Source organism: Coregonus lavaretus, assembly GCF_964263955.1.
Source record: "Coregonus lavaretus genome assembly, chromosome: 3".
Classification (NCBI taxonomy): domain Eukaryota; kingdom Metazoa; phylum Chordata; class Actinopteri; order Salmoniformes; family Salmonidae; genus Coregonus; species Coregonus lavaretus.
In genome coordinates, this window is record NC_139990.1 from 35,584,788 (window position 1) to 35,656,876 (window position 72,089).

A 72,089-nucleotide genomic window follows, 5' to 3' on the forward strand; every position below is an offset into this window, starting at 1 on the left:
TTAAACACACCGGTGTGTAAACCACATTTTCTGATATTTAAAAAAATGAGCGTATGCAGAAAGATATGCGATTGGTACATCAATTTTTTTACTTTAAAATGTATGTTATATACCCATTGATTCTTAAAGAATATAACTCATAAATGAACTTAGTTAAACTGTCGTTCCCTATGAGAACCCAAAATATACGTAGCTCTGTCTATAAATTATTTGAGAGTGGTTACATTTCTCCAACTCCATCCCTCAGCTGTTTACCAAAACAGTGGTGGGTTCAACCTCTGAGTTGAACTGCAGATTGCCTTTTTAATGTTTTCGGGGGATTTTATTAGGGCATTTATGTTTGGATATTCGCTTATAGGGGGACCCATGAATTTATGTTTTATCTGCATGGAGCGCTATGTGGCATTGACACGCCCCACAACCTACCCATTGCTGAAAAAGTACAGGTTTACAGAGGTGTGCAATGTGGCTGTGTGGGTTCTAGTATTGCCAATTGGCCTGGCAAAGAGTTTCTTAGAAATGTATGAGAATGGATGGGTTGTACAGTGGGGAAACAAAGTATTTAGTCATTCACCAATTGTGCAAGTTCTCCCACTTAAAAAGATGAGAGAGGCCTGTAATTTTCATCATAGGTACACGTCAACTATGACAGACAAATTGAGAATTTTATTTCCAGAAAATCACATTATAGGATTGTTAATGAATTTATTTGCAAATTATGGTGGAAAATAAGTATTTGGTCACCTACAAACAAGCAAGATTTCTGGCTCTCACAGACCTGTAACTTCTTCTTTAAGAGGCTCCTCTGTCCTCCACTCGTTACCTGTATTAATGGCACCTGTTTGAACTTGTTATCAGTATAAAAGACACCTGTCCACAACCTCAAACAGTCACACTCCAAACTCCACTATGGCCAAGACCAAAGAGCTGTCAAAGGAGGTGGTCCTCTGTAGCTCAGCTGGTAGAGCACGGCGCTTGTTATGCCAAGGTAGTGGGTTCGATCCCCGGGACCACCCATACACAAAAAAAAAAAATGTATGCACGCATGACTGTAAGTCGCTTTGGATTAAAACATCTGCTAAATGGCATATTATTATTATTATATTAAAAGGACACCAGAAACAGAATTGTAGACCTGCACCAGGCTGGGAAGACTGAATCTGCAATAGGTAAGCAGCTTGGTTTGAAGAAATCAACTGTGGGAGCAATTATTAGGAAATGGAAGACATACAAGACCACTGATAATCTCCCTCGATCTAGGGCTCCATGCAAGATCTCACCCCGTGGGGTCAAAATGATCACAAGAACGGTGAGCAAAAATCCCAGAACCACACGGGGGGACCTAGTGAATGACCTGCAGAGAGCTGGGACCAAAGTAATAAAGCCTACCATCAGTAACACACTACGCCGCCAGGGACTCAAATCCTGCAGTGCCAGACGTGTCCCCCTGCTTAAGCCAGTACATGGCCAGGCCCGTCTGAAGTTTGCTAGAGTGCATTTGGATGATCCAGAAGAGGATTGGGAGAATGTCATATGGTCAGATGAAACCAAAATAGAACTTTTTGGTAAAAACTCAACTCGTCGTGTTTGGAGGACAAAGAATGCTGAGTTGCATCCAAAGAACACCATACCTACTGTGAAGCATGGGGGTGGAAACATCATGCTTTGGGGCTGTTGTTCTGCAAAGGGACCAGGACGACTGATCCGTGTAAAGGAAAGAATGAATGTGGCCATGTATCGTGTGATTTTGAGTCAAAACCTCCTTCCATCAGCAAGGGCATTGAAGATGAAACGTGGCTGGGTCTTTCAGCATGACAATGATCCCAAACACACCGCCCGGGCAACGAAGGAGTGATTTCGTAAGAAGCATTTCAAGGTCCTGGAGTGGCCTAGCCAGTCTCCAGATCTCAACCCCATAGAAAATCTTTGGAGGGAGTTGAAAGTCTGTGTTGCCCAGCGACAGCCCCAAAACATCACTGCTCTAGAGGAGATCTGCATGGAGGAATGGGAGAAAATACCAGCAACAGTGTGTGAAAAGCTTGTGAAGACTTACAGAAAACTTTTGACCTGTGTCATTGCCAACAAAGGGTATATAACAAAGTATTGAGAAACTTTTGTTATTGACCAAATACTTATTTTCCACCATAATTTGCAAATAAATCCATTAAAAATCCTACAATGTGATTTTCTGGAGAAAAAAAAAATCTCATTTTGTCTGTCATAGTTGACGTGTACCTATGATGAAAATTACAGGTCTCTCTCATCTTTTTAAGTGGGAGAACATGCACAATTGGTGGATGACTAAATACTTTTTTTCCCCACTGTATGTGGGATTGTGAATTTCCTTGTTATATCGATGTGGTGGTGCAATATGACTATTATATTTGCTGTAAAGAAATCAGGACCAGGGAAAGATGATGCACCCAACCAAAAAGCGTGCCTGTAGAACTGTCCGCATAACTAATATGGTTGTACATTTGTGTTAGAACCCTGCAACTATTTTACTGGCCTTAAAGTCAAATTATCCAGAAAACCTTTTCAACTGTTTAGTTGTTCCTATGCATGTGTTCATGCTATCCTGCTGTTTACTCAAGGAAAACTGTTTGCCTGTTCAAAATAAAAAGTTGAATAATATAGGTGGCAATAGCCTACTCTAGTCTTTTGATGTGAACTAGAAAATGTGAAGAACCGAGATTTGGTAGAGAAAATTGAATAGAGAAAATGTGGTAAAACAGTCTAGTGCGCCTGTTTTGCGCACTAGACTGGTTACGCTGGATTACGGAATAAACTCTGTATACTGTGATTTACCCTCCTGCGCCTGACTCCTTCAAATCACGCATCACGCATCACAGAATCTCCCACCAACTATGGAGTCAGCGGGAGAGGAGCGCATGCCTGGATTCGTGGCACGGGTCCAGGAGCATTCAACAATGCTAGCCAGCTTGGGAGAAGCGATGGATCAGGTTCTCCAATGCCTGGAGAGGAGAGGACCCGATCTGTCAAGACCAGCTGGGCAACCGGATCCAGCCACCCACACCCCAGCACCCAGAGGGATCCATATATCCCGACCATGGGAGTTCGACGGGAAAGCTGCTCTCTGCCAAGGATTCCTCCTCCAACTGGAACTCTACTTCTCCAGCATCAGGCCGGCCCCATCGGAGCGGGAGAAGGTGTCCGCCCTCGTCTCCTGCCTCTCGGTGGAAAGCCCTGGAGTGGGCCAACGCGGTCTGGAATGAAGGAGGAGCCGTGTTGGACAACTGAGGGGAGTTCGCTCGCCTCTTTCGGGCTGTCTTTGATCATCCGCCAGAAGGTCGAGAGGCGGGGGAGCGGCTGGTCCACCTGAGGCAGGGGACAAGGACTGCGCAGGACTTCGCCTTGTAGTTTCGGACTCTAGCAGCTGGGTCCGGGTGGAACGAGCGGGCCCTTATCGACCACTTCCGGTGCCATCTGCGGAAGGACGTCCGAAGGGAGCTAGCCTGCCGGGACACCATGTTGTCCTTCACGCAACTGGTGGACATGGCCACACTATCATACATCCCGGGTATGAAGAACGTGAAGGCAGACACATTGTCATGGCTGTATGACACAGAGGAGAGGCCCTGAGACAACACCCCGATACTCCCGGCCTCCTGCAATGTGGCACCGGTAGAATGGGCGATGGACGCGGATATAGAACAGGCGTTACGCACAGAGCCATCTCCACCTCAGTGTCCAGCTGGGCTGCAGTACGTGCCTGCTCTTATCCGTGATCGTCTGATCTACTGAGCACACACATCACCCTCCTCTGGTCACCCAGGTATTGGTCGTACAGTGCGCTACCTGACCGGAATGTACTGGTGGCCTACCTTGGCTAAGGACGTGAGGGTGTATGTCTCCTCCTGCTCGGTGTGCGCCCAGAGTAAGGCACCTAGGCACCTCCCAGCAGGTAAGTTACAACCTTTACCAGTTCCACAACGACCATGATCTCACCTGAGTGTTGCTTTCCTTACCGATCTTCCCCTCTCCCAAGGTAACACCACCATCCTGGTCGTTGTGGACCGCTTTTCCAAGGCCTGTCACCTCCTTCCTCTGCCCGGTCTCCCCATGGCCCTGCAAACTGCGGAGGCCCTGTTTACACACGTCTTCCGGCACTACGGGGTACCAGAGGATATAGTGTCTGACCGGGGTCCCCAGTTCACATCCAAGGTCTGGAAGGCGTTCATGGAACGTCTGGGGGTCTCGGTCAGCCTGACCTCTGGTTTCCACCCCAAGTCTAATGGGCAGGTGGAACGGGTAAATCAGGATGTGGATAGGTTCCTGCGGTCCTACTGCCAGGACCGACCGGGGGAGTGGTCTCTGTTCTTGCCATGGGCCGAATATGCCCAGAACTCTCTCAGTCACTCCAATGTGTTTTAGGTTACCAACCGGTTCTGGCACCGTGGCACCAGAGCCTGACCGAGGCTCCTGCGGTGGATGACTGGTTTCGGCGCGCGGACGAGACGTGGGGACGCTTCCCACGTCCACCTCCAACGCGCCATGCGTCGTCAGAAGGCCAACGCTGACCGCCACCGCAGTGAGGCCCCGGTCTTCGTACCGGGTGATCGGGTCTGGCTCTCGACCCGGAATCTGCCCCTCCGCCTGCCCTGCCGGAAGCTGAGCCCACGGTTTGTGGGGCCGTTGAAAGTCCTGAGGAGAATCAACGAGGTTACCTATAGGTTATTACTCCCCCATGATTACCGTATTAACCCCTCGTTTCATGTATCTCTCCTCAGGCCGGTGGTGGCTGGTCCGCTCCAGGAGTCTGAGGTGCAGGAGGTCCCTCCGCCTCCTCTGGACATCGAGGGGGCCCCGGCGTACTCCGACCGTTCCATCCTGGATTCGAGGCGTCGGGTGGGGGGCCTTCAGTACCTCGTGGAGTGGGAGGGGTACGGTCCGGAGGAACGGTACTGGTGAGGGATATCCTTGATCCCTTCCTGTTGCGGGATTTCCACCGTCGCCATCCGGCTACCCCTGCTCCGTGTCCTCCTGGCCGTCCCCGAGGCCGGGGTCGGCGCGCTGCTGGAGCTGCGCGTCAAGGGGGGGGGGGGTACTGTCACGACTTCCTCCGAAGCTGCCTCCCCTCCTTGTTCGGACAGGCTTCGGCGTTCGTCGTCACCGGCCTTCTAGCCACTGCCGCTCCATATCTCATCATTCCTTTTGTCTTGTCAATTACACACACCTGGTTCATATTCCCCTCATTAGTATGTGTTTAAGTGTTCCCTCTGCCCCCTTGTCCTTGTGGGTGATTGTTCTTTGTGAGGATTAGTAGCTCGGTTGAACTAAGTATTTTGTATTGCCGGGGTATTTTCCCCGTGTGCATGTTTGTTCCAGTGCGCCTGTTTTGCGCACTGGACTGGTTACGCTGGATTATGGAATAAACTCTGTATACTGTGATTTACCCTCCTGCACCTGACTCTTGAAAGTTGTAATAGCAGAATGCACAAGGTGCAATTTCGAAATTGGGTGGTGCATCATCAGTTCCTCTTGTAATGATAGTCATTGCATACCTTAGAGAGTTATTTATAACTTGTCAGAAATAGCCCATGTCAGCAAAACAATTTTTTATTTAGGTTTTTTAGCCCATAGATAGTAATTTTTTAGACACTCAAATATCACATGAATACACATTAGACATGGCAAAATGTATAGAATATGAAGAGAATTTGCTTTAAAAGTGCAATATTTTCTTTGCACCCCATGACAAAATGTGTAGAATAGCAGGAAATAAGCTGTGGGCGCAGGGGTGTGTGGGATATTCCCCAATGCTGGAAGGGGGCCCCCGAGTGAAACAGTTTGGGAACCCCTGTGCTAAATGACCAAATGTTAAATGTTAAAATTGCTACATAATCACTGAATTCCTATGAAAGATTATCCACTGTGAGAATGGTCCATTCAAGACTCTCCCCATAACTCTTGTAAAATCCAAACTGTCAGACATTAGATCTGTCAACATTAGATTAGGGCTACCATAATAGTTGACATAGTTAATCACAAGTCCATTTATTCAATGGCGTCTGCTACAAAAAGGCTTTTATCTTCCGGAAAGCTGAATGTTCTTTCTCTTTACCTGGTATGTGCTACTCTATGAATGTGCTTACTCTCTGCCTGGTATTATTTGCATGCACTGACAAAAGCCCCTAATTTTACTATCCACAAGCTGCTAGTGTAAAGTGAAAAGAGGCTCTGATGGTAGCTTATCAAATAGCACCAATGTTCCATGACAAGATATTTGGAGGGTGTAAATCACCCTGAACCTTATATACGGTATACTTACTATGACGAGTTGGCTGAATTCTGTTCACCTCACTGGTTAGTTGTTCAATTGCATTTTACTAATAAAGTACACATGCTTCAGAGGAATTAATCAAATATGTTTTTCTCAGAATATGCCTGGATCATCGTTGTTTAGCATAATTTAAGGGCACTTTGTGTTACATGGGTCTCCTGATAAAAATAAACTATACACACTGACCAAGGGAAACATGGTGACGGCACCCATCAAGGAGCCCAACTGCACCACTGCTCCACACCACACGAGAGCACTGTGGCCCTCATCACGGAGGATCACTCCAATGATCACCTTAACATAGGACAAAGTGAGGACGAAGAGGATCCAGGAGCCCACCTGAGAGAAGGGACAAGTATAACATTTACTTATTCAATCCATTGTAATCTTTACAATATACTGTATGTGTAATAATTATTTCCATGAGATGTAGAGTCCTCTATGTTATGCTTTCATCTGTAGCATATAACTACAGTGGGGTCCGAAATGATTGACACCCTTGATAAAGATGAGCAATAATGACTGTATAAAATAAATAATCCACATACTGAGCTATATGGGTTGTTGTTTTTTAAAGGGGAAATTATCATATTTTATACTAATACAATTGCTCAGAGAATGAGATTTTGTTTAACAATTAATACATTTGTTTCTCAAAAGGTAGGTGTCAAAATGATTGACATCCTTAAAGATTCTTATAAATAAAGTAGTCAAAAGTTTAGTATTTGGTCTCATATTCCTAGCACGCAATGACTACATCAAAATTGTGACTATACACACTTGTTGGATCTATTTGCAGTTAGTTTTGGCTGTGTTCTATTTTGTGCCCAATAGAAATGAATGGTTAATAATATATTGTGTCATTTTGGATTCACTTTTATTGTAAATAGGAATAGAATATAAACACTTCTACATTAAATGTGGATGTTACCATGATTACGGATAATCCTGAATGAATTGTGAATAACCAATGAGAAAGTTAGATTGTCAAAGGTCACACCCCCAATACATGCTAACCTCTCAGCATGAGGGGGGAGGTTAGCATGTATTTTTTTATTTAAATTTTTTTTTGGGGGGGGGGGCGGGGATGGATCAGCTTAATATTGCAGATATATTGTATCTTCTATCAATGTAATTGTCTGCATCACTTCCAATCCCCCATGTTTTTTATATATATACTCCCCTTTATTACTTTTCAACCCCGCCATCCTTTCCCTACTTGGAGTAAATTAGTGAACAACAATGCTCAGGCCTCTACTTCCGGTCTATACTTACTATCTACACCTTATGGACACAGTTCATTTTACAATAATTCTATTATATATATTTTTATTTTATTTTTTGCTCCTGAACTTCTTCTACTCTCAACCTCTCCGATCATTTTCATGATGTCCATCCGGTTTTATATAATAATTTAAATTGAAAGATTCAAATTTTTGAATCCGGTGTCGTTTTGCGTGTCAGTTCATAAACACTATGCCATGGGATCGGTACGTCAAAGATCTCTTCCCAACTATTTTGCAATCTATATGGGACGGCTGTCAATCCTTTGGCCCTTAAGTGAAACTGATATACTTTTTTATTTATCACAGTTTTCCTTAACCAATTATGTTATTTAATGCAAGGCCGACAGACAAGTTCCTTACTTTCTCCCCTTTCCACTTTCCTCTTCCACTTTTGCGGTAAGGCTGCAAAAATTTGGTTGTAATTTTGGGTAGAGCAGACATTTCCATATGTTTTTGTTAGCTGCATGTGTGACATAACTCCACCAGTCCTACCGATGATATCATTTACGAAGATTATACCTTTTTTAAACATTCTGTCAAAAAAATAAAGGTTTTTTGTCAATTAGTATATTTGAATTTAACCACAATATTTGTTGCATTATTTGTTCTGTCGTTTCTGGAGGATTAAATTGAAATTGCAACCAACTTTCTATGGCTTGTTTTAGAAATAGTGATATTTGGGAGATGATTTCCTTCTCAAATAACTGCAAATGAGTTGTTGTAATCTGAATAAAGGGAAAAAGGCCTTTCTTGAACATTGGGTGAGACAATCTTACTAATTTGTTGAGAACCAGTTCGGATTTAAGTATAACTTTTGTATGACTGAAGCTTTTAGTGATAGGTCTAATGCTTTAATATTTAATAATTTCTGTCCCCCGAATTCATATTCATTATATAAATATGCCCTTTTAATTTTGTCTGGCTTGCCGTTCCAAATAAAATTGAATATTTTTTTCTCATATAATTTAACGTCTTGGGGGTATGATCTTTGAACCTTTTTTTTGCCTACAATATACAGTAACTAAGTATTTGAATTATTTATTTTATAGTCATTATTGTGCATCTTTATCAAGGGTGTCAATAATTTCCGACCACACTGTACATTATGAATTTATGTTGTGGAAACTTACAATGAGGAAGGTTCCTGAGGTTTCGTTGACCAGCAGAGGACATGGACTCAGCACTGCCATGCCTATGATGTAGGCTCCAACCCCACTGCCAACCACCGTGAGAGCCCCCAACAGCAATAAGGACCTGTGAAAGGATGACAGTAACATTATCAGTATTAGTGGGTTAGGAGGTGCAGTTGAATAAAAGTCCCATTTTGTTTGCCACAAAATAAGCCTACAAATAGGCCTACATATATTAAGTTGATAATGTGTAAATTAAATAACGATTCATTCATATTTATTGGAAATACATTTGAACAAAACTGACCTTGCTGGGAAAAACATGGCAATGAAGCAGGCTAGAGGGTTGGACACTGCAGCCATGGTGGCTGATAAGTGGTAGGCACTGTTTCCATAGGGCAGACAAGAGTAGGACTGCACTGAGGGAAGCACAACGTTAGTCAGGCCATTGACCCAGGCCAGGATGAAGAACATGTACAGCACCTGTATCCAGCTGTACGTCCCGGTCCAAAAGTTGCTTTTGGGCTTGATATCAGACTGTTTGATCATGGGCTTCTGCTCTGTCGGGTTCTTCTGAGCTGCCTCGCCTTTCTCCAGCACCCCGTTAGGGTAGCGAGCATTTGGGCGTTCCCGGGCCACGGCAGGGTGGTAGTTCAGCAGGATGAAGGCTCCCAGGCACACCAACATCATGGCACTGAGGAAGAAGAAGAACACCTCAGCTGAGAAGTTGGCCGGCTGGTATTGGGCCTGCAGTTCGTAGCTAACACTAACTGAGCCAGTGTCATTTATCATCCGAGTGCTGTTGTTACAGTGGACCACCCCCACCCCCTGGATCAGGGCTACCAGGGCGGGTAGCAGGCCACTGACACCCTCCCCCACGAAGTAGGTGGTGAGGTACTGGGGCTTCAGACGCATCATGAAGGGCAGGAAGGTGACAGAGGAGGTGCAGTCCACAGTGGAGAGGAAGAAGGTAAGGAGGAGGAGGGCCACGCTGCGTGGGACGCCCACCACCACCAGCGTCTCCTTCCAGAAGAAGGCCAGGAGAAAGCTGGCCACCATGCCCAGGGAGATGATCACATAGATGACCACTGTCTCGTTGAGCGCCCTGGGGCGGAAGCGGTGCATGAGGGTGATGAACAGGGGCCCCACGTTGGCCATCTGGATGAGGACGGATAGGTAGGATGGCAGGTACCAACCCTCTGGGATCTGGGGCACGATGAGAGGCAGCTCTACCCATAGTCCATTGATGGACACCCAGGAGCCCATGCCAAACAGGCAGGCCAATATATGGATGAAAAGTGACATTGTGAATCTGGGTGCTGAACACTGGTGTGCTCGCAAGTGGGTTCTAGAATGAGATAGAAATAAATGAGTTAGGGCAGTACAAAATACAATGAAATGATCACATTAGATTATATTTATACTTTGTCTGTTATTCACAGAAATGTACTTTGCATATAGAAAAAAAGCAATGTGTTCTAATGTTGAATTGATGCAACACTTGAGGTATAAGAGTAGAATGCCAAATCCACAACAATGGCCCACACAAACACGTGTCTTGACCACATCTAGTTGAAAACGAGACATTGTCTCACTCACCCCGTGCAGCTGGTAAGGAATACTCCTTCCAGGTTAGTGACTTATTCCTGTGTTTACTCAATGATTGCTCTGGTATGTGACATTTAGTACCCCCATAATCTAAAAAGTCTACTTAAAATCTAAGTGCATTTACTTTCTCTACTGAAAGTGCAGGCTATTGGTTGAAATGCAGGTAAACACACTAATGGCTTAAAACATAACCATGATGTTATTGGTTAAAATGCAGGCTTGTAGCACTTTAGTAAACATTATCATGATGTCTATGATGGTTGGGAACCATTGTCCCTTTACCATACATTAACCATAAAAGTTATAAAATCGTGTTAGTCATCCAATGCTGACCCCGCACATTTCACCTTAGTTTAATCCCTTTTCAGCTAAGCAAATACCAAACATTCTTTCCTGGTAGTTATTAGTAGCTGAATATATTTAGGAGCCAAGTGGCTCAACTCATTGAGAAAAGAGTCTACTTCTGGTAATGTAAAAAAAATACATGCCAAATGATTTCCCAGTATTTTTTAAGACAGGATTCAATCTCAGGTGTGTTATAGAGCTGTCTAGTGCGCTGTTCTACAACATGCTTTGGATTGAATCTCGGCCTTACATAAATACATTTTAAAACGTTGGGTTTTGTAACCGAGGGTCCAGTGTCGTCTGAATGTGTGTTGATTTTGGCCACTTAAACCTGCAGTGTCATCTGGGAGGTGATTCTTATCAGTTGAAGCTCTCTACTAAAGATGACAATGTCGAATTCTTACAGATTTTTACAAGGCTTCAGATGTGGAGTAACAAATGATTATGTAAAAAATGCATTAGTGGAAATCACTTTCTGATGCTTTCAATACTGAAAGACCTGCCCAATATACCTTGTGACAAAGTTAATTGGACACTGGACACTGTCAGGGTTGCATTTCCTTACTCTACTTAAAATATCACCATGAATCAGCCTAAAGGTAACATTTGTTACTTATACTGTAAAAGTATTGTATAACTACTATGAAAACATCTGAGCAGGATATTTTTTATTGACAAGGAAACCAGCTTGCTGCAGTGTCTTTGATCTGGTACAAAAACAACTCAAAGGAATGGAAAACAATTATAGGAAATTACTTTATGTTACAGCGTGTCCTCTAAGTTAAATATAAGGTGTGATGAAAGCAAGACATTGAAACAGATGTCCCAGACTTTTATGTCAGCAGAAATAACATTTTCAGGTAAAAATTGTCAATTTTACCTAAAAGTCCAAAAAAGTAGACTACACATGTCATATATGAAAAAGCATGTATCATAACCATAAATAACACATTTTTCTAAATATATTCAGTCTATTTGAATTATATTTTACACCTTTACAAGTACACAAAGTAAACCAAAAAAGAGTAAAGATTGTTCACTTCATTTTTTGAAAGTTAACAGTAAGAAGAGGATATTATGCATCCGTGCACATATACTCACGTTGGGTAGACAGCAGGGAGTTCAGTCAGAGGTTCTGCAAAGCAGAGAAGCCAAAGTCCAATGCATTGAGTCTTGCAGTGAGGGATTCCTCTGAGGGAACCTGGGGATTATAGCCCCATTCCTTGGTGGGTGTGCTTTTGTCAACCAACCAAGACACGTTTGAGCTGATATTTCATCCACAGTTGTTCCCTCAATATGGACATTTGAGGACATGTTTCACTGAGACATCACATGTAATGGTTTACAAGAATTACACCAACACCAAGAATTTCATTATTTATTGTCAACTTATGGCTGAGTATCTAAGCATTTCTCTAATTCTCCCTAAGGAGATCAAGCAAACTAGCGAAGCTGGAAGATGGAAATACAGTACAACTAGCTATAAGGCTTAGAAAGTTTTGTTGTTCCGATATACACAAATTCCATCCATTTCTCCAGAGCTCAAATTAGTTTTAAAATGGTTTGATCTTTAACTTTTGTTGAGGTAATACTTAATTACTTTACTTTTCAATCATTTCACTTCCTCGTCAGTTCACAAACTGCTTTGCAGAGGAAGTTCAATTGGTGATGGATCTTGAAATGTAATCTATAACCACAGTAACAGGTGAAATATTTACCAAAGCAATAAAGCATGACAGACAGTGCTTTCACTTTATCGTCATAGTGACATCTACTGGAATGTTGACCAAACTACACTAAGGACTACGCAAAACTGTCCTGAATGTAACAAAACAGATCGGAATAAAATTCCATAGGAAAACATTATACATAATTAATTACTCAAATAATTAATGATAATTTAGGCAAAAAGACCATCCTGGTTAAATCGCACGTCAAATGCTCATTCATATACCTCAATAACAACTCTTCTGTAACATTTCCTGAGAATGCATAGGAACAGGATGAGACCTGTGCTTTGCATTAGGGCTTTGTTCACCCATAACAATGCAACTCTTGTGAAGAGGAGTAATAATGAGTCTCAAGAGGCAACAGAAAACCTGCTACCTCCACCCTTCCGGTCATTTGAGCCAAGTACTAACTACTTTACCATATGGTCAAACCTTACAAAACAAATAGCTATTGGTTGAATTAATCAACCTCGATGATTCAATCTCAGAGTAGGTGACATGCATTATGTGGTGATTCAACATCACATTCTGAGGAACAAAAAGTTACAGTATAGATTTAACACTCCTATCTTTTATTGGTTTTCCAAACATCCCCAACTTTTGATGTCAATTGATTTTGAATCACCATATCTGAAAGGCAGACAGTCAAAAGGATTGTTAATACAGCGATCTAAAGATAATTAGCTGATTGTCAACCAAATATGACCTAAGGCAGGAAAGAAAGATTACAAACGGCCACATTTTTTGAAATAGAAATGTAAATCAGTGCCTGAAAAACTAGTTAAATCTTCCATTTCACATTAAAAACCATTATATACAAATGTTGTCATATAGTAAATGTATAGTAAAATATTGTCGCCATCTGATGAAAAACTAACTCAATTTTTTACTATTTTAATTTTTATTATACATTTATTGAAAGCAGTAACTTCCCTCAATGTACATTTCATGACTAGGGCCAAGAAAGTGTATTCAAAATAGCTTGATGTTTCATAATTTACTTCAACATTACCGAAATGTTTTAGATCGCAAAATAACATTTCATTTAACTGAAGGAAGGCTTACATTTGGCATTGCATTTGGTATGGTTAAGAATTTAAAAAATGGTCATCAAAAAGGATTCAACACCAAATTACATGGATGATGATATGCAACAGGAGACGAAGGCATTAGTAGAAATATACGACAACATTGTGTATGGAGAAATAATCTGGAGGGGAAATAAACTAGTAATTGTTCCTAATTATCAGGACAACACAAAATAAGCTTCAACTATAAATCTCTCTGGAATGATGATTCTGACATGGCAGACAATGATATACGAAGTGGCAGACATGAGGGATATATAAATATCTCCTAGAACAGGCAAATTCAAAACATGGACCTCAAAGCCAGTTCCACTGCTGATTTTCATTCTTCCCCTCTAATCAAGGACTGATTTAGACCTGGGACACCAGGTGAGTGCAGGTAATTATGAGGTAGAACAGAAAAACAGCAGTACTCCAGGCTTGGATTAAAATACCCCTGTACTAGAATTGTTGTTTAGCTTTAGGATAGGCATTTGTATTTAAAAACTGTTGCGTTAAACAGCAAATGTGCCTACTCTGGTCTTTGCACGTGCCAACAGCTGGCCGATACAGTGCAGGGCAGGCTGTGCAGGTAGGCTAGTCTACATGACATTATTATGGATAAGAGCGATAATCTGTTTATTTGTCAAACTGCATTCAAGCATCGATCATCATGTCACCAGAATAAGACTATTGCTATTTATTGGAAAGGAGCATCAAGATCCCCTTGAACTTGAACCACCCTGTGAAATTCATAATTTATTTCATCTGTAGCCTAATAAACTGCACGGTTTCCCCGAGATGTAGTGGGAGGACCACACACCACATAGTCGCACGACTCCCAAGTTTATTTCGATATGATGATTATGTCAATATTTGCGCATAAAGGCGTTTCCGCTGCCATTTCTCGCATTCATTTTACAGACACAAAAATATCCCACCATGTCGAACTAACAAATAATCTGTCAGCATTTATAAAATTGTACCGAAATGTCTTGTTTCCATCACAACTGTAACATTTTGTTTTTATATTCTATGACTTTATTCCCATGAAAGCTGTGGATGGAAACGTGGTTATTGAGTTTCATAGGGCCACATTCCCAGTTGAAGATTAAGCCCTGTCCAGGACTAAAAAGCATTCTCTGGAGATTCTCCATTGAGCATGCTTTTTAGTCGAGGACTGGGTTTATTCTGTGTCTGGGAAACTGGCCATTAATGTGTTTGTTTCTTACTCCTAAGGCCTGGGGACAACCAAACTGGATGAATGGGTGTTATTGATTCAGTCCCTGAGTAAACCAGACTTGTTACATGATTTAGTGGAAAAACATACCAGTAATAGCAGTTCCTTCAGCAAACCAAGAAACTAGATCAAGAATTGTAAAAATAATTTTTTAAAGCCCTTGCGGAACTGCATCACAGGCACTTACATCCCCTTAGCCAGTACACAGCAACTCAATGCTCCCATTACCCCGGGAATGCCTTTCCTCAGCCCTCACAGAACTCCCCCCCCCCCCATCAACCCAACAACAGCCCTTCTACTGGGCCAGGAAAGGATATTCCATATTCCATCCCTGACGTGATCACCCAGCTAGCTATGGTTCCTGGTGCCTAACTAACTGCAGTTGTCCACGCAGTCCTGAGACCTGGTAAACATGTGGTAGATGCTGACCAGGGGGAACATGGAGAGGGCTCCTATGAGTGAGCCAGCCTGGATGAAGACACCGCACCACAGCAAGGCAGCATGGCCAGCCTCGTGGAGCAGAGTCCCGATCACTACCTTCAGGTAAGAGAACAGGCCCGTGAAGATGATCCAGGACACCACCTGTGCAGAAACAGACAACTGTCAGTGTGTAAATCGTTCGGGTTACAGATACTCTAAATATGCTACACATTGTGTTGATCACACCAGACCTGGGTTCAAATACTATTTTAATTACTTTCATACACATTTTAAAGTAAGTATTTGAATATTGGAATGTATTTTGGAATGTATTTAAAAATATACTTGGAAAGTATTAGCATGTATTTTCAAATACAAATATTAAAATACTCCCATTTGATATCAGGTCTGTTTGGTCCTAGGGTTATTGGAAATAATGTATTTGGAAACAATTATTTGAAAATAGTTTCAAATAGCAGGCTATACTCCCGAGTGGCGCAGTAGTCTAAGGCACTGCATCACAGTGCTATCTGTGCCACTAGAGATCCTGGTTCGAATCCAGGCTCTGTCGTAGCCGGCCGCGACCGGGAGACCCATGGGGCGGCGCACAATTGGCCCAGCGTCGTCCAGGGTAGGGGAGGGAATGGCCGGCAGGGATGTAGCTCAGTTGGTAGAGCATGGTGTTTGCAACACCAGGGTTGTGGGTTCGATTCCCACAGGGGGCCAGTATGAAAAATTAAATACAATAATAATAATGTATGTACTCACTAACTGTAAGTCGCTCTGGATAAGAGCGTCTGCTAAATGACTAAAATGGAAATGTAAAAATGTATAGAGAATTATATAAAAAATACTTTAAAATACAGTGGGGGAAAAAAGTATTTAGTCAGCCACCAATTGTGCAAGTTCTCCCACTTAAAAAGATGAGGCCTGTAATTTTCATCATAGGTACACGTCAACTATGACAGACAAAATGAGAAAAAATGTTCCAGAAAATCACATTGTAGATCTTTTAATGAATTTATTTGCAAATTATGGTGGAAAATAAGTATTTGGTCAATAACAAAAGTTTCTCAATACTTTGTTATATACCCTTTGTTGGCAATGACACAGGTCAAACGTTTTCTGTAAGTCTTCACAAGGTTTTCACACACTGTTGTTGGTATTTTGGCCCATTCCTCCATGCAGATCTCCTGTAGAGCAGTGATGTTTTGGGGCTGTCGCTGGGCAACACGGACTTTCAACTCCCTCCAAAGATTTTCTATGGGGTTGAGATCTGGAGACTGGCTAGGCCACTCCAGGACCTTGAAATGCTTCTTACGAAGCCACTCCTTCGTTGCCCGGGCGGTGTGTTTGGGATCATTGTCATGCTGAAAGACCCAGCCACGTTTCATCTTCAATGCCCTTGCTGATGGAAGGAGGTTTTCACTCAAAATCTCACGATACATGGCCCCATTCATTCTTTCCTTTACACGGATCAGTCGTCCTGGTCCCTTTGCAGAAAAACAGCCCCAAAGCATGATGTTTCCACCCCCATGCTTCACAGTAGGTATGGTGTTCTTTGGATGCAACTCAGCATTCTTTGTCCTCCAAACACGACGAGTTGAGTTTTTACCAAAAAGTTCTATTTTGGTTTCATCTGACCATATGACATTCTCCCAATCCTCTTCTGGATCATCCAAATGCACTCTAGCAAACTTCAGACGGGCCTGGACATGTACTGGCTTAAGCAGGGGGACACGTCTGGCACTGCAGGATTTGAGTCTCTGGCGGCGTAGTGTGTTACTGAAGGTAGGCTTTGTTACTTTGGTCCCAGCTCTCTGCAGGTCATTCACTAGGTCCCCCCGTGTGGTTCTGGGATTTTTGCTCACCGTTCTTGTGATCATTTTGACCCCACGGGGTGAGATCTTGCGTGGAGCCCAGATCGAGGGAGATTATCAGTGGTCTTGTATGTCTTCCATTTCCTAATAATTGCTCCCACAGTTGATTTCTTCAAACCAAGCTGCTTACCTATTGCAGATTCAGTCTTCCGAGCCTGGTGCAGGTCTACAATTTTGTTTCTGGTGTCCTTTGACAGCTCTTTGGTCTTGGCCATAGTGGAGTTTGGAGTGTGACTGTTTGAGGTTGTGGACAGGTGTCTTTTATACTGATAACAAGTTCAAACAGGTGCCATTAATACAGGTAACGAGTGGAGGACAGAGGAGCCTCTTAAAGAAGAAGTTACAGGTCTGTGAGAGCCAGAAATCTTCCTTGTTTGTAGGTGACCAAATACTTATTTTCCACCATAATTTGCAAATAAATTCATTAGAAATCATACAATGTGAATTTCTGGAAAATAAAATCTTAATTTGTCTGTCATAGTTGACGTGTACCTATGATGAAAATTACAGGCCACTCTCATATTTTTAAGTGGGAGAACTTGCACAATTGGTGGCTGACTAAATACTTTTTTTCCCCACTGTATATATATATAGGGAAACATATAACAGAGTCGTTACATTGGGGGAAAAGGACATCAAAACTACAAAAGCAATTACTCCTCTTGATGTAGTACAGAATAGTAACCCTCTAGTTAATGGTATTGCAAGGTTATCTAAAAAATGGAATAAACGTTGGCCTGACATTGAACAACCATGGCCAGTGGAAGGGACTCTTAACCCAGACGTCATCAAGATAATGCAAGTGCTTGTATCCACGTATAAGGCAGATCAAAAGAAGGGGAAAAAAGGAGAATAATGTAAAGAAAATAGACAAAGAGAGCTGGGTGTTCTTAAGCTGTTTGAAAATGAAGGACAAAAACTGATAAAAGATACAAAAGATAAAAGAGACAGAGGTACAGAGAAAATGGCAAAAGAGGTGAAGGTAACAGAAAAACTAATGGCAGAAGTCAATACACCTTTCTCACATATGGATTCAGCAAAAACACCCCCACCTTATGAGAAAGAAGTAAAGTTTAAGGACGTCTATCCTCAGCTTCCAGTGATCATTCAGGAGGGTGATTATTGCATCAGAGATGAAAATGAACGAATAATAGAGAGAGGACAAGCAGAAACGACCATAAAGATGAATCCAAACTCCAAAAGTAGGATTCTCACATATGGATTCAGAAGAGATCATGGGTGGATATGACCCTGTCATCAGACAGAGGTTGGCCAGAGCGGAAAGAAGGGGTGATGGAAGTTGGAAGAATAAGAATACAAGATATTCGAGTTCTGATGAAAATTAAGATGGAGACAACGATGAAGATTTGGAGATTAAAGGTGCTTCATATTCAAGAGGATTTTATCCTACAATGACTAGCACAGAAGAAATAGAAAGAGATATAGACCGATGCGTATCATACCTGGATAAGGCCAATAATTTAGAAGAAGTAAGAGAACTGGAAGAACAACTCAAGAAGCTGAAGATACAGAAGAAAAAACTGCTGAAAAAAGGATCCCAAGAATTGGAGAAGAAGTATACATTGAGGCCAAGACAAGGGGGCACAAGTAAGAAGATGATGCCAGTGATCATTTGAGGACAAAACCTAGAATATAAGCCTTTGCAGAATACCGATATGTCAGATATACTTGAGAAGCTGCCTACTCTTCAAGATGGAGCATATCCTTGGATTTCAAAGTTGGAAGAAATTACGGTGGGAACACAGTCTGCCATAGGAGACATTAAGAGACTTTTGGCTAATCTCCTTGGGATTCCAGGCATGGAAGACATTTTTCAGAGAGCTGGACTTCATATATATGTGGGGACTGCAGTGAACGACCCTGAATTGTTGGCTGCAAGTAGAAATCGGCTGTGGAGAGCACTGAAAGATACGTTTCCAACAAATGTGCATCCTGACAACATTCTGATTGATCCACTAGAACAACAAGAAAATCAGAGTTCATCAAGTGTGGAGAAATATTACCGGAAATGATCCAGATGTGAGTCAAATTGAGCAGTCAATTTTGAGAGCTAAACTACAGATGGGACTGCCCTCACCAGTAAGGAGCAAACTGGCAGAGGTAGTTGGACTTGGAAGCATGACAAAAGGTGTCTATACAGATCATATAGCCCATCAAGTGGATCTGTACCGGAAAAAGGAACACAACCAGAAAGAACAGGACCAAGAAACTCTCAGAAAACTCAATCAAATACAACTGGTGGAGAATAAGAAGGAGAAGAAACAAGCTTTGGTTATGCAGAATCAGTGTGAACCAAATCAACAATCACTGCCACAGCTTCAACCGAACCAGTTCCAACCGCAATTGGAAGAGGAGGAAAATTTAAGCCATACTTCCAGCAATCTTCAGAAGTGTGTTATAATTGTGGACGGGTTGGTCATTTTGCCCGTGAGTGTAATGGGCCAGAAGGAAACACCAGAGGGAATTTCAGAGGAAGATACAGGAGCCAGTCAAGATCATCTGGAGGACCGGTGAACCCTTATAGGGGCCCGGAGCAAGGATTCTAGAGGTGCCCAGAAGATCCGAAAGGGGGCTGTCAGCTGGTAGCATCAGGACCGGAAAAAGATCCTACAATTGAGGTGAAAGTAAACAAACGACCATTGGAAGTGATGGCGGATAGCGGAGCTGCTTTTATCTGTGTTCGGCCTGAAGATGCTACACATCTCCCTATGCCCAATCAAATAATTAGGACAATCGGATTTGAGGGAGTGAAACAGCTGATTCCTCTTACGGAACCAATTGAGCTCTGCTATGAAAATCAGAAAATTACAATACCCATACTGGTATCAGAACATACACCTATTGCATTGTTGGGAAGAGATGCATTGTGTAAATTGAACTGTACAATAAAATGTACACCAGACGGCTGTCTGGTAGAAGTGCCAAAGGAAAAGGTTTACCAATTGTCGATGACGACAGAGATGGATTCTTCTTCAGTATTCTGGATTGGAAATCTCAGTGAAGATTTTTTGAAGCAGGCTAAGATATGGGAGAAATTCATTGTGACAAACATGCCAGATGCGAGGCTTCCGGAATATCCATTTCATTGTACGCTCAAGTATTTCAAGAATGCTGCTCAATCTGACTCAGAGGAATGGTTGAGTCATCAACCAAAGAAAGTTCAACTCAGCTCATGTTGCATAATTTTAGGACCACAAGGAGCAGCTATGAAGATAAACACAGACGATTATCTGGATAAAGAATTTGAGATTGAGAAGAGTGTGCCACATGTAACCTTGTTGGTTTCGGAAGGCTATGAGCAGAAGCAAATAGGAGAAATGATGACAGAAGCAGAGAAAGCTGTTTTCATACTGATGAAAGAGAATTTGGCGATTTGGAGGAGTGAAGATCATCGATTTCTCAAAATCATGATTTTGGCAAAAGGACAAGGAGAGCCACAAGCTGTACGGATAACACATGAATCTATTTGCAGTGTGAAGATGGATTCAGACCCTATGAAAGAGGAGATGTTGCAACAAGTTCCAGAATGTTTGTGGTCTCAACACAGTACCGATATTGATGTTGATGTTGCAAAAATTGGGAATTAAGCAACGTCTTGGAGCAGTTTATCACCCACAAAGTCAAGGGATTTGTGAAAAAATTAACGGTGTCTTGAAAAATCGCATTGTCAACATTTGCCAGCATACGGGTCTAAACTGGATAGCAGCGCTTCCTTTAGCATTAATGGTGTGTCGCTCAAGTGAGTTGCGTGATCTACGTATGACACCCCATGAACTGGTCACAGGAAGAAGGATGCCTACGCCTTGTTTGCGAACAAGCGGAAAGGGTCCAAGCTTGGCTCTCTTGGAAGATGAAATGAGAGCGTACGTTACATATATGGCCAATTTTCATAAAAAGCTGTCCACATATGTTTCTGACAGGCAAAGAAAAGAAGAGGTGCAGGAGAAGCTTGATGAGCAAAAAAGGAGTACAGTGCAACCTGGGGACAAGGTGTTCGTGAAGGTATTTAGAAGGAAGTGGTATAACGAACGTCGTGAAGGACCATTTGAAGTTGTTCGTAGTACTGGAACAGCTGTCCAGGTTAAAGGGTCTCCAACGTGGTATCATTTGTCACATTGTGTTAAAGCGCCTGGAGAAGTGGTGACACGCACAGAGAGACAGGATGTTGAAGGCTCAAGAGAGCAGGATGAAGATAGGGAAGAACAGGCGGAAGGAGAGATGCATGACAATATCCAGAGTCAAAACCCAGAAGGAGAGATTGTCCATGTTATGGACAACATTGATGATAATGTGTACACTTCTGATGATGCCAGAGATGACTCTGCAATGGATGGAAAGGAAAAGAGATTTGGGGACATTGATTTTCAATACGTCCCAGAAACAACAGGAAATATTTCAGTGGAATGTGAAACCGCGGAGATCACCAAGGGCAACTCTGTTACAGGAGAAGCTGGTGATTCAGTTAGACAAAGTAGGCCCAGACCAGTTAGGAGAAAAGTCAGACCAAAACGTTACGAAAACTAGGGTTGAAGTATCCCTAGGATAGTCAGCTCAGCTTCCATGCCAGTGCACGAGAGAGAACAGTGGTGAAGGGAAATTTAGAGTTCAGTGGGAAGATAGCTATGGCAGGAGTTTAGATCTGTTAGGAGCAGTTGCATTGAGAAAGTATGCGTTGCTGAATGATAAGAGAAGAATGAAGATTGAGGGTGATTGTACTCTATGTGTACAATTCCCAGCAGGAGGATCAAGGTGATTATAAATGTATTTTTTATAATCCACAGTTTGAAAGTGAGGGATTAGAGTCGGGACTGAGAGTTAATGTAGTGACGCTAGTGGTGATAGATGGAAATACAAGTAAAGAGCTCCAAGCTGTAGGGAAAATAGATGAATCCACAACAATTACATCAACACTTCAGCCTAATACAACAACAGTAAGAAGCAATTCAACTCTTTCAACATTGAAAGCTGTTAAAGCTATAAATGTATCACATTTCATTACAATGGCGCCTCAGAAACTCGCTCCAACACCAATTTTAGAAGAAAAGACTGTCATTAGGGTTAGGATGGGTGGTACAGCTCATCTTCCTTGTAGATGTGAGAGACGGAGTGGGGGTGGTGACATTCCTCCCACGTGGAGAGATAATTATGGAGAAGAAGTGTTGTTATCAGGACCAGAAGTAGAAGCTGTGCCACCTAGTCAAAGGAAGTATATTTTGTACAACGATATGAAGTGGAAGAGGGTTATGAGTGATTGCTCACTTATTTTGAGTAATATTACATGGGAAGATCAGGGAGAATATACTTGTACTTATTTAGAGCCAGCGTTCAAATTTGTTCCGGTTAAGAATTACTGGTTAGAAGGCTATGTAACCCGTAAGGTGACGCTTATGATGGAAGATTTAAAGTCTGTTGAAGTTTCCACAGTCACCAAAGGAGTTCAAGAGCAGTATATTACAGTTGCCACTCCAACAGTAAATAATACACAGAGGACATCTGTAACTTTGCCACTGGAAATAATTAAGAGTGTTAATACATCAACTAAAGCCACTATTTTAACAGTAACTTTGGAAGAAATGAAAGTTACAACAGCGATAACACGTCTCGGAAATGTGACACAGACACCAACAACAACTTTTCTGAAACTAAAGGATGTAGTAAACGTGACTCAGAAGTCTATGATACAGATGGAGAGTGCTGTAGATGGTGGTAAGGATGGTGTTGAAATAGGAGAACAGATGGTAGCAGTGAATCATGTACATTCATCTGAAATAGTGCAGAATACTATCCCGGAGGTACAGGATGAGTTCTTTAATTTTGATGGAACACCAGAAGATATATCTGATCAATACCGCTCGTTAGGGAAGAGAGAAACTAAATGGAAGGCATATGGATTTGACTCTTCTGTTTTGCAAATTAAAGATTGATGGGCAGGTAAGAATCTATGGTTCCAGCAGTTAACTCATTCTGTAAGATCAGTGAGGAATCTTGAGGGTCCATGTCTGCTGAGAATTCCAGCACCAGGCACATGGGGTTCAATCTTAGAGACAGTGGCTCAACCTCTATCAACCGCGTGTCAATCTTATGCTTTATCATGGTTGTTGTATCAGCAACAATCATTAACAGATATAATGATGTCGTTGTCGAAGCATTTGTTTAGGCCTAGGTTTAATTGCTCTTGGTTAAATGAATTACCCTATGTGAATTTGTTAGATCAGAAGGAAAATCAGTTAACAGCGATTCCTGAAGCATTGGAGGTGAAACCAGTGAGGGCTAGAAGCTGTTTTTGTTCAAATAAAACATATGATGGACCGGGTATGTTTATGGGAATATCAGATTGCGATGATTATATGATGACTTTGGGTAAGCATGAACGTAAGGTTAGTGATGAGACATATAAAGTAACTTTTTATGTTCCATTTAGTAAGAACAGAAGGACTTTGATGGTAAAAGATCAGCTTTTGCCTGGAAATGTGACTATTGGGAATTTTCGACATATTTGGTGGGTTTGTGGTGATAAAGCATATATATTCTTACCCTATGGATGGACAGGATGTTGTTACATGTCGACGTTGAAGCTTCCATATGAGGTTTATACTATTCAAAAGGGGAAGGCACCGGACACTGCTAAATCTGATTCTAGGTCTGGAAATAGGGTGAAAAGGGAAATGGCACAATTTCATAGTTTGGAATCCTACCATTGGAGGATAAGTCTAGGAGAGAAGTGGGGACTTGGACTTTTTCCATGGTATGGTGTAACATTTCTGGCAGATCACATTGATAATATTACCTATACTTTGTAGGGTTTTGCAAATGAAACGATACGAGGGTTTAATCTTCTGTCAAATACTCAAAGAAGTCACAGACTGACGCTGTTGAAACATGACATGGCTCTTGACTATATTTTAGCCAAACAAGGTGGCTTATGTTTGGCTATGAATTTGACGGGGGATGATTGTTATACTTTGATCCCCGATAGTTCCGATAATATCACTAGTGTTATAGATGCATTGAAGAGTATAAGGGATGCGTTTGGTCGATCTGAAGGAGCTGGATGGTCAGCGAAGGCTTGGTTGCAAGATCAGTTAGGCCCAGTGGGAGCAGTGATAGTTCAGATTTTAGTAGCAGCTCTTATAGCGCTGTGTGTAATGTTTTGCTTTTGTACTCTGTTATTGACTTTTGCGAAGGCTATGATATTGAGATGGGTTGGAGTTGTGATGCCTGGGGACAACACTCAGATGCCGTTGTTAACTGTTACTGATCTAGATGGAGATAAACAAGTAGGACTAGATGGAGTATTGATGGATAGATATCCATTTTGAATATCCGATCATTTTTCACGTCTTTAAATATTATTGTGATATTTAGTATTTTCTTATTAATCAAAGGGGGAAATGGGATGTGATTCATTTTATATATCATTCTTATATTATTGCTGATATTGATGTTTTAATTTGCATGTGTTGTTTTGCAAAAGATACTGGTTGGTCTTTTCTTTTCTTCCAGAAGTATATGGGGATGTGTAGAGGGGACTCAAACACTCAAACATGGACAATATGAATGGACTGGAGGAAGTGGAACAAGGAAGGTGTGGAAATGTTCAGATTCCATCATCGACGTCGCATTGAAAGTCGACACTGTGGAGGAGCTGCAGTGTAGTGGACTACATTCCAGTGTTATATTCTTTCTGTATAACATTTTTTCTGTTGTTGGGTACATGTGGGGACCTCAGATGTTTTTGTTTATTTCGTTGAAGCTTAGGGATATTGGGTCTAGGCAGGGACAGAGAGAATCCACAGGAGGGTCCGATGGGTCGACCAGCCTGAATGTGGACATTTTTGATTGTATTTGTTTGCTGGGGTTTTCATGTGTATTCAATTGCATCATAGCTTAAAATGCATTGATAAAGATTTATAAATTGATCTGGAGTACTTAGGTGGTCGCCTAGGGCAGAGGGGCCGTGAGAGAATTTTCCTGTCTTGATTGACTGATGGATATTTGGAATGAAAGCTGCCAGACAGGTTTTTCGCTCTTACACTCCATAACAATATATTTACACTCCATAACAATGTATTTACACTACATACAAAAATGTGTCTATATAAACATGTGTTTACTCTCCATAAATTTGGGTTTATTGCTAAAGTTAATCAAGAACAAGAATTGTTATTTGTCATAATCCTATTCTTTATGTAGTGTCTGAGGGTCTATGATTTTGCTGACGTTTGCAAAAAGTGTGTTAGAGGAACTTGGCTCTGCTTGTGGAAACATCTGGAAAGCATTACTACATAGGCTTCTTGGAATAGAGGATATGGGGAGATATGTGGAAAGCCAGGGATTGGTTTATTAAAATCACACCATATTATGTCACATAGGATATAAATACCATGTCTTAAACAAAGGACTGGGAGAATAGCATATTACAGATCGGGTCCGGCTGTTCTTCAGATATTCTGCAGATGTCTGTAAATTGACGCTAAAACTCTTTGGATACAATAAACCTTTATAACCAAAGTACAGCGTCAGCGGATCTTCTTATCATCACAGCATTATCAGCGTCGTTGTCTTTACACCACACATTTCCTAATAATTGCTCCCACAGTTGATTTCTTCAAACCAAGCTGCTTACCTATTGCAGATTCAGTCTTCCCAGCCTGGTGCAGGTCTACAATGTTGTTTCTGGTGTCCTTTGACAGCTCTTGGTCTTGGCCATAGTGGAGTTTGGAGTGTGACTGTTTGAGGTTGTGGACAGGTGTCTTTTATACTGATAACAAGTTCAAACAGGTGCCATTAATACAGGTAACGAGTGGAGGACAGAGGAGCCTCTTAAAGAAGAAGTTACAGGTCTGTGAGAGCCAGAAATCTTGCTTGTTTGTAGGTGACCAAATACTTATTTTCCACCATAATTTGCAAATAAATTCATTAAAAATCCTACAATGTGATTTTCTGGATTTTATTTCCTCAATTTGTCTGTCATAGTTGACGTGTACCTATGATGACAATTACAGGCCTCTCTCATCTTTTTAAGTGGGAGAACTTGCACAATTGGTGGCTGACTAAATACTTTTCCCCCCACTGTACAAATAGTTGATTTGGCACCACATTATTTGAAAACACTCAAATACACAGAATATAAGTATTTAAATGACAAATACTTAAAATACAAATGTATTTCAACTCAGGTCTGGATCACAGGTGCACACATTACACAACACATTGGCAACCCAGCAAGTGAATGCACTTCAAGACATAAACAAAAGTTATTTAATTATCAATAGTAGCCTCAATCAATAGGTTGTAGTGAACAAGGTCCACAATGATAGCACTGATAGGCCTAGTAAGTACTCCTGAGTGGCGCAGTGGTCTAAGGCACTGCATCGCAGTGCTAACTGTGCCACTAGAGATCCTGGTTCGAATCCAGGCTCTGTCGCAGCCGGCCGCGACCGGGAGACTCATGGGCGGCGCACAATTGGCCCAGCGTCATCCAGGGTAGGGGAGGGAATGGCCGGCAGGGATGTAGCTCAGTTGATAGAGCATGGCGTTTGCAAAGCCAGGGTTGTGGGTTCGTTTCCCACGGGGGGCCAGTATAAAAAAATATGTATTCACTAACTGTAAGTCGCTCTGGATAAGAGCGTCTGCTAAATGACTAAAATGTAAATGTAGTAGTTAATAGATTATGGTTGAAATGACTTACCACCAAGGATACACCAGCAGGGTTCCCCAAGAGAGGAGGGCAGGGGCTGAGCACTGCAAGAGCCATGAGGTAGGCTGCAAAGACCCCACCTGCTACAGACATGAAACCAAGACCCACAGATGACCTGCAATACAGACAGGAAAAACACACCCAGAAGTAATATCACCTGATTCAACATTAATAAACCATGTACAATTATTCCAAACCATATCTAGGCCTACAGTCCGTCCATATTTACATTATAATATTCATACAGCAATATGAATATTTATATCAATCAATTACTGTACATGAGGGTGCAACACACATTAACTGTGGTATAGGCCTACACACTAATCATGCAGTGTAACTCAGTCATATCCACTCACCTGCAGAGGACAAACATGGACACAAAGCAGGCTAGTGGGTTTGCAATGTTGCCAAGGACCACAGAGAGGTGATAGGTCATGGTGCCATAGGGCAGACAGGAGAAGCTCTGGACAGAGGGAAGGACTCCGTTGGTCAGGGCGTTGGACACACCTAGTAGCACCAGCAGGTAGATGTTGCGTGGCGTCCAGAAGGTTTGGACTGGGGCTGCTTTCTCCAAATCCACCTGGTCCTCAGACACCGGTGTTCCTCCATTCTGGAGCGGGTGGGTCTCCTCCCCATTATCCTTTGTCGTCACCATCTCAGGCTCTGGGGTGTCCTCCTGTAATGCTGGCTCTGTTATTTCTCTACACGTCAAAGCCATGAAGCAGAGGGCTGAGATTGTCAGCATTACAAACAGGAACCAAAAGAAGTCCTGGGCAGGGAAGTTTTCTTCCAGGTAGTGCGGCTGTACCGTGCCATTCTCCATTTTGCACTCCAATTTCCCCACACCCTGCCCCAAAGCCACAACACATGGGAACAGGGCACTGAGCCCCTGGCCAACAAAGAATGTGCGGATGTATTGAGGGGGGTAGCGGAACATGAAGGGCAAGAAGGTGACATTGGACGTACAGCAAACCAGAGCCAAAACGAACGTGAGCAGCAGATATGGTACTGATCTCACTTCCCCTGCCACAGTGGCCACCTGTGACCAAAAGATGGCTAGGAAGATTGATGCCACCACTGCTAGAACCTGGATACAGTGGATGACCAGGCGCTCGTTTAACTGTCCTGGGGCACAGTGGTGCATTATGGTCACAGCAATCGGACCTATATTCCCAAAGGCTATCAGTACTGACAGATAGACTGGCAGGATCCACCCTACATATAGAAAACAATGGTCAGTGTCAATCAGAATACACTGCCTGATTAAGCTACTGTCTTTTAGCCTAGACTTCATGGAACAGTTTCTGTATTCAATAATAATACTGTAAAAGGACTAAACAATAGTATTTATTATAGAATGCTATAAATGAAGAGGGTACCATGCATTGACAATGAGAGAACATAAAAAAAGAAAACTCAGGTACTGACCTTCAGGCAGAACGTTGACAACGACGGGTAGCTCAACCCAGAGACAGTTCACTGAAATCCAGGAGCCCATTCCGAAGAGAGCCACAAGGACGTGAGTACAAGCGGCACTGTTCCACCAAGCCCCCGCCATTTAGCCGTTCTGACGAAGAAGACAGATAAGATTTACGTTATGTATCGTTTCAAAAGTGGGGCAGATGACATATGGGCACGTGTCCTTTCTTATGAAAACATCAGCCGGCAGGATGGTTAGGTAAAATGCGTCCGATTTAAAAAAAACAAATATTCTTCTTCTTCGGGTTTATCAGCAGTTGGCATTCAACGTTACGGTGCATTACCGCCACCTACTGTACTGAAGTGTGGGCCAGACACCGGGAGAAACTAAATCCTACCTGCCAGCCTCGTTGCTCTTAAAAAATATCACAAAATATTTGAGACTACATCTAATGACGTTCTACTCAATATACTCTAAACTAATTTCCTGTATCCCCTTCTCCCTCATACTAGATATCATCCTCTCTTTCCCTCTGATACTGCCCACACTGTAGCAATACATGCTCCACGGTCTCTGTTTCCTGACAATAATCACACTTACCTGTTGGATGCTTTCCTATCACATTTAATGTCTTATTCAACTGGCTGTGTCCCACCCTTAATCTTATAAAAATAGCCTCCTCTCTTCTGTCCCTTCCTGCCATCCTCCCCTCCCCAACTTTCCTCTGTACTTAATAAATGCCTTCCCTTATTATCTCTATTCCACTGCTCCTGCCATCTCTGCACCATCACTTTATATATCAGGCTTTATGCCTCTGCCTTGCTCATTGAAACTACAACATCAACATCCCCACTACTAAGTGCTTGTTTAGCCAGTTCATCTACTGCCTCGTTCCCCTCCACCCCCACATGGGCTGGGACCCAAGTAAATCTTATCTGTATACCTATCTATTTAATTCTGCCATGGTTTTGTAGCACCTCATAAAGCAGGTCTTGTCTGCTACGTGAGCTAAAGGACTGGAGACTCATTAACAATGCACATGAATCAGAGCAAATAACTACTCTGTCTTGTCAGCTCCGCCGTATATACAGCCAGATTATCTGTAATACGTTTCCTGACTTCCACCCCACATTCCATCACCATAGCAGCACCCACCCGTAGTCTGCGCTCCAGCAGGTATATCTCACTGGTCATCCCCAAAGCCAACACCTCCTTTGGCCGCCATTCCTTCCAGTTCTCTGCTGCCAATGACTGGAATGAATTGCAAAAATCTCTGAAGCTGGAGACTCTTATCTCCCTCACTAACTTTAAGCATCAGTTGTCAGAGCACCTTACCGATCACTGCACCTGTACACAGCCCATCTGAAATTAGCCCACCCAACTACCTCATCCCTATATTGTTATTTATTTTGCTCTTTTGCACCCCAGTATCTCTATTTGCACATAATCTCTTGCACATCTATCATTCCAGTGTTAATACTAATTGTAATTATTTTGCACTATAGCCTATTTATTGCCTTACCTCCATAACTTGCTACATTTGCACACACTGTATATATATTTTCTGTTGTATTTTTTGACTTTGTTTTTTTTACCCCATATGTAACTCTGTGTTGTTGTTTTTATCGCACTGCTTTGCTTTATCTTGGCCAGGTCGCAGTTGTAAATGAGAACTTGTTCTCAACTGGCTTACCTGGTTAAATAAAGGTGAAATAAAATAAAATAAATTCCTGCACTACAAATGCTGACCCAGTACATCCTGTCCTTGGATCTTTTGAACCATCTGTGTAAATGGCCACAAAATCCTGATACACAGTTTCCAGACATCTCTTAAACAAATCAGATGGATCAACACCCTCCCTATCTTTCTGTAGTCTCTCCAACACTTCTAGATCAACTACTGGAGGCGGGTGTAGCCATGGTGGATTTACAGGAATAACTACCGTTAGACTAAACTCCCTTCCACCCACCCAAAGCTCGTGTTCTGTCTTTGCTCATGTTCCCAGCATGCCTGTAAAATCCCTTTCGCAGCATGAGACACCCCTTGTCCTTGTAGGTTGACCCAATAATTCATTGCCAGCTGCTGTCTCCTAATCGGCATTGACATATCCCCCCATCTCCACCTGTAATGCAGCCACTGGGGACGTCCGAAACGCCCCACTACATATTCTGAGTCCTTGCCCCTGTATGACATCTAGCCTTTCCAGTGAGGTCCGGGCCTCCGAACCATATGCTATACTGCCATAGTCTATTACAGATCGGATCAATGCAACATACATGGTCTTCAATGAGGAACGCCCAGCCCCCCAGTCCTTCCCCGTCAGACAGCGCATCACATTTAGCACCTTCTTATACTTTCCACCACTCTCTCAATGTGTTCTGCCCAGGTCAGTCTAGTGTCAAAGTATACCCCAAGGAACCTGAAGGCCCCCACCCTCTCCAAGTTTCTCCAATATAACCTCAAGCATACCTCATCTCCCACCTTCCTCCTGGTAAAGAACACAGTTTTCTCTACAGAGAACGTGAATCCCCACATTAATGCCCACCACTCTACCTCATCAATTGCTTCCTGTACCTTCCTGACTATGTATGGCACATTTCTTCCCCTCTTCCATAAGGCCCCATCATCTGCAAATAACGAGCTCCCTATATCCGGCTGTACCTGAGAGTAAACATCATTGATCATGATTGAGAACAACAGAGGACTAATCATGCTCCCCTGTGGTGTACCGTTATCCACCAAGTAGCTGCCAGATAAAAATACTTCTCCACCCTCACCTGGATAGACCTTCCAAACAGGAAATCCTTTATCCAGTTGTACGTTCTTCCTCCTACCCACATAATATCAAGCTTGATTAACAACCCCTCCTTCCACATCATATCATACGCCTTCTCCACATAAAAAAAAAACAGCTACAACAGTCTCCTTGTTCACCTGAGCCTTCCTGACCACTGGATCCACAGTTCCCCTACCCTTCCTGAACCCACTGATGTGGCGATACTAGCCCTCTGCTCTCCAGGAAGTAAGTTAGCCTCTCTGTAATCATGCGTTCCATAATCTTACATACATGTGATGTTAAAGCTATTGGCCGATAGCTTGTTGGCCTCGTTGGATCCTTCCCGTGCTTCCGGATTGGTACCACTACTGCCTCCTTCCAACTGCCTGGTAGTTTCCCCTCCTCCCACACTCTGTTGTACAACACCAATACCTTATCCACTGCCTCATCACTAAGATGGGCCAACATAACATAGCACACCTAATCTTTCCCAGGTGAAGTTAACCCAGCCTTACCTATTGCTCTTTTCACCTCTGCCATTGTAAATCGTGCATTCAACGCATCATTTACATCCTCCCTCCTATCCAGCACTCCAGGATGCTCCTCTCTCGTGTTCTCTCTCCCCCTCTGCCACTCCTCTGACAGATTTGCGGACAAATGCTTTGGCCATCATCTCTGCTTTCTCCTCATCTGTTACTGCCACATCCCCCCCACTCATCAACACTGGATAATCCCACTCCCCTCTGACCCCACTCATCCTCTTAATCATCCCCCACACTTCTCCCACAGGTGTCGCCCTTCCAATGGTGTCACAGCACCGACGCCAACATGACCTCTTTGCGTGACGGCTAGTTCTCCTCACCAGAGCCTGGGCCTGCTTATACTGAATCACATGTTGGAAGTTAAGCGTCCTTTTCATTACTCTAAATGCCCTGTTCCTACTCCTCACCATTGCCCCACATTCCTCTGTCCACCATGGAACTGCTTTCCTCCTCCTCCTCCCTGAACTCTTAGGTATAGCCTCAGTAGCTGCCCCCCACTAATGCTGTTCTCACCCAGTTATTCATACTATCCACATCCCCTCTCATATCCACCCGAGCCATCACCTGCTCACTCAGCTCCTGAAACTGATCCCACCTTGCCCTTCTAAACACCCACCTGCCTACTCCATCCACTGACACCTCCTCCTCCCTCCGGCCTACTGTGCATACAATGGGGTAATGATCACTCCCTACTGTCGACTCCCATACCTCCCACTCACATATTCCTGCCATCGCACTAGATACCAGAGTGAGGTCCAAGGCAGACTCTTTCCCTGTGGCTACATCAATCCTGGTCCCTTGGCCATCATTTGAAGAGTAGATTACTCTCCTCCCCTTACCATGTGGCCATTCAGAGCGCTTCTAGGGATTGTGAAGACAGGCATTGCTGCACTTCAGAGGCAAAATACAGTGCATGCGATTTAGTTTGATGCGCATGGCACCGGGAAAGTGCAGCACATTTCCCTAGGCAGAGTGAACACTGATCCACCCGCTCTGTGCTTCGATTTAGTGTGCTGGTGTGAATATCGAGTGCACTGATTCGTATCAGGTTTACTCAACAAAATACAACTGCATTACAGCTTGTATGTCTAATACACCTTCCATTGTCTTACAAATAAAGCATTTCATAATAATGAACTAATTGACCTACTGGGCTATATAACCACATAAACAAACCCTTCAGAATGTCACATGATCCCTATCATAATATTCAGAAGTGAGAGTTTATACAGTTAAAGGGGCAATCTGCGATTGGTGCATCGATTTGAATTAAATTAATGCTAGCCATTGATTCTTGAATAATTTAACCTATTAATGCCTCATGACCTTAGTTCAACTGTCGTACCCTACCAGAACCCATAATAAGCTTGTTTTACTCAATTGTTTGTAAACAACATAATTTTAAACAAACACTAAAGCCTCAAAACATGACTAAAACTATCATTTTGATCTCATGCGTGGTCAGTCTGTATCCATAGCTCAGTCTATGAATTTGAGCGTGGTTAAATTTTTCCAAAACAGTGGCAGGTTGAGCTTTGTTAATATCTGAACAGCAGATTGCCCCTTTAATGTCACACTGGGTAAATACATTGAATATACCCACTGTGCACCCTCAAAACGAATGTTTAAATGTTCATTCAATACTTTTAAGTATCCCAATATATCACAGGTTGTGTAAAGATAAATGGCATCTCAGTGTAAAACTGTCAAACCTTACATCTGGAAATTCTAATCAAATGTTATTTGCCACATGCGCCGAATACAACAGATGTAGACCTTACAGTGAAACGCATACTTACAAACCCTTAACCAACAATGCAGTTTTAAGAAAAATAAGTTTTAAGTAAAAAAATAGATACGTAAAAAATAATTAAGAAATAATAATTAAAGAGCAGCAGTAAAATAAAATAACAGTAGGGAGGCTATATACAGGGGTTACCGGTACAGAGTCAATGTGCGGGGCACAGGTTAGTCGGAGGTAATATGTACATGTGGGTAGAGTTAAAGTGACCATGCATAGATAAACAGAAAGTAGCAGCAGCATAAAAGAGGGGGGTGGGGTGTGGGGAACAATGCAAATAGTCTGGGTAGCAATGGTTAGCTGTTCAGGAGTCTTATGGCTTGGGGGTAGAAGCTGTTAAGAAGACTTTTGGACCTAGACTTAGCGCTCCGGTACCGCTTGCCATGCGGCTGGAGTCTTTGACAATTTTTAGGGCCTTCCTCTGACACTGCCTGGTATAGAGGTCTTGGATGGCAGGAAGCTTGGCCCCAGTGATGTACTGGGCCTTACGCGCTACCCTCTGTAGTGCCTTGCGGTTGGAGGTCGAGCAGCTGCCATACCAGGCAGTGATGCAACCAGTCAGGATGCTCTCGATGGTGCAGCTGTAGAACTTTGAGGATCTGAGGACCCATACCAAATCTCTTCAGTCTCCTGAGGGGGAATAGGCTTTGTTGTGCCCTCTTCACGACTGTCTTGGTGTGTTTGGACCAATTAGTTTGTTGGTGTTGTGGACTCCAAGGAACTTGAAGCTCTCAACCTGTTCCACTACAGCCCTGTCGATTAGAATGGGAGCGTGCTCAGTCCTCTTTTTATCTCTGTAGTCCACAATCATCTCCTTTGTCTTGATCACGTTGAGGGAGAGGTTGTTATCCTGGCACCACACGGCCAGGTGTCTGACCACCTCCCTATAGGCGGTCTCATCGACGTCGGTGATCAGGCCTACCACTGTTGTGTCGTCGGCAAACTTAATGATGGTGTTGGAGTTGTGCCTGGACATGCAGTCATAGGTAAACAGGGAGTACAGGAGGGGACTGAGCACGCACCCCTGAGGGAACCCCATGTTGAGGTTCAGCGTGGCAGATGTGTTGTTACCTACCCTTACCACCTGGGGGCGGCCCGTCAGGAAGTCCAGGATCCAGTTGCAGAGGGAGATATTTAGTCCCAGGGTCCTTAGCTTAGTGATGCGCTTTGAGGGCACTATGTTGTTGAACGCTGAGCTATAGTCAATGAATAGCATTCTCACATAGGTGTTCCTCTTGTCCAGGTGGGAAAGGGCAGTGTGGAGTGCAATAGAGATTGCGTCACCTGTGGATCTGTATGCAAATTGGAGTGGGTCTAGGGTTTCTGGGATAATGGTGTTGATGTGAGCCATGACCAGCCTTTCAAAGCACTTCATGACTACAGACGTGAGTGCTACGGGTCGGTAGTCATTTAGCCAGGTTATCTCTGTGTTCTTGGGCACAGGGACTATGTTGGTCTGCTTGAAACATGTTGGTATTACAGACTCAGTCAGGGACATGTTGAAAATGTCAGTGAAGACACTTGTCAGTTGGTCAGCGCATGCTCGGAGTACGCGTCCTGGTAATCTGTCTGGCCCTGTGGCCTTGTGAATGTTGACCTGCTTAAAAGTCTTGCTCACATCGGCTACGGAGAGCGTGATCACATAGTCATCCGGAACAGCTGATGCTCTCATGCATGCTCCAGTGTTGCCTGCCTCGAAGCGAGCATAGAAGTGATTTAGCTCGTCTGGTAGGCTCGTGTCACTGGGCAGCTCGCGGCTTTGCTTCCCGTTGAAGTGTGTAATAGTTTGCAAGCCCTGCCACATACGACGAGCGTCAAGAGAAATTGTGGCCTAATAACAAAAAAAAATCCACAATGTTGATTTTTGGGGCAGTAACTTCCAGCACCACAAACAAGATAAGCTTGGTAGTGTATGTGTGAGTTAACTATTCTATTAAGTTAGCTATAGTGTGGTAGACAGAACAAATGTAATGTAGAGTAGTTTTATTAGGCTATATACACTATAAATGCATGCGGTTAGCCTTATTTCATCAGGTCAATCAATAATTATTGGCACCAATTGCTAGGTTTCCATCCAATTGGCGACAGATTCATGCCAATATTCTATGCTGAAAATAAATATAAAAATGCAACAATTTCAAAGATTTTACTGAGTTACAGTTCATATAAGGAAATCAGTCAATTGAAAATTAGTTAGGCCCTACTCTATGGATTTCACATGACTGGGAATACAGATATGCATCTGTTGGTCAAAAATACAGTTTAAAAAATGGTAGGGGCTTGGATCAGAAAACCAGTCTCTGGTGACCACAATTTGCCTCATGCAGCGCAACATTTCCATCGCATAAAGTTGATCAGGCTGTTGATTGTGGCCTGTGGAATGTTGTTCCACTCCTCTTCAATGGCTGTGCGAAGTTGATGGATATTGGCGGGAACTGGAACACGCTTTCGTACGCGTCGAGCCAGAGCATCCCAAACATGCTCAAAGGGTGACATTTCTGGTGAGTATGCATACCATGGAAGTACTGGGACATTTTCAGCTTGCAGGAATTGTGTACAGATCCTTGCAACATGGGGCCATGCATTATAATGCCGAAACATGAGGTGATGGCGCTGGATGAATTGCATGCCAGTGGGCCTCAGGATCTCGTTACGGTATCTGTTCATTCAAATTACCATAGATAAATTGCAATTGTGTTCATTGTCCGTACACAACGTTGACATCAGCAAACCGCTCGCCCCCACGATGCTATACACACCGTCTTCCCGGTACAGTTGAAACCGGGATTCATCCGTGAAGAGCACACTTCTCCAGTGGCCATCATTTGCCTACTGAAAGTCGGTTACGAAGCCGAACTGCAGTCAGGTCAAGACCCTGGCGAGGACGACGAGCACGCAGATGAGCTTCCCTGTTTCTGACAGTTTGTGCAGAAATTATTTGGTTGTGCAAACCCACAGTTTCATCAGCTGTCCGGGTGGCTGGTCTCAGATGATCCCGCAAGTGAAGAAGCTGGATGTGGAGGTCCTGGGCTGGTGTGGTTACATGTGGTCTGCGGTTGAGAGGCCGGCCAAATTCTCTAAAACGATGTTGGAGGCAGCTTATGGTAGAGAACTGAACATCCAATTTTCGGGCAACAGCTCTGGTGGACATTCCTGCAGTCAGCATGCCAATTGCACGCTCCCTCAAAAACTGCAGATTTTAGAGTGGCCTTTTATTGTCCCCAGTACAAGGTGCACCTGTGTAATGATCATGCTGTTTAATCAGCTTCTTGATATGCCATACCTGTCAGGTGGATGGATTATCTTGGCAAAAGAGAAATGCTCACTAATAGGGATGTAAACTAATTTCTGAACAACATTTTAGAGAAATAAGCTTTTTGGGCATCTGGACAATTTCTGGGATCTTTTATTTCAGCTCATGAAACATGGGACCAACACTTCACGTTACATTTTTGTTCAGTATATAATCCGCATAAAGAAAATGTGCATTTCCACCAAGCTGAATTGTTGCGGATAAAAACAGTCCGTGATGTAGTGCACACAAAATGTACTCTCGTAAATTTTCATGTACCAAATTAAAATTGAATGTTCAATGTGTTTCCATCGCATTTTCAACTCTACCGATAGTTTTGTCACTAAAACTGTTGTGTTAAATAGCAATCGTGCCTACACTGGTCTTGGCACATGCACTCTAGCCAACAGCTCGCAGATCCAATGCGGGTAGGCTCTGCTGATAGGTTAGTCTACAACACATGAGATTATGGATAAGAGCAGGAATATTTTTATGTCAAACGGCAGTCAAGCATAGATTATGTCACCAGAATAAGACCCTCTACATTTTATTGGAAAGGAGTATCAAGCTCATATCGTGCACTTTCACCACCCTGTGAAGTTCATCATAACTTATTTCATATGTAGCCTAATAAACTGCATGGTTTCCCCGAGTCGTAGTGGGAGGAACACACACCATGTCATCGCGACTCCAAGTTTACTTCGATATGATGGTTATATTAATATTTGCGAATAAAGGCATTTCCGACGCCATTTCTCACATAATTAATTTTACTGACAAAAAGATCTCGTGTCGAACAAACAAATTATCTGTCGGCATTTATAAAATTGTACTGAAACTTCCTGTTTCCATCACAGCTGTCCTGATTTATTTCTAATACTGTACTTTACTCTCATAAAAACTGTGGATGGAAACGTGGTTATTGATAAAGATTAGCAAAAAATACTAAAATAAATATACTCAGCTATATTGTATGAAAAAAGGGGGGAAATATTTTATACTAATACAATTGCTCAGAAAAAGATTGTTTAACAAGTGATAATAAATCTAAACAAGATAGGGGTCAAGATTATTGGCACCCGTTTTCAATACTCTAGCACCCTCCCCTTGCGAGGATAACAACACAGCCTTTTTCTAAAATGTTTTATGAGATTGGATAACACTTGGGAAGGATCTTAAACCATTCCTCCATACACAAACTTTCTAGATCCTGGGGTTCAAGTCCGGAGACTGAGATGGCCATTGCAAAACATCTCAGTCTCCGGACTTGAACCCCATTGAAAACCTGTGGTTTGAATTGAAGAGGGCAGTCCATAAGAGCAGACGAAGGATATCAAGGATCTGGGAAGATTCTGTATGGAGGAATGGTCCAAGATCCCTTCCAACGTGTTCTCCAAAGTCTTTTTTTATTATGGACTTGACCGTATGTGCATGTATATCAATTAACGTTTTGACAAAATGGAAAGTATACAAATCTTTATTATCTTGTTTGCATTCCATCCTCTCTTTCCAGGTACAAAATATAAATCTAGGTGAAATCATACTAAAACAATTTCACCACATTTGATTGGAATCAAAGCAGAAATATTGATGACATATTGATGATTTTTTTCAACAAATGTAAAAAATTGAGGGGGCGATAAAAATTGACAGATGACAGAAACATGTAACTTACAATTAATACAGGAGTTGCAACACACGTGATAATGTCTGTTCAGATTAAACATCAAACATAACATTTTATGATGGTGCAAACTTGTCACACATTTCCCACAAAAAATAAAATAAAATAAACTTCCATGCCTAAAATGGCAAAGGGCTTATTGCATATAGGACCAACCAATACCATTGGGATGGGTGATGTATTGGGTACCATTTACAAAACAGCAATGACAGTCATCAGCAATCAATAGGCTCTGTCAAACACAGGGAAGTTGCTTTACTTGCTTTTGCTCAAATATATATTGGTGACATATCAAGCTGGCCTCAACCCATACGATTTTGGCGACGCTAGCATTCCTGAAGACGGGTTAGCTGACAACATCACGAAAACGATGCGTGCGCTTCAAAGGGGCAGAAGACTTATTGTTCTGGATGGCCAGATAGCTAGCAACAATGACAAGAAACTGCCATGTGGTGAATTGTAAGCTCGTTTCAGCTCATTTGATCTTGTTCTAGATACCATACCATGCCTTGTTTTGAAGTGTTTTGACTGATGTCTACTATATGCTAATATGGCTCAAATTTGCTAGCTAGCAAGCTAACCAACAGCTGTAACGATGTATTTGAGAGACAAGTGCTCATTGAGAAACATTGTTTTCAATAAACATAGACAAAATATAGTTTACATGTTATCAGTCTAAGAAAACCGTCTGTTTTTCCCCATAGTTGCACATGCGTCGGTTTTGTTGCGAACAACCAACCCGTCTAACTTCCTACAATATCTAGTGAAATTCATCAAAGTTACCTCTGTAGCTCTGGTAGGAAACAATGTTTTTGTTTCCACCTAAGTCAATACTTCTTTGACCCTTTCCCAAATCCCCTTTGTTGCTTTCATAGTCGACACTCTGACCAGATTGAGCATCAGCAGGGGTTGTAGTGACATTTTCATGCTCGCTCTGTTGTTCATTGTGCTCGTTGGCTTTGCGCTCATTCTCTTGTCCAGAGGCTGAGACATCATCCAAACTACACGCTTCGCCAGGCAACACACTGTTCAGCTTTGAGATCATGTCTGCGAGTGAAAAACCAATATGATTCAGGCTTGGGTCTCTGGAGTCCAGGACCAGTTTTTGGTAACTGATCTCACAGCGGATTGCTTCGCGTTTTTGAGCATGGCTTGTCCCATCCAATCGGGCCAATAGTCTGTCAACATCTTGCTTGCAGTTGCAAGGTCCTCCGTTTTTTGCGACAGCAGCGATGACCGCGTTTCTGTTTGTTTCGTCTTGCAGACGCTGGTCCTTTGTCACTGGACCAGGATCTTTTCTCGGACGTCCTACTGGCCTCTTCTGGGCCTTGCTTTGGTCAAGATACTTTTTCTTGGAAGGAGGGGAGTACTCTTCTCTTGGAACAGTGTCGGAGGTTTTCCTCTCTGCATTTGTTGCACCAGCAGGAGAACCACCTTCAGATGGAATGGAGTGGCCCTCTGGTTCTTCGTTGGTACTTGATGCAAGATTCGTAAGTTGATCTGGCCTCTTCCTTTTGTATGGGTAGGCATGACCAAAGGGGTATTCGGCCATCAAGACGGAAAATGTGCAGGTTGTCAGCTTTGTGGAAATTTCCAGACGGGGGTTGTGACAATGTGCGCCTCCAGGCAAAAAATCACTCAAATTGACCTCAGTGACAGCCGCAATCACTTTCACCATCTTCTGAAGACAGACCCTGATCAGGTCAACATGTATGTGTCCCGAGCCGGTTGTGAAGTACGAAAAAACCCCATCAAAAGTCTTCTCTTGCAGAGGCAACTGGAGAAACACATTTGCAATGGTATCTGGCTCAAGGAGGCCTGAGGCATCCTTAGCCCACTCAAGCAGTTTTTGGTAGAGGCAGAGTATATACTGGCTAAAAAGTGAGTACTCTCCTCCGCTCTTCAAAAGTTGCCAGTAAGGACCCAGGATTTTGCAGTAGACAATGGCGAGAACGCATACAAGTGACTGTATGACATCATCATTGGCATCATCAGTAACACTCTCCAGAATGACATTGGGGCATTCATCGTTGTTCAGTAAGAGCAGGTCTGAAAAGAAAAGGGCAATCTCACCATAATGGTGAATGAGACCTGCTGCTGCTTCAAAGTAGTTATTGAATCGATTTGAGCGGTTGACTGTCAGTTTGGAGGGATTGTTCTTCTCTTCACAGAAAGCTATCCAGTGTTTTCTGTAGTTCTGCTTTGATGCAGCACGAGGACTCAAGACATCACAGGCCATGTGGATGTAGCGTGACGTAGAACTTTCAGAAAAGTTCACAAATCTTCGGAATTTCGGGTTCCTGTCACGGCCTAGTTTTTCTCCAGTAGACTGCATGATCTCGTTTTCGAAGCTCATCATCTGCTGTTCAATTGCGTCGTGAATGTCAACAAGAAAATGGGCATTGTAGTGTAGAAAACGCAAGGGTGATGCCATGGAATGTTGATCTTTAAGAGATGCAACTTTCTCTTCAAAGAATTTCATGGCTACATTTTCTTTACATGTTAGAGTGTACTGGTTCTTGAGAAGATCAAGGGAAACTTGTTTGGAAGCATCAGTTTTCCCACCATACACGCTTGACAGTTTTTGGACCGAGAGCATGGCGATGTCAAGCAGTGTGAGGGCTTCTCCTTTGCTTGCATCAGGATTCTCTATCAGATCGAGAGTGTTTTGGTTCATCGCATGATGACTTTCTTCAGTTGGAGACTCGTATTCTTCTTTCACTTTCACCTGAGAGTAAGATTCCCACACACCCTCGTCGTTTGGTGTTATGGCAAAAGTCTCACTTTCTTCTTTGAAGATTTTCACCACTGGCTTATCAAGTTTTGACAAAAAGCCTCTTTTCTTTCTTCCCCTTTTGCCTGATTTCTTTCCGTCAGTTGGGTCTTTAACAAGTTCAAATGGACTTTGAAGGAAGGTTTCCATCTGAGCATTTCTTCTATGTCTGGTTGTTTGGTAATTGCGGTAATGTAGTCTGAATTTTTTTAACTTTGCCTGAAGGACTTTGCTAGCTTTCTGGATGTTACCATCACTACAGAACTCTGGGTCAAATTGACGTAGCCAAGACACCAAGACAATGGGGTCAATTTTCTCCCTGATGACGAAGTTACTCAACTCAAGTATCAAACCATTTGTGACCTCAATAGACTCTGCTTGTTCAGAAAAATCTGTCATTTCCAAAAGATCAGCTCTACCAACGCCAATGCTGTCACATATTGGGCCAACTAATTCAAAGTTAACATTTGACTCAAGGAAGGCTTGTCTTGCATCTCCACTCAAACTTAAAGTTGTTGCAATGCCTCTTTCAATCAGACAACGAAAGTCTGCAGACTGATACATTGGGAAAATCTTTTGAAGCCAGTCTACCACTGCCCCCCAGGAGAGTTGGTTGTCTTCTCTCAGAAGTCCGACTTGGATCAGAAGTCTGTTTCTACATGGTTTTTCGTTTAGATTCAATGCTTCCCCAGTCTGAGATCCCATGTAGTCTGCAACAAGCTTATCGAAGTTGTCATCCCCTGAAAGAAATGTTGAGTTATATTAGAACAGCAAATACTAAAATACAGATTCCAAAAGATAGTTCCTTAAAGTAGTGGTTCACTCCAAAATAAAAGATCGTAAGACTTAGGGGTGGGCGATTTGGCCTGCATTTATCAGTGTTCTGCAGAGCTGAACTTCATGAGAATACACTGAAAGTAACCAGGAAGTAGTGACTGCCCCTCAGCCATGTAATTATTCAACTTCAGTACTTTTTTTGAATGGGTCTTCAATGCGCAAAAACGTAGCGCATTTTGGTCTACATGAGCAAAAACTTCATAAAAAAGGCATGTGGTAGAAGTAAATTCATCCACAAACACACATACATGTATACATACATACACACACAACCAGTCAAAAGTTTGAACACACCTACTCATTCAAGGGTTTTTCTTTATTTGTACTATTTTTACATTGTAGAATAATAGTGAAGACATCAAAACTATGACATAACACATATGGAATCATGTAGTAACCAAGAAAGTGTTAAACAAATCAAAATATATTTTATATTCTTCAAATAGCCACCCTTTGCCTTGATGACAGCTTTGCACACTCTTGGCATTCACTCAATCAGCTTCATGAGGTAGTCACGTGGAATGCATTTTAATTAACAGGTGTGCTGTCTTAAAAGTTAATTTGTGGAATTTCTTTCCTTCTTAATGCGTTTGAGCCAATCAGTTGTGTTGTGACAAGGTAGGGAGGGTATACACAAGATAGCCATATTTGGTAAAAGACCAAGTCCATATTATGGCAAGAACAGCTCAAATAAGCAAAGAGAAACGACAGTCCATCATTACCTTAAGACATGAAGGTCAGTCAATACGGAACATTTCAAGAACTTTGAAAGTTCTTTCAAGTGCAGTCGCAAAAACCATCAAACGCTATGATGAAAATGGCTCTAATGAGCTCCCGAGTGGCGCAGTGGTCTAAGGCACTGCATCTCAGTGCTTGAGGCGTCACTACAGACCCCCGGTTTGATTCCAGGCTGTATCACAACCGGCCGTGATTGGGAGTCCCATAGGGCGGCGCACAATTGGCCCAGCGTCGTCCGGGTTTGGCCGTCATTGTAAATAAGAATTTGTTCTTAACAGACTTAAATAAAATGTTAAAAAAATAAAAATGAGGACCACCACAGGAATGGAAGACCTAGAGTTACCTCTGCTGCAGAGAATAAGTTAACTAGAGTTACCAGCCTCAGAAATTGCAGCCCAAATAAAACCTTCACAGAGTTAAATTAACAGACAAATCTCAACATCAACTGTTCAGAGGGGATTGTGTGAAATCAGGCCTTCATGGTCGAATTGCTACTACTAAAGGACACCTACTACTAAAGGACACCAATAAGAAGAAGAGACCTGCTTGGGCCAAGAAACACGAGCAATGGACATAAGACCGGTGGAAATGTGTCCTTTGGTCTGGAGTCCAAATTGGAGATTTTGTCTTGTGAGACGCGGTGTGGGTGAACGGATGATCTCCGCATGTGTATTTTCCACCGTAAAGCATGGAGGAGGTCGTCTTATGGTGTGGGGGTGCTTTGTTGGTGACACTGTCTGATTTATTTAGAATTCAAGGCACACTTAACCAGCATGGCTACCACAGTATTCTACATCAATAAGCCATCACATCTGGATTGGGCTTAGTGGGACTATCGTTTTTCAACAGGACAATGAAACAAACCCACCTCCAGGCTGTGTAAGGGCTATTTTACCAAGAAGGAGAGTGATGAAGTGCTGCATCAGATGACCTGGCCTCCACAATCCCCTGACCTTAACCCAATTGAGATGGTTTGGGATGAGTTGGACTGCAGAGTGAAGGAAAATCAGTCAACAAGTGCTCAGCATATGAGGGAACTCCAAGACTGTTGGAAAAGCATTCCAGGTGAAGCTGGTTGAGAGAATGCCAAGAGTGTGCAAAGCTGTCATCAAGGCAAAGGGTGGCTATTTGAAGAATATAAAATATATTGTGATTTGTTTGGCACTTCTTTGGTTACTACATGATTCCATATGTGTTATTTCATAGTTGATGTCTTCACTATTATGATACAATGTAAAAAATAGTAAAAATAAAGAAAAGCCCTTGAATGAGTAGGTGTCCAAACTTTTGACTGGTACTGCATATACAGTGGGGGAAAAAAGTATTTGATCCCCTGCTGATTTTGTACATTTGCCCACTGACAAAGAAATGATCAGTCTATAATTTTAATGGTAGGTTTAATTGAACAGTGAGAGAATCCAGAAAAACGCATATAAAAATGTTATAAATTGATTTGCAATTTAATGAGGGAAATAAGTATTTGACCCCCTCTCAATCAGAAAGATTTCTGGCTCCCAGGTGTCTTTTATACAGGTAACGAGCTGAGATTAGGAGCACACTCTTAAAGGGAGTGCTCCTAATCTCAGCTTGTTACCTGTATAAAAGACACCTGTCCACAGAAGCAATCAATCAGATTCCAAACTCTCCACCATGGCCAAGACCAAAGAGCTCTCCAAGGATGTCAGGGACAAGATTGTAGACCTACACAAGGCTGGAATGGGCTACAAGACCATCGCCAAGCAGCTTGGTGAGAAGGTGACAACAGTTGTTGCGATTATTCGCAAATGGAAGAAACACAAAATAACTGTCAATCTCCCTTGGCCTGGGGCTCCATGCAAGATCTCACCTCGTGGAGTTGCAATGATCATGAGAACGGTGAGGAATCAGCCCAGAACTACACAGGAGGATCTTGTCAATGATCTCAAGGCAGCTGGGACCATAGTCACCAAGAAAACAATTGGTAACACTCTACGCCGTGAAGGACTGAAATCCTGCAGCGCCCGCAAGGTCCCCTTGCTCAAGAAAGCACATATACATGCCCGTCTGAAGTTTGCCAATGAACATCTGAATGATTCAGAGGAGAACTGGGTGAAAGTGTTGTGGTCAGATGAGACCAAAATCGAGCTCTTTGGCATCAACTCAACTCGCCGTGTTTGGAGGAGGAGGAATGCTGCCTATGACCCCAAGAACACCATCCCCACCGTCAAACATGGAGGTGGAAACATTATGCTTTGGGGGTGTTTTTCTGCTAAGGGGACAGGACAACTTCACCGCATCAAAGGGACGATGGACGGGGCCATGTACCGTCAAATCTTGGGTGAGAACCTCCTTCCCTCAGCCAGGGCATTGAAAATGGGTCGTGGATGGGTATTCCAGCATGAAAATGACCCAAAACACACAGCGAAGGCAACAAAGGAGTGGCTCAAGAAGAAGCACATTAAGGTCCTGGAGTGGCCTAGCCAGTCTCCAGACCTTAATCCCATAGAAAATCAGTGGAGGGAGCTGAATGTTCGAGTTGCCAAACGTCAGCCTTGAAACCTTAATGACTTGGAGAAGATCTGCAAAGAGGAGTGGGACAAAATCCCTCCTGAGATGTGTGCAAACCTGGTGGCCAACTACAAGAAACGTCTGACTTCTGTGATTGCCAACAAGGGTTTTGCCACCAAGTACTAAGTCATGTTTTGCAGAGGGGTCAAATACTTATTTCCCTCATTAAAATGCAAATCAATTTATAACATTTTTGACATGCGTTTTTCTGGATTTGTTGTTGTTATTCTTTCTCTCACTGTTCAAATAAACCTACCATTAAAATTATAGACTGATTATTTCTTTGTCAGTGGGCAAACGTACAAAATCAGCAGGGGATCAAATACTTTTTTCCCTCACTGTATATACACTGCTCAAAAAAATAAAGGGAACACTTAAACAACACGTCCTAGATCTGAATGAATGAAATAATCTTATTAAATACTTTTTTCTTTACATAGTTGAATGTGCGGACAACAAAATCACACAAAAATTATCAATGGAAATCAAATGTATCAACCCATGGAGGTCTGGATTTGGAGTCACCCTCAAAATTAAAGTGGAAAACCACACTACAGGCTGATCCAACTTTGATATAATGTCCTTAAAACAAGTCAAAATGAGGCTCAGTCGTGTTTGTGACCTCCACGTGCCTGTATGACCTCCCTACAACGCCTTGGCATGCTCCTGATGAGGTGGCGGATGGTCTCCTGAGGGATCTCTTCCCAGACCTGGACTAAAGCATCCGCCAACTCCTGGACAGTCTGTGGTGCAACGTGGCATTGGTGGATGGAGCGAGACATGACGTCCCAGATGTGCTCAATTGGATTCAGGTCTGGGGAACGGGCGGGCCAGTCCATAGCATCAATGCCTTCCTCTTGCAGGAACTGCTGACACACTCCAGCCACATGAGGCCTAGCATTGTCTTGCATTAGGAGGAACCCAGGGCCAACCGCACCAGCATATGGTCTCACAAGGGGTCTGAGGATCTCATCTCGGTACCTAATGGCAGTCAGGCTACCTCTGGCGAGCACATGGAGGGCTGTGCGGCCCCCCAAAGAAATGCCACCCCACACCATGACTGACCCACCGCCAAACCGGTCATGCAGCAGAACGTTCTCCACGGCGTCTCCAGACTCTGTCACGTCTGTCACATGTGCTCAGTGAGAACCTGCTTTCATCTGTGAAGAGCACAGGGCGCCATTGGCGAATTTGCCAATCTTGGTGTTCTCTGGCAAATGCCAAACGTCTTGCACGGTGTTGGGCTGTAAGCACAACCCCAACCTGTGGACGTCGGGCCCTCATACCACCCTCATGGAGTCTGTTTCTGACCGTTTGAGCAGACACATGCACATTTGTGGCCTGCTGGAGGTCATTTTGCAGGGCTCTGGCAGTGCTCCTCCTGCTCTTCCTTGCACAAAGGCAGAGGTAGCGGTCCTGCTGCTGGGTTGTTGCCCTCCTACGGCCTCCTCCACGTCTCCTGATGTACTGGCCTGTCTCCTGGTAGCGCCTCCATGCTCTGGACACTACGCTGACAGACACAGCAAACCTTCTTGCCACAGCTCGCATTAATGTGCCATCCTGGATGAGCTGCACTACCTGAGCCACTTGTGTGGGTTGTAGACTCCGTCTCATGCTACCACTAGAGTGAAAGCACCGCCAGCATTCAAAAGTGAACAAAACATCAGCCAGGAAGCATAGGAACTGATTAGTGGTCTGTGGTCACCACCTGCAGAACCACTTCTTTATTGGGGGTGTCTTGCTAATTGCCTATAATTTCCACCTGTTGTCTATTCCATTTGCACAACAGCATGTGAAATGTATTGTCAATCAGTGTTGCTTCCTAAGTGGACAGTTTGATTTCACAGAAGTGTGATTGACTTGGAGTTACATTTTGTTGTTTAAGTGTTCCCTTTATTTTTTGAGCAGTATATATATATATATATATATAAATAAATAAATAAATAATACACACACACACTTAATTGACCGTATTTTCATGAATGTGATGATATCTGCTAAATGGCATATTATATTATATTATATTATATTATAATATATCTTGGTAGCCCATTCAAATCAGCAAGGGAAATTAGGTAAAGCGGAATTGGCCGTCACTTTCACAGCGAATTATCAGTGAAAGAAAGGCTACAACAAACAGTGCAGTTTTGAATTCTGTGTCGTTAACAGGACTGTGGGAAAACACTGCCCAACAGGCGGGGCCGAATGACACTGTCTACAGGTGTACGGCTAGCTAGTTACCTTTGTCGCCCCTGACCCTTCTTCTGTGGGGTTTATCGGCGGCTGGCATCCAACTTTATTTTGCATTAACGCCACCTACTGTATTGGAGCGCCCTCGCCTGTCCTAGCTTAAAAATGGACCAATAGAAGTATGAAGAGGGATTCCTGCAGATGCCCCGAATTGAAGGCCGCAATTGCACATGCAGTTTGTCTTCAGCTAGATAGCTAAATGCAACTGATAAATCCATACTCACTCAGGTCAGCAGCATCAATACTGGCAGCATTTGGACCGCTCAGAGTGAAGTCCTGTTCTTCCTCCATGATGTCTCAAGATAGATTTGGAGGCAGGTATTCAAACATCTGGAGGAACACCGAGGTAACTGGCACCTTTCTATGGAGTCGTGAATATGAGCTCAGTCCAACGAGCAAAATAGCTAGGCTAGTTACCAAGCTATCTAACTGGCTACATAGCCAGCAAACAATGCTAGCGCTGCAAGCTAAAGCGGTAATTGAATGGGCTCACCTACTTAGCTGGAACGATATGGTTAACTAGTAAAATAGCGTTCTATAAAATAACTACTTAAAAGCTAGTTGGCTACATACAGCTAACTGTTAGCTAGCTACCTAGAAATATATTTGCGATTCTATTCTCTTGTATGAAAGCGAACATATTTTTCTGCATAACTGCACTTCAAACATACAACTTAATACAAAGCCGCTTACCGCGTTTCTCCTTTTTTATTGAAATACTTGGGCGGCAGACTCCTCAAACGTTTTCATGAGTTTCAGAGGCAATGCTAGTAGCACCGCTGCTGTGTTTGTTTCCTCCACAGATTTGGCTAGGGATATCATCCCTATGTCAGTCCCATTATGGCGTATGTGAATCAGCGTCTCCTCAGAAACACAAAATAAGTACTTCCGTGTCACCGAGTTTCGTACATTTTCTAAATAAAAGTCACCCACGGAATAGTAGAAACGTGTCAATAACCTCTATTTATTCATGATATATTACAAATATATTCAGGATATATTTGTTCATATTTAAGTGACATTTGGCTAATTAGGAAAGGGGGATTCTGGGGAACATTTAGACGCAAGACTACTTGCAATATAGCCTGACAAGTCATTGGCTTTTAACACATTGGTAAGGCAATAGCCATCTACTAGACATTTTAAAAGTGCTTTTTACTAAACACAAGTCATCATGACTTACAATAAAGGTAAATTTGGGGAATGTCTGTGTATTTTTAATTGTGCTAAAAATAGCCCACATTAAGAAACAAGGTTCATGAAATCGATAACTTGCTAGTAACAGATTACATTCATATTCTGACCATCTCTGAAACTTACTTAGGTAATACCTTTGATGATACAGTGGTACCAATACATGATTATAACATCTACAGAAAATACAGAAATGCCAATGGGGCGGTGTTGCGGTCTATATTCAGAGCCACATTCATGTAAAGCTTAGATAGTGTGTCATGTTAAATGCTGTTGAAGTAATATGGCTACAGGTTCATCTGCCTCACCTAAAGCCCATGCTTGTGGGAAGCTGCTATGGGTGACCTAAATATTTACTGGCTTTCATCAAGCTGCCCACTCAAGAAAAAGCTTCAAACTGTAACCAGTGCCAGCAACCTGGTTCAGGTTATCAGTCAACCTACCAGGGTATTTACAAACAGCACAGGAATGAAATCATCCACATGTATTGATCACATCTTTACTAACACTGAAGAAATCGGCTTTAAAGCAGTATCCAAATCCGTCAGATGTAGTGATCACAATACAGCAGCCATATCTAGGAAAAACAAAGTTCCAAAGGCTGGGCTAATATAGTGTGTACGAGGTCATACAATACGTTTTGTAGTGATTCCTATGTTGATGTAAATCATATTTGCTGGTCTGTGGTGTGTAATGAGGAGCAACCAGACGCTGCACTTGACACATTTATGAAATTGCTTATTCCAGTTATTAATAAGCATGCACCCATTACATTTATTTATGGGATGAGGCAAAAGGAATGGCAAATAAGTCTGGCTGCACAACCGACTGGCAAAAGTACTGCAAATTGAGAAATCATGTGACTAAACGGAACAAAAAGAAGAAGAAACTGTACTATGAAACAAAGATCAATTATATAAAGAATGATAGTAAAAAGCTTTGGAGCACCTTAAATGACATTTTGGACAAAAAGGCAAACTCAGATCCATCATTCAATGAATCAGATGGCTCATTCATCACAAAACCCACTGATATTGCCAAGTACTTTAATGATTTTTTCATTGGCAAGATTAGCAAACTTAGGCATGACAGCAACAAATGCCGAACCTACACATCCAAGTATAACTGACCAAATTATGAAAGACAATCATTGTCATTTTGAATTCCGTAAAGTGAGTGTGGAAGAGGTGAAAAAAATATTGTTATCTATCAACAATGACAAGCCACCTGGGTCTGACAACTTGGATGGAAAATTACTGAGGATAATGTTGGATGATATTGCCACTCCTATTTGCCATGTCTACAAAAAGGTGTGTGCCCTCAGCCCTGGAGGGAAGCAAAAGTAATTCCGCTACCCAAGAATAGAGTTATCTGTCTAACAGAGGGTGTTCTTTAAGTATGCCCAACCGGCCTCACAACCGCATACCACGTGTAACCACGCCAGCCCAGGACCTCCACATCCGGCTTCTTCACCTGCGGGATCATCTGAGACCAGCCACCCGGACAGCTGATGAAACTGTGGTTTGCACAACAGAATAATTTCTGCACAAACTGTCAGAAACCGTCTCAGGGAAGCACATCTGCATGCTCGTCTTCCTCACCATGGTCTTGACCTGACTGCAGTTCGGCGTCGTAGCAGACTTCAGTGGGCAAATGTTCACATTTGATGGCCACTGGCACGATGGAGAAGTGTGACTACCATAACAAGAGAAAACTGGTTATGCACAACCAAATTTCGAAATTGAACTTTGTGTATTCTGCCAGTTGCCCATCCATGGTCTAGGCCTACACTGTTTAATGGAGAGAGTGTGTGCTGCAAGCCTACAACACAACAACAAGGGGCACCGTGTCCTTCGCTCCCGCTTTCTGCAATTAGGAGAGGAAAGTAACTAGATCAGGGGTGATAAAAGACCTGTATTTATGCGAAATATGTTTGAAAAGGGTATTTTGTTTTTAAATGATATTGTAAATTGGAACGGTAGAGTTATTTCTTTCATGGAGTTATCAGAATTTTATGGGAAGGTCTACTCAATCCAAAATTACAACCAATTGATTACAGCATTACCCCAAAAATGGAGGAGGCAGGTGGCAGCGGGAGGAGGTAGAGAACTGATCTGTCTGCCCAATATAAAGGATCAAAACTGGCAGAGGAAAAAGGACTGGGTGGGGGGCAAAATATACTTCTCCCTTTATATGGGCAAAGAAACTCAAAAGGGGTGATAATATAAATTATGAGTAATTTTTATTTATTTATTTATTTTTATTTTTTAGGGGGTAGATCAGCTTTAATATTGCAGATAGATTGTGACTTCCATCAATGTAATTGTCTGCATCACTTCCAATCCCCCATATGTTTTTTTTTCTTCTCGCAAATATATATATACAGTGAGGGAAAAAAGTATTTGATCTCCTGGTGATTTTGTACGTTTGCCTACTGTCAAAGAAATGATCAGTCTATAATTTTAATGGTAGGTTTATTTGAACAGTGAGAGACAGAATAACAACAAAAAAATCCAGAAAAACGCATGTCAAAAATGTTATAAATTGATTTTCATTTTAATGAGGGAAATAAGTATTTGACCCCCTCTCAATCAGAAAGGTAACAAGCTGAGATTAGGAGCACACTCTTAAAGGGAGTGCTCGTAATCTCAGCTTGTTACCTGTATAAAAGACACCTGTCCACAGAAGCAATCAATCAATCAGATTCCGAACTCTTCACCATGGCTTTGGTGGTGTTTTTCTGCTAAGGGGACAGAACAACTTCACCGCATCAAAGGGACGATGGACGGGGCCATGTACCGTCAAATCTTGGGTGAGAACCTCCTTCCCTCAGCCAGGGCATTGAAAATGGGTTGTGGATGGGTATTCCAGCATGACGATGACCCAAAACACACGGCCAAGGCAACAAAGGAGTGGCTCAAGAAGAAGCACATTAAGGTCCTGGAGTGGCCTAGCCAGTCTCCAGACCTTAATCCCATAGAAAATCTGTGGAGGGAGCTGAAGGTTCGAGTTGCCAAACGTCAGCCTTGAAACCTTAATGACTTGGAGAAGATCTGCAAAGAGGAGTGGAACAAAATTCCTCCTGAGATGTTTGCAAACCTGGTGGCCAACTACAAGAAATGTCTGACCTCTGTGATTGCCAACAAGGGTTTTGCCACCAACTACTAAGTCATGTTTTGCAGAGGGGTCATATATATATATGATTTGTGTGTGTGTGTGTGTGTGTGTGTGTGTATATATATACAGTTGAAGTCAGAAGTTTACATACACTTAGGTTGGAGTCATTAAAACTTGTTTTTCAACCACTCCACAAATTTCTTGTTAACAAACTATAGTTTTGGCAAGTCGGTTAAGACATGTACTTTGTGCATGACACAAGTAATTTTTCCAACAATTGTTTACAGACAGATTATTTAACTTATTATTCACTGTATCACAATTTCAGTGGGTCAGATGTTTACATACACAAAGTTGACTGTGCCTTTAAACAGCTTGGGAGATTCCAGAAAATGATGTCATGGCTTTAGGAGCTTCTGATAGGCTAATTGACATGATTTGAGTCAATTGGAGGTGTACCTGTGGATGTATTTCAAGGCCTACCTTCAAACTCAGTGCCTCTTTGCTTGACTTCATGGGAAAATCAAAATAAATCTGCCAAGATCCACAGTAAAACAAGTCCTATATCGACATAACCTGAAAGGCCGCTCAGCAAGGAAGAAGCCACTGCTCCAAAACCGTCATAAAAAAGCCAGACTACAATTTGCAACTGCACATGGGGACAAAGATCTTACTTTTTGGAGAAATGTCCTCTGGTCTGATGAAACATAAATATAACTGTTTTGCCATAATGACCATTGTTATGTTTGGAGGAAAAAGGGGGTTGCTTGCAAGCCGAAGAACACCATCCCAACCGTAAAGCACGGGAGTGGCAGCATCATGCTGTGGGGGTGTTTTGCTGCAGGAGGGACTGGTGCACTTCACAAAATAGATGGCATCATGAGGAAGGAAAATTATGTGGATATATTGAAGCAACATCTCAAGACATCAGTCAGGAAGTTAAAGCTTGGTCGCAAATGGGTCTTCCAAATGGACAAAGACCCCAAGCATACTTCCAAAGTGGTGGCAAAATGGCTTAAGGACAACAAAGTCAAGGTATTGGAGTGGCCATCACAAAGCCCTGACCTCAATCCTATAGAAAATGTGTGGGCAGAACTGAAAAAGCGTGTGCGAGCAAGGAGGCCTACAAACCTGACTCAGTTACACCATCTCTGTCAGTAGGAATGGGCCAAAATTCACCCAACTTATTGTGGAAAGCTTGTGGAAGGCTACCTGAAACGTTTGACCCTAGTTAAACAATTTAAAGGCAACGCTACCAAATACTAATTGAGTGTATGTAAACTTCTGACCCACTGGGAATGTGAAAAAAGAAATAAAAGCTTAAATAAATCATTCTCTTTACTATTATTCTGATATTTCACATTCTTAAAATAAAGTGGTGAGCCTAACTGACCTAAAACAGGGAATTTTTACTAGGATTAAATGTCAGGAATTGTGAAAAACTGAGTTTAAATGTATTTGGCTAAGGTGTATGTAAAATTCAGACTTCAACTGTCTATATGTGTGTTTGTGTGTGTGTGTATATATATGTTTTGCCCCACCAAGATTTACATGCTAAAATCGCCACTGGTGTTGTGTAACAAAATTGCAAATTCTTTTAGTGCCCTTTTATTGTCCCCAGCACAAGGTGCACCTGTGTAATGATCATACTGTTTAATAAGCTTCTTGATATGCCACACCTGTGAGGTGGATGGATTATTTTGGAAAATGAGAAATGCTCACTAACAGGGATGTTAACATTTGTGCACAAAATATGAGAGAAATAAGCTTTTTATGAGTATGGAACATTTCTGGGATATTTTATTTCAGCTCATGAAACATGTGACCAACACTTTACATGTTGCATTTATATTTGAGTTCAGTGTAGCTAGCTGTGAAGGGCTCATCAGGACTACTGACTGAACTGAACTGACTGACCTGAATCCGTTAGCAAAGAAGTAACCTAAGATAGACCAGACCCTTGCCTTTTGGCTGATCCATTCGTTTTTCAGGATGGGTGAAAAAAGCGTTGGGTATAGTGGAATCGGTGAGGGTAACCAGAAGTGGTCTAGTGATAATTGTTTGTGTTTCTGTTGGTCAGAGGGAGAAGGTGCTCAGAGTTAAACAAATGGGGGAAAGAATTGTGAATTGTTTCGCTCTCAAGAAAAGGGCGCCATTGAAAGGAATGATTACTGGGGTAGCAGTAAATGTAAATGTTGACCAACTGAAGGGGAAGATTCCCGGTATTTATGATGCTCGTCGTTTGGTGCGACGCAAACAAGGTGGTGAGAGTGGGGAAACAGAAGAGTCATTGTCTGTTCTTTTGAGTTTTGAAGTTGAGTCTTTACCTGACAAAGTGAAGTTAGGATATGTAAGTTATCCTGTACAAGCTTATATGCCGAATACATTACGATGTTACAGGTGTCAAACTTATGGGCATGTGGCAGTAGTGTGTAGGAGGGAGGTTCCAAGGTGTGAGAAGTGTGCAGAAGGGCATGAGACAAAGGAATGTGTAGCATTGGGGAAAGTAGTGGTATGTGCTAATTGTAGGGGTGCCCATGGCGCTGGGGATCAGAAATATACTGTGTGAGAGAGGCAGGTTGAGGTTTCCAGGGTAAGCGTAGTGAAGAAGTTGTCATATGCTGAGGCAGTGAAGAAAGTAGAGGAAGATGGGTCAAGGGGGAGGAGTGGTGAGAGTAGTAGATATGTACCAATACAGAGGGATAGGCCAACAAGTGATATGTTTCAGTAAGATTGGATTTTTAGCATTTATAGCAATGGTTATTAATTGTACTGCAGTGATGGAACGTAAGTCGAAGAAAATTGAGGTTGTGGTGGCAGCTGCAGAGAGGTATTTGGGTGTGCAAGACGACATCAGAAGAGTTACAGGGAGTGTTAAGTGGTGAAGCACACCTTAGATGGTGTGCTTCGTCGGGAGAGGTTGTGTTTTCTCTAGCAGGAGGTAAGCTTGGCTTCTCATGTGGTGTTGAGTAAAGCTTAAACCATGTATTTGGATCGTGGGTAGGTGGTTGTGGTTAGGTGTTGTAGGTAGTTTATTTAGGTAGTTTATTTAGGTAGTTATTGTAGGTTTCTGTAGGTAATTATTGTAGGTAAGTATTGTTTACGGCGGAGCCCGGCGAAGCACGAGGCTAGCTAGCTAGCGGGTAGCTACTGGTAACGTTTACTGGTAATTATCTGTTTAGTGCAACGGTGGAGAGTTGTTTCCAATGTTAATGTGCTGGCTAGCCAACGTTTGGTTTTTGCTGCGTTATGAAAGGAACTAGACACGGACATGAATTATCTGTTTGGTGTGTTGACACACTCTTGGTAGTTTGTTGTAACCAAGTATTGGTGCTAAACTGTGTGTTATTGGATGCTAGCATGCTAGTTAGCTATGGTGTCATAGCTAGGCATCGTGGGCTGTTGTGGGTAGTTACTGTGGGTTGGCATTGTTTTTCGGCGGTGCCGGGGGTAGCACGAAGCTAGCTAGCTAGCTAGCCGTTCTTCAAACAAAGTCAACACAGTAGCCATTGCTAGCTAGCCAACACGACCAGCTAACTGTACTGTAGTAGCTAAATACAATATATTTGTGCTACATAGCCAACGTTTAATTATTGCTGCGTTATGAAAGGAACTAGACACGGACACGAATTATCTGCTTAGTGTGTTAACACACTATTGGTGGTTTGTTGTGACCAAGTGTTGGTGCTAAACTGTGTGTTATTGGATGCTAGCATGCTAGTTAGCTATGGTGTCATAGTTAGCTAGCTGAATAAAGTGGGCTGAGTCTATTCCTTTAAACATTGAACCGCTGTGGTTCACAACAATTCTGATTTCTAAAGGTGGAAGTTGGTAGAGTTTTTGTTCGGGTGGTTCAGTGAAACAATTATAGTTTCTGAGGTAGAAGTTTTTGGTGAGGGAGGCCCTGCTCTCTACTCTCCCAGATGTTTAGTTCATTTCATTCCGATCTCCTCTGCATTATTGTAGCCATTTGCTACAGCCTGTCAACTATGCCTCTGCCTATCCCTGTTCTCTCCTCTCTGCACAGGCTACACAAACGCCCCACACCGCGTGGCTGCTGCCTCTCTAATCTGGTGGTCCCTGCACGCACCCCACACCTGGAGTTCCAGGTCTCAGGCAGCCTCTGGAACTGCCGTTCTGCTTCCAACAAAGCTGACTTCATCCCAGCCTATGCTAACCTCCAGTCCCTCGACTTCCTGGCGCTGACGGAAACATGGATTACCACTGAAAACACTGCTACTCCTACTGCTCTCTCCTCGTCTGACCATGTGTTCTCGCATACCCCGAGAGCATCTGGTCAGAGGGGTGGTGGCACAGGAATCCTCATCTCTCCCAAGTGGACATTCTCAATTTTTCCCCTAACCCATCTGTCTATCTCCTCATTTGAATTCCATGCTGTCACAGTCACTAGCCCATTTAAGCTTAATATCCTTGTCATCTATCGCCCTCCAGGTTCCCTTGGAGAGTTCATCAATGAGCTTGACGCCTTGATAAGCTCCTTTCCTGAGGATGGCTCACCCCTCACAGTTTTGGGGGATTTCAACCTCCCTATGTCCACATTTGACTCATTTCTCTCTGCCTCCTTCTTTCCACTCCTCTCCTCTTTTGACCTCACCCTCTCACCGTCCCCCCCTACTCACAAGGCAGGCAATACGCTTGACCTCATCTTTACTAGATGCTGCTCTTCTACTAATCTCACTGCAACTCCCCTCCATGTCTCCGACCACTACTTTGTTTCCTTTTCTCTCTCGCTCTCCTCCCACACTACTCACTCTGCCCCTACACAGATGGTAATGCGCCGCCGCAACCTTCGCTCTCTCTCTCCCACTACTCTCTCCTCTTCCATCCTATCATCTCTTCCCTCTCCTCAATCCTTCTCCCTCCAATCTCCTGATTCTGCCTCCTCAACCCTCCTCTCCTCCCTTTCTGCATCCTTTGACTCTCTGTGTCCCCTATCCTCCCGGCCGGCTCGGTCCTCCCCTCCAGCTCCGTGGCTTGATGACTCATTGCGAGCTCACAGAACAGAGCTCCGGGCAGCGGAGCGGAAATGGAAGAAAACTAAACTCCCTGCCGACCTGGCATCTTTTCACTCCCTACTCTCTACATTTTCTTCATCTGTTTCTGCTGCTAAGGCCACTTTCTACCACTCTAAATTCCAAGCATCTGCCTCTAACCCTAGGAAGCTCTTTGCCACATTTTCCTCCCTGCTGAATCCTCCCCCCCCCCCCCTCCTCTCTCTCTGTGGATGACTTCGTCAACCACTTTGAAAAGAAGGTTGACGACATCCGATCCTCGTTTGTTAAGTCTAATGACACTGCTGGTCCTACTCACACTGCCCTACCCTATGCTTTGACTTCTTTCTCCCCTCTCTCTCCAGATAAAATTCTGCGACTTGTGACTGCAGGCCGCCCAACAACCTGCCCGCTCGACCCCATCCCCTCCTCTCTTCTCCAGACCATCTCCGGTGACCTTCTCCCCTACCTCACCTCGCTGATCAACTCATCCTTGACCGCTGGCCATGTCCCTTCCGTCTTCAAGAGAGCGAGAGTTGCTCCCCTTCTCAAAAAACCAACACTCGATCCCACTGATGTCAACAACTACAGACCAGTATCCCTTCTTTCTTTTCTTTCCAAAACTATTGAGCGCGCCGTCTTTAGCCAACTCTCTTGCTATGTCTCTCAGAATGACCTTCTTGATCCAAACCAGTCAGGTTTCAGGACTGGTCATTCAACTGAGACTGCTCTTCTCTGTGTCACGGAGGCTCTCCGCACTGCTAAAGCTAACTCTCTCTCCTCTGCTCTTGTCCTTCTAGACCTGTCTGCTGCCTTTGATACTGTGAACCATCAGATCCTCCTCTCCACCCTCTCCGAGCTGGGCATCTCCGGCGCGGCTCACTCCTGGATTGCGTCCTACCTGACCGGTCGCTCCTACCAAGTGGCGTGGCGAGAAGCTGTCTCTGCACCACGTGCTCTCACCACTGGTGTCCCCCAGGGCTCAGTTCTAGGCCCTCTCCTTTTCTCCCTATACACCAAGTCACTTGGCTCTGTCATATCCTCACATGGCCTCTCCTATCATTGCTACGCTGACGATACACAACTAATCTTCTCCTTTCCCCCTTCTGATAACCAGGTGGCGAATCGCATCTCTGCATGTCTGGCAGACATATCAGTATGGATGACGGATCACCACCTCAAGCTGAACCCTGGCAAGACGGAGCTGCTCTTCCTCCCGGGGAAGGACTGCCCGTTCCATGATCTCGCCATCACGGTTGACAACTCCGTTGTGTCCTCCTCCCAGAGTGCGAAGAGCCTTGGCGTGACCCTGGACAACACCCTGTCGTTCTCCGCTAACATCAAGGCGGTGACCCGCTCCTGCAGGTTCATGCTCTACAACATTCGGAGAGTACGACCCTGCCTTACACAGGAAGCGGCACAGGTCCTAATCCAGGCACTTGTCATCTCCCGTCTGGACTACTGCAACTCTCTGTTGGCTGGCTTCCCTGCCTGTGCCATTAAACCCCTTCAACTCATCCAGAATGCCGCAGCCCGTCTGGTATTCAACCTTCCCAAGTTCTCTCACGTCACCCCCCTCCTCCGCACACTCCACTGGCTTCCAGTTGAAGCTCGCATCCGTTACAAGACCATGGTGCTTGCCTATGGAGCAGTGAGGGGAACGGCACCTCTGTACCTTCGGGCTCTGATCAGTCCCTACACCCAAACGAGGGCATTGCGTTCATCCACCTCTGGCCTGCTGGCTCCCCTTCCTCTGCGGAAGCATAGTTCCCGCTCAGCCCAGTCAAAACTGTTCGCTGCTCTGGCACCCCAATGGTGGAACAAGCTCCCTCACGATGCCAGGACAGCGGAGTCACTCACCACCTTCCGGAGACATTTGAAACCCCACCTCTTTAAGGAATACCTGGGATAGGATAAGGTAATCCTTCTACCCCCCCCCCCCCCCCCCCCCCCCCCCAAAAAAAAAAAAAATTGTAAAGTGGTTATCCCACTGGCTATAGGGTGAATGCACCAATTTGTGAGTCGCTCTGGATAAGAGTGTCTGCTAAATGACGTAAATGTGCCCTTGAGCAAGGCACTTAACCCTAATTGCTCCTGTAAGTCGCTCTGGATAAGAGCGTCTGCTAAATGACTAAAATGTAAATGTAAATGTAAATGGTGCTTGCCTACGGAGCTGTGAGGGGAACGGCACCTCCTTACCTTCAGGCTCTGATCAGTCCCTACACCCAAACGAGGGCATTGTGTTCTTCCACCTCTGGCCTGCTGGTCCCCCTACCTCTGCGGAAGCACAGTTCCCGCTCAGCCCAGTCAAAACTGTTCGCTGCTCTGGCACCCCAATGGTGGAACAAGCTCCCTCACGACGCCAGGACAGCGGAGTCACTGACCACCTTCCGGAGACACTTGAAACCCTACCTCTTTAAGGAATACCTGGGATAGTATAAAAGTAATCATTCTATCAACCCCCCCCCACAAAAATTTTAAAATAAAATAATAATAATAATAATAAATAAATAAAATAAAACACATTAAACAATATATATATATATATATATATATCTATATATATATAAAACAAATGATTTTTTTATTTTTTATTATACATTTGAAAGAAATGTTTTAAAAGAGAAAAAAAAGATAACAAATTTGAAATTTAAAAAAATGTGTAAAGTGGTTGTCCCACTGGCTATCATAAGGTGAATGCACCAATTTATAAGTCGCTCTGGGTAAGAGCGTCTGCTAAATGACGTAAATGTAATGTAAATGCAATGTCCCGTCATTTCAGGTTGAGGGCATGTGGTAGGAATGAATATATTTAAATAGTTGAGTAGGGTGATGTTAATTATTAATAATATTTTTGAGTGTAGTGTGAAATGGTAGGGTATTTCTTTATTTTATTTTTCAAGCAAAATATAAGGGAGTTGTACTCCAGTCTAGTAGGTGGCGGTAATGCAACAAATTGGATCCCAGTAGTTTTGAATCTCGGATGTCGGATATTTCTAAGTTCCCAGTTGTTTTGAACGCGGTAGTAGTCACGACTCTCGCTGCGCGACCAACGTAATCAATTTGGGCACCAGGCGTGTACGTATAGCTTCTACCTTATTGTTTACAATTAGTCTAGTTAACTACTCCACGACATGCCTTGTTGGATTAATTGTAGTAAAACTAGATGGTGTAGCTCATTTTAAAGGATGATACATTTATTCAGGTATGTCCACTAAATATTGGTTATTGAAATTTGTAGCTTACTAGCTTTGCGGTAGCTAGCTAGCGAATCGTTTCTGCTGTTGGTTCTACAAAATGTTTCTATCTAACCCTGCAATGATTGGCATTGCTTTTGGCTAGCTAAATAAACAATATTACTTTCATTATTATTTTTTACATTTACAGATTTCTGGAAGATAAGTGAAGTTAGGAAACGTCCAGTGTTTGTGTAGACAAGGTGAAGATTGAGGACGAGATGGAAGATGGTACACCTGTAGGACTATCTGTGGGAATTGCAGACGCTGACAATGCTCCCTCAAGCTCATCAGGAGCATCAACAAGAAAGAGGAAGTCTGATGTGCTCAGAAATGCTAAGCCCAAGAAGAAAACGAAGCCCAAAGTCAGCCGCCCCCCAAGGCTTGGCTACACTGTTGAACAGGGAGAGGATATGCTTCTGATCATATCGAATACAAATCAGTATGATAACATATGGCGGCCGAACGCGAAAAGAAGAAAGAAAAAGAAAATCCTTAAAGGAAAAGCCAAAGTCACTCAGGCAAAGAAGAAGAATACAGTTTTTCCAAAGGGTAAAGCCACAAAGAAGCCACTGATCAAGAGAGGTGAACTGGAGCCCACAGTGCAACACCACCAAGAGGAGGGCTTTGACAGCTGGGGTCAGAGTTTACCAGTGGAAGTGTTAGTTAATATTTTCAAGATGGTAGTTCACCAAGATGGTGCAGTACCATTCCTGTGCAGGTAATGCAATGTTTAATGTAGCCTGCCCTTCTCATGTTGCATTTCATCGGTGCCTCTGTCTCATTTCTCATAAATTGGAGATTCTAGACATAACACTTAGATTAAATAAACAATCCTGCTCAATACAAGCTGCAATCAACATAGAAACTATCTGACCTATCTGAGCTAACTGATATTTAAACATGTTATTTTATTTTCTGTTCACTGTTTTAGGGTGGCTAGGGTGTGCCACCTATGGAATGCTGCTGCAGCCAGTCCTGCTCTGTGGCGCAGTGTGTCCGTGGGTTACTGCTGGTTGGAACCTGGTAAAACCCACTTACCTAAAACAGAACTGAAGATCAGGAACACTGTAAGCTGGCTTGCACAGAACAGGTCAGTACTATTTGGGAAAATTGCAAACAGAATAACATAGTTTCAGACACTGTGGGGAACTCTGTATGTAGGCCTACTAAGTAAAATGTGGATCGTATAGGCTAGTTCTGGGGTTTCATGGACACTGATTAAGCCTAGTCATGAACTAAAAAGCACTTTCAGTCTAGGGCATAATTTGTGTCCATGAAACAGACTGACCCATAGAGTAAATGTATTCTAAGCCCTAACAACAATTTAGTAATGTGAAAAAGGAACATTAACTGACTATTAACTATGCCTGTATAAATTTGTAATAATGGTACATTTCTCTTATTTTGTTTTGAAGATTCTCCCAACTAAGAGACTTTTCTCTTAATCACTGGAAAAATAATGTTGACCATGTTGTGGAGGTAAATTCTAATCTACAGAATACAAATGTAATGTTAGTGTTTGTTTTGCCCTTTAATGCCACAATGAGGCTAATGTTTGTGTTCCCTCATACCTGTTCAAAAAACATTTATTGGATCCATGCACCTTACTAATGTAGACTAAGTGTAAGGAATAGTTTGACATAGAAAGGAAAGCTATCACTGTTAATTTTTTGATAACTTCATACCATGAAAGTCAGTATGACATTAGCAGAAGTTATTATTTCCTGTTGAAGTCTGATTGTGTTTCAGGTTTTCTTTATTGATTAACATCCCACTGTTTACCTAACAGGTTGTGTCCCAGTCCTGCCCCCAACTCCGATCACTCAAGCTGTCATACTGTACAGGCGTGACTGAGAAGGCCTTTCAGAGCCTCAGTGGCAGCTGTCGGTCACTGGATAGCATTAATGTCCAGTACTCTGAGGTAGGCCAAAGAGCATGTCAATGGACATAATGATGGTTCACTCACACTATAGCACACAAAGGTCAAAATACTGCACCATAGTAGGCCAGAGACGGTGCCTTCCGAAAGTATTCACGCCCCTTGACTTTTTCCACATTTTGTTGTTTTACAGCAGGGGTTCCCAAACGTTTTTGGCCCGCGACCCCATTTTGATATAAATAAATGGGAACCCCACCATGTAAAATATATACAAGTGATGTAATACCTTTCTGATTTCAGTCACTTCAAACCTAACTTCCTTCAGATAGTTTTTTTTCTCCTCAATTGGGGCTATGACTGTATTACAAATCAGTCTAACGGTACTTTTGAAAGTATTTACATCTGAAGGTAGTGTAGTTTGAAGTGACTTGAATCAGAATCGGAAAGGTATTGGGAAGTTCAGAAAATTATCAGGAAATGTTGTATGATCTTCTGTGTAGAAAATAACACATGTTCTTTCCCCCCCCAGTCTGATTTAGTGACTGGTCTTGTCCACTCTGTTCTAATGAGTCCTGCGCGGCTTGTGGGTATTGTAGAGGGAACATCACACATGCATCCTGAGAGTCCTATCTTTCAGTGATATGGTCATAATATTTTTTAGCTAAAACCGTTCAAAGGATAGAGCCGCATTTGTAGGAAGAAAACAGAAACCACTCTGTTTATTACAACCACGTCTAGCGGCTACTTGAGGTTACTAACGTAACCCCGGTTCTATGAACCAAGCATGTTTGTTTGGGGGGCGAGTTTCTCTCGCGACCCCTAGTTTGGGAAACGCTGTGTTACAGCCTGAATTTAAAATAGATTACGTTTAGATATTGTGTCATTGGCCTACACACAATACTGGGTGAGAGAAAAAAATCAATTTAATCCATTTTGAATTCAGGCTGTAACACAACAAAAGGTGGAATAAGTCAAGGGGTATGAATACTTTCAGAAGGTACTGTACATGACAGTGGAGTGAGCTTATTATATACACTACTGCCTATTGATTGTATCACTTTTCATTAGACATACCATCTTCAAAGTAGATATAACTTCTTTGTGCAATATTAAATGCCTAAAATTCTATACTTTCTCTTGTTGCTGTAGTTTCAGGTTGAAGGGCTTGTCACCTTCTTGGAATCCTATGGCATTCAAATTAGACAGATTTTGTTCACCCATGGGCCCAGGAATGACCGGCTTCTCACTGCTATCTCTGTAAGTGCTATTTTAATTCTTACAGTATTTCAGATTACTTCCGTATAATTGAGACTTCAGAAAGTGTTTGTACCCCTTAGCTTTTTCCACATTTTGTGTTAAAGCCTGAATTTAAAATGGATTAAATTGAGATGTTGTGTCTCTGGCCTACACACTATACTCCATAATGTCAAAGTGGAATTATGTTTTTAGAAATTGACAAATTAATAGAAAATGAAAAGCTGAAATGTCTTCAGTCATTAAGTATTCAACCACTTTGTTATGGCATGCCTAAATAAGTTCAGGAGTAAAAATGTGCTTAATAAGTTGCATGGACTCACTTTGTGTGCACTAATAGTGTTTAACATAAAAGAAAATGTAAGGACTACGTCATCTCTGTACCCCACACAGACAATTATCTGTAAGGTCCCTCAGTCGAGCAGTTAATTTCAAACAGAGATTCAACCACAAAGACCAGGGAAGTTTTCCAATGCCTGGCAAATAAGGGCACCTATTGGTAGATGGGTAAAAAAATAATGCTGCCAAGGCAGCAGCTACTCTTCCTGGAGTCCAGCAAAATTAAGGCAGTTATACATTTAAAAAAACGAACTAAAAAAAACATTACAATACATTCACAACAGATTTCACAACATATTATGTGTGTGCCCTCAGGCCCCTACTCTACTACCACATATCTACAACACAAAATCCATGTGTACGTGTGTATATAGTCTGTATGTTATCGTGTGTTTGTATGCATGTGTCTGTGCCTATGTTTGTGTTGCTTCACAGTCCCCGCTGTTCCATAAGGTGTATTTTTATGTTTTTTTAAACCACATTTTACTGCTTGCATGAGTTACTTGATGTGGAATAGAGTTCCATGTAGTCATGGCTCTATGTAGTACTCTGCGCCTCCCATAGTCTGTGCTGGACTTGGGGACTGTGAAGAGACCTCTGGTGGCATGTCTTGTGGGGTATGCATGGGTGTCCAAGCTGTGTGCCAGTAGTTCAAACAGACAGCTCGGTGCATTCAACATGTCAATACCTCTCACCGTCAGGGATGCAAACTAGTCACCTTTCGGCGAAATTTGCCGTTTTGAATCCAAAATAGGTAACCTAGGTGATTTGTGTAGATCCGATGATACATTTTTTTTGATGGGGTGGGGGCAGGTCACTACTGGCTGTAAGCGATCGAGTGATGCACGTTTGGGGCAATATTGGCTGTATCCAAGGCTCAGCCAATCGTTCACATAACTGCAGAATGCAGCACATGACTGAAGAGAGACAACCAACATGCTAGTTACAGCATCAGCACGCTCTCTAGAAAGACAGCGGATAGTGGAAAGGCAGTTTGCCAGTTACAGCAGCAGCGCGGCCCCTGAACAACAACGAAGAGGTACAGTTGAAGTCGGAAGTTTACATACACCTTAGCCAAATACATTTAAACTCAGTTTTTCACAATTCCTGACATTTAATCCTAGTAACAATTTCCTGTTTTAGGTCAGTTAGGCTCACCACTTTATTTTAAGAATGTGAAATGTCAAAATAATAGTAGAGAGAATGATTTATTTCAGCTTTTATTTCTTTCATCACATTCCCAGTGGGTCAGAAGTTTACATACACTCAATTAGTATTTGGTAGCATTGCCTTTAAATTGTTTAACTTGGGTCAAAGGTTTCGGGTAGCCTTCCACAAGCTTCCCACAATAAGTTGGGTGAATTTTGGCCCATCCCCCCTGACAGAGCTGGTGTAACTGAGTCAGGTTTGTAGGCCTCCTTGCTCGCACACACTTTTTCAGTTCTTCCCACACATTTTCTATAGGATTGAGGTCAGGTCTTTGTGATGGCCACTCCAATACCTTGACTTTGTTGTCCTTAAGCCATTTTGCCACAACTTTGGAAGTATGCTTGGGGTCATTGTACATTTGGAAGACCCATTTGTGACCAAGCTTTAACTTCCTGACTGATGTCTTGAGATGTTGCTTCAATATATCCACAAAATTTGGATGGTGTTCTTCGGCTTGCAAGCATACCCCTTTTTCCTCCAAACATAACAATGGTCATTATGGCCAAACAGTTCTATTTCTGTTTCATCAGACCAGAGGACATTTCTCCAAAAAGTACAATCTTTGTCCCCATGTGCAGTTGCAAACCGTAGTCTGGCTTTTTTATGGCGGTTTTGGAGCAGTGGCTTCTTCCTTGCTGAGCGTCCTTTCAGGTTATGTCGATATAGGACTCGTTTTACTGTGGATATAGATACTTTTGTACCTGTTTCCTCCAGCATCTTCACAAGGTATTTTGCTGTTCTGTGATTGATTTGCACTTTTCGCACCAAAGTACGTTCATCTCTAGGAGACAGAATTCGTCTCCTTCCTGAGCGGTATGACGGCTGCGTGGTCCCATGGTGTTTATACTTGCATACTATTGTTTGTACAGATGAACGTGGTACCGTCAGGTGTTTGGAAATTGCTCCCAAGGATGAACCAGACTTGTGGAGGTCTGCAATGTTTTTTCTGATGTCTTGGTTGATTTATTTTGATTTTCCCATGATGTCAAGCAAAGAGGCACTGAGTTTGAAGGTAGGCCTTGAAATACATCCACAGGTACACCTCCAATTGACTCAAACAATGTCAATTAGCCTATCAGAAGCTTCTAAAGCCATGACATCATTTCCTGGAATTTTCCAAGCTGTTTAAAGGCACAGTCAACTTAGTGCATGTAAACTTCTGACCCACCGGAATTGTGATACAGTGAATTATAAGTTAAATAATCTGTCTGTAAACAATTGTTGGAAAAATTACTTGTCATGCACAAAGTAGATGTCCTAACCGTCTTGCCCAAACTATGGTTTGTTAACAAGGAATTTGTGGAGTGGTTGAAAAACAAGGTTTAATGACTCCAACCTAAGTGTATGTAAACTTCCGACTTCAACTGTAGGTGAGAAGCCTGGGGACGGAGGTGAGAAGTTGATGAAGCGTACTACATGAGCTGTAACCGAAAAACAACTGGCATTTGGAAAGTTTGAGGTGAGGGAGCAAGTGTGGTGGAACAAGAATTGTTAGCATTGTTAAGTATCCTGCTAGTTGGATTGAATTATCCATTAGCTAGGTACCTAGCTAACGAACTAACTACTATCTATGAACTAATGTTTTCCCTCTACAGTACGTGGTTCATTTTCAGAATGAGAGAATTAGGCGAAAATGAGGCGTTGCTTGTTAAACAAGTGGATTCAGGGATGAAGTGTAGCTGGAGCTAGGCCTGGTTTAAGCTGGATGCCACTTTAGAGGTGAAAGGAACACCACACACTTTACCTCTTTCTCACTTTTTGAATACAGTGGATAAAAAGGGGTATGCCAGGTGTACTCTCTGCCTGAAAGAGATAAATTATGCCAACAAAGGGTCTCATGCTCTGCTGCTGGCACATTGTAGAACAGATGTCCACAGGCAGAAAGTGTACAATGTAATAACGTGCAGTGTAGCCCAAAGCTATTGCTTTTGTTGTGTTGAACTTTACATACAGTTGTGTGTGAGTGAGGGGGGATTCTTTTAGTTTTTACTGAGTGAACGTTATTTTTGCACACATATAGCCTTGTGCACTTGATCCATGTCTTCTATAGTGGCCACTATAATCATAGCCACTATAATAGAGAAAAAATAGAAGGCCAGTTTGTTTAATTGTATTTCTATTTTAAGATGTTTTTTTCCCAAGTGCAATATTTAGATGTGTGTGGTCACAAGCGTTATATTATAAAGCCTGTCATGGCTAACTGCAATATTAATGTATTGTTTTTTCTCTGGACTTGAGTGTTTGCAGTAAAGTCTAGGCAACAAATTGGATTACTTTCCTTACATTTATTAGCTGTGTGTTAGGTTCACATTAACCACTTTTTATTTTACACACCGACTGATCATGTAGATCATATTCTTTGTTGTTTAATTAGTTAAAACCTGCATTTCAAGAAGGGATCCAGCCTAAGTAACTATAAATTAGCATTTTAAAGCTGATATTTATTTAAATTAAATTTTTATCCCCCCTAGCAAGGATTTTTTTTGCGTGTTTCAGTGCAAAAGAAAGTGTCACCTTTTCACAATGAGGCCAATGGTGACTTTAAAACAGTTAGTGTTTAATGGCTGTGATAGGAGAAAACGGAGGATGGATCAACAACGTTTTAGTTACTCCACAATGCTAACCTAAATGACAGAGTGAAAAGAAGGAAGCCTGAATAAAAAACATTCCAAAACGTGTCCTGTTTGCAATAAGGCACTAAAGTAAAACTGCAAAAAGTGGCAAATAAATTAACTTTATGTACTGAATCCAACACAACACATCACGGAGTACCACTCTTTATATTTTCAAGCAAGTTGGGGGCTGCATCATGTTATGGGTATGCTTGTCCATTGGCAAGGACTAGGGAGTTTTTTTAGGATAAAAGTAAACGGAATAGAGCTAAGCACAGGCAAAATCCTAAAACACGAGGCCAAAATCCTAAAACACGAGGCCAAATATACACTGAGTGTACAAAACATTATGAACACCTGCTCTTTAAATGACATTCACAGACCAGGTGAAAGCTATGGTCCCTTATTGATATCCCTTGTTACAGTGCATTCGGAAAGTATTCAGACCCCTTCACTTTTTCCACATTTTGTTATGTTACAGCCTTATTCTAAAATGGATTAAATAAATAAAAATCTTCAATCTACACACAATACCCCATAATGACGAAGCAAAAACAGGTTTGTAGAAATGATAGCCAAAAAAAAGACAACTGAAATACCTTATTTATAGAAGTATTCAGACCCTTTGCTATGAGACTCGAAATAGAGCTCAGGTGCATCCTGTTTCAATTGATCATCCATGATGTTTCTACAACTTGATTGGAGTCCACTTGTGGTAAATTCAATTGATTGGACATGATTTGGAAAGGCACACACCTGTCTATATAAGGTCCCACAGTTGACAGTGCATGTCAGAGCAAAAACCAAGCCATGAGGTCGAAGGAATTGTCCGTAGAGCTCCGAGACAGGATTGTGTCGAGGCACAGATCTGGGGAAGGGTACCAAAAAGCAGCATTGAATGTCCCCAAGAACACAGTGGCCTCCATCTTTCTTAAATGGAAGAAGTTTGGAACCACCAAGACTCTTCCAAGAGCTGGCCGCCCGGCCAAACTGAGCAATCGGGGGAGAAGGGCCTTGGTCAGGAAGGTGACCAAGAACCCGATGGTCACTCTGACAGAGCTCCAGAGTTCCTCTGTGGAGATGGGAGAACCTTCCAGAAGGACAACCATCTCTGCAGCACTCCACCAATCAGGCCTTTATGGTAGAGTGGCCAGACGGAAGCCACTCCTCAGTAAAAGGCACATGACAGCCTGCTTGTAGTGCAATCTTTCAAATCCACACACCGCCATCTCACGACTGAAATATTTAGCCTGAATGCCAAGCGTCACGTCTGGAGGAAACCAGGCACCGCTCATCACCGGGCCAAACCATCCCTATGGTGAAACATGGTTGTGGCAGCATAATACTGTGGGGATGTTTTTCAGTGGCAGGGACTGGGAGACTAGACAGGATTGAGGGAAAGATGAACAGAGCAAAGTACCGAGAGATCCTTGATTAAAACCTGCTCCAGAACAATTTCATGCATTTTAGATTAAGGCTGTAATGTAACAAAATGTGGAAAAAGTGAAGGGGTCTGAATACTTTCCGAATGTACTGTAAATCGCCTTCTTGAGGCACAGATTGCAACTGGTGGAATCATCGATCCGGTGTACAGTCATAGAGTGCCTTTAGAGGTGGCATACCAGAGAGGATACTTTTAGGAAATTGACTCAATATTAGGAAGGTGTTCTTCATATTCTGTACACTCAGTGTACACTGGAGTTGCTTACCAAGACGATATTTATATTTATTTATATTTTCCTGAGTGGCCTAGTTACAGTTTTGACTTAAATCGGCTTGAAAATCTATGGCAAGACTGAAATGGCTTTCTAGCAATGATCAACAACCAACTTGTACACTCTAAGTGTGCAAAGCTCTTAGAGACTTACCCAGAAAGACTCACAGCTATAATCACTGCCAAAGGTGATTCTACCATGTATTACACTCAGGGGGGGATTAATACTTATGTAATCAAGATATATTAGTGTTTTATTTCTCATTCATTCTTTACAAATGTTAGAAGTTTTCTTCCACTTGTACAGAGTATTTTGTGTAGATCGTTGACAAAAAAATGACAAATCCATTTTAAACCCCACCTTGTAACACAACAAAAGGTGGTAAAAGTCAAGGGGTGTGAATACTTTCTGAAGGCACTGTATTTAAATTATCGCTGCCCTCAATTAATATTAAAATATATGTCCCATACTGTATGTTGTTTTACTAGAGAGGATGCTGCCCAGAGTTGCAATTGCTGGAAATCAACACAAAGCTGGACAGTGGATATTGCCATCTTCCAATCTGCATTCAAGCTTTGCAAAATGGCTGTCCTAAACTGCAGGTATTTAATCTTTATGCAGTTGCTTATTATAATGACATTTTTTTTATTTTAGTCATTTAGCAGACTCTCTTATCCAGAGCGACTTAGAGCATTAATCTTAAAATAGCAAGATGGGACAACCGCATAGTAAGTATACTTTTCCTCAAATTAGCTATCAGCAAAGTCAGAGCTAGAAGGGGGAGGTTATCTTATTGAAATGGCTTTTTATTTGTTTTGTGAGGGAACAAACACATTGCTGACCTTGATTTATTTTCTCTTGTGGCTCAGACTTTCCGGATGCTGAATGTCATTCCGATGCCTAAAATGACTCGTAATGGGTCGGGTTCCACATCTGGCTTCCCTTTACTGGAGGAGCTGTGTATGGCCACCACAGCTGTTTCCTTCATGACTGACCAAGACTTGGCAAAGATTGTCTACGACTCCCCTAAACTGCGTGTGCTGGACCTGAGAGGTTGTTCCCGGATCACAGCAGCCGGGCTCTCTTCTCTACCATGTGACGGTACAGTATATCCAGACATACCCATCCATTGTTGATGCTATGGATGGCCTTTTAAACAAACAATCAAATGCTCTATTTGGCCAAGTCTGTTGCTACCCTCTTGGTCAGTTATCAATGATTACATTGGTTCATGTCTACAATGTAAACTCATATGCTTCAAATATCAATGATTACATATGTTCATGATTACATTGATTACATTACATGCTACTATACTATGTGCTGTGTTTTTTATTAGAGCTTGAGTGTCTGTACTGGGGACTGTACTTTAGCAGCAATGTCACAGTATCGTTGTCCAAGAAGGGAATTCACCTGCTGACCCAGAAATGGAGTGGCACCTTGCAGGAGCTAGACCTTGCCAACCAGCTCTTCTCTGAAGAGGACATGGGGATTGCCTTGGGCCATCTAGCTCAGGGAACCGGAGCAGACCCCATACGTTCGCTCAATCTTAGTGGGACCAAGGTCACAACACCTGCCCTCCGGTAGGCAACACATTGGTCTTCTTTTCAACATAAAACTCACTGTGAAATGGAATAGCCAATACATGTATTGTTTGCACAATACCTTTCTGATTAGGATTGTTATCAGAACAGATGCAAGTATTTGTGAAATAAAGTATTTGAATTTCTCTACCTAGATAAAAAAGGTCACAAGTAGGGGCAGCACATCAGTGGTGTAGTGGAGGTTAAGCGCATGTAAACGCCGTGTGCACACCTTTCTTATTTTGCACGAGTGTGCACCCACCTTTTATGGAAACATTTATTGAAACTAAGTATAGGGAGTGTTACTTTACTCACCTCGAACAACGATCAGTGTTTACCCACTGTTTTTTTTAACCTCTACATCACTGCAGCACATGCTATATCAGGATGCAATGTGATTTACCTAGTTTGGCTTAAACTGGAGATAAAATGTATTTTCTTTGTTTTGCAGGTTAGTTATAGGCCAGTCTACAGCACTCAATTACTTAAACTTGTCGTCCTGCCGTTACCTTCCAAGAGGTCTGAAGAAACTGTATCGTGGCCAAGAAGAAATTCACCAGCTGCTGGACAAATTAGAGTAATCTATTTGTCCAGTTATTTGTTCAAAGAATGCCTGCAAAAAGACAGTCTTCAAACCAATCATAAAAGTGAATATGAATCCCCCCCCCCCCCCCCCCCCCCCCCACCCAATAGCTTAGCTTCTTTAAAACATGAATACATGTTTTTTGATGTTTTACCATGACCACTCAAACCACAATTTGTCTTCTTTGTCATATTTTTGAAACTGTATGTTTGTATTATGATTTTATACTTCGTTCTCTTTACATGACTTCAATGCTCTAAACTGATGTTTAATAAAATATGGTTTCATATACCTTGCTAAATACATCTCAAATTCCGTATTACTATTGAGAAAATGTGAATAACCTTGTGTACTTATTTGTGGACTGTGTGAATCAGGCCTTCATGGTCGAATTGCTGCAAAGAAACCACTACTAAAGGACACCAATAAGAAGAAGAGACCTGCTTGGGCCAAGAAACACGAGCAATGGACATTAGACCGGTGGAAATGTGTCCGTTGGTCTGGAGTCCAAATTGGAGATTTTTGGTTCAAACCGCCGTGTCTTTTTGAGACGCGGTGTGGGTGAACGGATGATCTCTGCATGTGTTGTTCCCACCGTAAAGCATGGAGGAGGAGGTGTTATGGTGTGGGGGTGCTTTTTGCTGGTGACACTGATTTATTTAGAATTCAAGGCCCACTTAACCAGCATGGCTACCACAGCATTCTGCAGCGATACGCCATCCCATCTGGTTTGGGCTTAGTGGGACTATCATTTGTTTTTCAACAGGACAATGACCCAACACACGTCCAGGCTGTGTAAGGGCAATTTGACCAAGAAGGTGAGTGATGGAGTGCTGCATCAGATTACCTTGCCTCCACAATCCCCTGACCTCAACCAAATTGAGATGGTTTGGGAGGAGTCGGACCGCAGAGTGAAGGAAAAGCAGCCAACAAGTGCTCAGAATATGTGGGAACTCCT

At 42.7% G+C, this 72,089-nt stretch overlaps 3 protein-coding genes and 1 long non-coding RNA gene across 5 annotated transcripts; 1 reads left to right on the forward strand and 3 right to left on the reverse strand.

Annotated features, from left to right (window-relative positions):
- Nucleotides 1-6,433: 6,433 nt before the first annotated feature.
- LOC311115674 (riboflavin transporter 2-like) lies at nucleotides 6,434-10,025 on the reverse strand (the record flags this gene model as incomplete). Its single annotated transcript, XM_084157329.1, has 3 exons — nucleotides 6,434-6,643; nucleotides 8,721-8,844; nucleotides 9,028-10,025. The coding sequence occupies 3 exons, from the start codon at nucleotides 10,023-10,025 to the stop codon at nucleotides 6,434-6,436; spliced, it is 1,332 nt and encodes a 443-aa protein (XP_084013455.1).
- A 4,064-nt stretch (nucleotides 10,026-14,089) lies between these two features.
- Nucleotides 14,090-28,453, reverse strand: LOC311126985 (solute carrier family 52, riboflavin transporter, member 2-like). The gene is made up of 4 exons (XM_084158715.1): nucleotides 28,163-28,453; nucleotides 27,091-27,949; nucleotides 26,723-26,846; nucleotides 14,090-15,292 (listed from the first exon to the last, which is right to left on the reverse strand). The coding sequence occupies exons 1-4, from the start codon at nucleotides 28,290-28,292 to the stop codon at nucleotides 15,083-15,085; spliced, it is 1,323 nt and encodes a 440-aa protein (XP_084014841.1). The 5' UTR covers nucleotides 28,293-28,453; the 3' UTR covers nucleotides 14,090-15,082.
- A 9,574-nt stretch (nucleotides 28,454-38,027) lies between these two features.
- Nucleotides 38,028-48,251, reverse strand: LOC311121543. Its single transcript, XR_014612294.1, has 3 exons — nucleotides 48,089-48,251; nucleotides 47,620-47,756; nucleotides 38,028-41,763 (listed from the first exon to the last, which is right to left on the reverse strand). It is a non-coding gene; the product is annotated as an uncharacterized lncRNA (long non-coding RNA).
- An 11,486-nt stretch (nucleotides 48,252-59,737) lies between these two features.
- LOC311111450 (F-box/LRR-repeat protein 6-like) lies at nucleotides 59,738-71,429 on the forward strand. 2 transcript variants are annotated; one of them, XM_084154182.1, is made up of 10 exons: nucleotides 59,738-59,796; nucleotides 60,106-60,675; nucleotides 60,889-61,047; nucleotides 61,373-61,436; nucleotides 61,747-61,878; nucleotides 62,986-63,093; nucleotides 69,454-69,567; nucleotides 69,835-70,066; nucleotides 70,305-70,548; nucleotides 71,000-71,225. In XM_084154182.1, exons 2-10 carry the CDS (start codon nucleotides 60,176-60,178, stop codon nucleotides 71,127-71,129), a joined length of 1,683 nt encoding a protein of 560 aa, XP_084010308.1. In that variant the 5' UTR covers nucleotides 59,738-59,796; nucleotides 60,106-60,175; the 3' UTR covers nucleotides 71,130-71,225. The 2 variants fall into 2 exon arrangements, with proteins under 2 accessions (XP_084010308.1, XP_084010309.1); XM_084154183.1 differs by having other exon boundaries at nucleotides 59,762-59,923; nucleotides 71,000-71,429.
- Nucleotides 71,430-72,089: the final 660 nt, after the last annotated feature.

Bases quoted from the DNA above. Each gene is read 5' to 3' on its own strand.
- LOC311126985 (XM_084158715.1), bottom strand. From the start codon at position 28,292: ATGGCGGGGGCTTGGTGGAACAGTGCCGCTTGTACTCACGTCCTTGTG. The intron at 27,950-28,162 runs GTCAGTACCTGA...TTCTATATGTAG, and splicing joins TGTCAACGTTCTGCCTGAAG to GGTGGATCCTGCCAGTCTAT. The intron at 26,847-27,090 runs GTGAGTGGATAT...TCTGTATTGCAG, and splicing joins TCCATGTTTGTCCTCTGCAG to GTCATCTGTGGGTCTTGGTT.
- LOC311111450 (XM_084154182.1), top strand. From the start codon at position 60,176: ATGGAAGATGGTACACCTGTAGGACTATCTGTGGGAATTGCAGACGCT. The intron at 61,048-61,372 runs GTCAGTACTATT...TTTGTTTTGAAG, and splicing joins AGCTGGCTTGCACAGAACAG to ATTCTCCCAACTAAGAGACT. The intron at 63,094-69,453 runs GTAAGTGCTATT...TTGTTTTACTAG, and splicing joins GGCTTCTCACTGCTATCTCT to AGAGGATGCTGCCCAGAGTT.